Source organism: Loxodonta africana, chromosome 23 (assembly GCF_030014295.1).
Source record: "Loxodonta africana isolate mLoxAfr1 chromosome 23, mLoxAfr1.hap2, whole genome shotgun sequence".
NCBI classification, from domain to species: domain Eukaryota; kingdom Metazoa; phylum Chordata; class Mammalia; order Proboscidea; family Elephantidae; genus Loxodonta; species Loxodonta africana.
In genome coordinates, this window is record NC_087364.1 from 74,052,550 (window position 1) to 74,123,492 (window position 70,943).

General features: G+C 46.0%; 2 protein-coding genes, 1 long non-coding RNA gene and 1 pseudogene across 6 annotated transcripts; 1 reads left to right on the forward strand and 3 right to left on the reverse strand.

The window, feature by feature from the left end:
• Positions 1 to 11,867: 11,867 nt before the first annotated feature.
• On the reverse strand, positions 11,868 to 27,555 carry CCNL1 (cyclin L1). Of its 4 annotated transcripts, XM_064275640.1 has the most exons (11): positions 27,244 to 27,555; positions 26,206 to 26,280; positions 25,617 to 25,726; positions 18,821 to 18,941; positions 17,644 to 17,708; positions 15,816 to 15,915; positions 15,620 to 15,724; positions 15,381 to 15,522; positions 14,743 to 14,854; positions 14,546 to 14,644; positions 11,868 to 13,505 (listed from the first exon to the last, which is right to left on the reverse strand). In XM_064275640.1, the coding sequence occupies exons 1-11, from the start codon at positions 27,538 to 27,540 to the stop codon at positions 13,157 to 13,159; spliced, it is 1,575 nt and encodes a 524-aa protein (XP_064131710.1). In that variant the 5' UTR covers positions 27,541 to 27,555; the 3' UTR covers positions 11,868 to 13,156. The 4 variants fall into 4 exon arrangements, 3 of the variants coding, with proteins under 3 accessions (XP_064131710.1, XP_064131712.1, XP_064131713.1); XM_064275642.1 differs by lacking the exons at positions 11,868 to 13,505; positions 14,546 to 14,644; positions 14,743 to 14,854; positions 15,381 to 15,522; positions 15,620 to 15,724 and having other exon boundaries at positions 15,914 to 17,410; XR_010319168.1 differs by lacking the exons at positions 11,868 to 13,505; positions 14,546 to 14,644; positions 14,743 to 14,854; ... (2 more) ...; positions 15,816 to 15,915; positions 17,644 to 17,708 and adding an exon at positions 23,648 to 23,795 and having other exon boundaries at positions 18,828 to 18,941.
• Positions 27,556 to 27,591: 36 nt separating this feature from the next.
• On the reverse strand, positions 27,592 to 42,299 carry LOC111752280 (collagen alpha-1(I) chain-like). Its single transcript, XM_064275387.1, has 3 exons — positions 42,073 to 42,299; positions 28,272 to 32,374; positions 27,592 to 28,034 (listed from the first exon to the last, which is right to left on the reverse strand). The coding sequence occupies exons 1-3, from the start codon at positions 42,297 to 42,299 to the stop codon at positions 27,592 to 27,594; spliced, it is 4,773 nt and encodes a 1,590-aa protein (XP_064131457.1).
• A 148-nt stretch (positions 42,300 to 42,447) lies between these two features.
• Positions 42,448 to 45,777, forward strand: LOC111752289 (uncharacterized). Its single transcript, XR_002787243.2, has 2 exons — positions 42,448 to 43,157; positions 43,577 to 45,777. It is a non-coding gene; the product is annotated as an uncharacterized LOC111752289 (long non-coding RNA).
• Positions 45,778 to 53,690: 7,913 nt separating this feature from the next.
• Positions 53,691 to 56,477, reverse strand: LOC135228582 (nucleophosmin-like; annotated as a pseudogene).
• Positions 56,478 to 70,943: the final 14,466 nt, after the last annotated feature.

The window sequence follows — 70,943 nt, forward strand, 5'->3', positions numbered from 1 at the left end:
AACCCAGAAAGAGGTCTCCACGAGGGCAGGCAGAGCCCAGGTCTCTGAAGGAGGGTTTCCAAGCCACTCCGGTACAATCCAGCCAGAACCTGGCTGCCCCACTGCAGGCTGCATGGGGAACAGCTACTGAGGGGCATTCATGACTGTTTACCAAGACTACACGGGCCAAGGCCAGGTCTAGCCGGCCAAAACAAGCAGACCTTGACCGGGCAGCATACCAGTGCATCGGTCACCATGTTCCCTCTGAATGTCCCTCTGCTCAGTTGATGCATCGTGTCGAGATGGTTTAACATGACTAAAGTGACCTTCATGCCCTGCTCCAACTTCAACCTTCTCTGTTTTTAGGCACAGCCTTCGCATCTAATGCCCAGTGAAAGGAGGCAGGTTTGTTTGTTTTTTCACCAGCGGAGGCCACTGATCTCAATGACTTGCAGGTCCGGGGAGTGGTTGTTTAAAAACCCGACCCACGCTTGGGTTTGTTCTGCTCTTTGTGAGTACAGTTACAGCCGCAGACACCGGGAGAGTTTAATCCTGGGGACTTTTTCTGTTTCGTTCCATGTGACCAGCTGAACTGGGATCGTCTTGTTCAAGATGTACAAAGGATAGTCAAGATCCTGCCCCATCACTGGCATTCCACAGGGGTTCCTGAGACGACGAAGTGGCCCTTTGCACCGGCAACGTTTTCGTCCTCCACGCCGAGGCTGCTGCCAGCCCTGAGCCCAGAGAAGAGGGGAGGCTCTTTATTCTGCTGCCAAGGGAGTGTAGGCAGTAAACTGCGTTTCTTCTGACTTCTGAAAGCCTTCCTTTTCCCGGAAAAAAAAAAAAAAAAGAAGTTATTTCATTTTCGCAAATACAAAGAGTGAAGGTTTTGCTAATGCACAGTATTTCTTCAATTATCCTTTGCATTTGCAGACAGCACTTGTTTTCTGAAAACCTCAAGTTACCTTATTTGTGTGCACTAAAAATACTCATCGGTCAGAGTCGGTCGAACAACGGCTGAACTCATGGGTTGTGGCAACTTGTGAATTCAACAGATGGTTTTCATTTTTTCTGACCCGTGCCCCTAAGCACTGCACTACCAGGGCTCCATGCTTACATAAATAGGAATTGCCAGCAGATTTTAGCAAAGGCATGTCCCTTTAGAGTTGTTATCAAGGGTTCAAGTCTGGATTAAGGGCCTAAGTGAGGCTTAAGTGGACACGTCTAAAGACACTGCAGTCCCTCTGGAACAGAGAAGCCCTGTGTTCAGAACAGGGCTTGACGGTCAGCTGGAATGCGAGGAGACGCTAGAGATCTATCACAATCTAGCCACACAGTGACCCCTGGTGGCGCTAAGTACTTACTACTGATTGTAATATGATAGTAATGGAGCCCTGGTGGCGCAGTGGTTAAGATCTCAGCTGCTGACCAAAAGGTCAGCAGTTCAAATCCACCAGCCGCTCCTTGGAAACCCTATGGGGCAGTTCTACTCTGTCTTATAGGGCCTCTATTTTGTTTTTATGAGTCAAAATCGACTCGACGGCAATGGGTTTGGTTTTGGTTTAGCAATGGATTGACACGGTGGCTGCAACAATGGACTCATACATAGCTAAGACTGAGGACGGTGCAGGGCTGGGCACCTAACAACAACGATTGATTGGCAGTACAAACTGAAAGGCTCTGCGAGGAAGGAGCAGATTGCAGGGGTATGGGAGCTGATCGTGCATGGGGACGGTCATCCTGCCCAGAAGGACAGCTGCCCTGGAAACTGCAGCCACGAGGACCTCTACACATTGTCAGTGCAGTTATCATGACCTTTGAAAGTCACTTCAAGCCAGAGCTGGTGAGAAAGTCTGAGGGCAGGCCTCTCGTTACACACTTCTACCAAACAAAAAATCCAAACCCAGTGCCATCAAGTCGATTCCAACTCATAGCGACCCTAGAGGACGGAGTAGAACTGCCCCATAGAGTTGCCAAGGAGCACCTGGCAGATTCGAACTGCCGACTCTTTGGTTAGTAGCCACAGCACTTAACCACTACACCACACACTTGTACAGAGTACAAATGGTGAGTTTTGGGAAGTCACACATGGGAAAAGTCTTTAAAATGGTCATCTCAAAGGACACAGAAACCAGCATTCCCAGGGGCTAAATCTGGGATAATTTAAGCGGCAAAGTAAGCAACGACAGGAACAGGTTATAATAGAAAGAGTCCACACTGATACATATAAGTGATTAAAAGAAGGAGAAGGAAAAGGTCTTCCTGATAGTGAGATTCCAGCTAATAAATGCAGAAGGAATGCTGGAATTAGAAAAATCACCATTTTCATTCATTGTTTCAGCTGAAAATCATCCATGGATGCCAAAAGTAACGGGCAGAAAAACCCCCTGCCATGGAGTCGATTCCAACATATAGCAACCCTGCAGGACAGAGGAGAACTGCCCTATAGGGTTTCCAAGGAGCGGCTGGTGGATTCCAACCGCCAACCTTTTGGTTAGCAGCTGTGGTTCTTAGCCACTGTGTGCCACCAGGGCTCTGGTGGGCAGAAGTATGATGAAAAACAGACTATTTATATGGTCTTGAAGTATCTTTCCCATAGGATACTAATTTATTACAAAGGGAAAACAGTAACTTTTTAGCAGAGAACGCAGGGAGACACCACCTTAACCAATCACCAACTTTATCAACCCCAGTAGAGGGACAAGCCGACAGCGCTCACCTCCTACTTCAATGCGGTGAGAAGGACCCCACCTCGCTTCTGCTGTGTTCCTGCCCAAAACACATAACTCGAATCCAATCTCAAGGAAACATCAGACAAACCCAAACTAAAGCACTTTCTAAGAAACAAACGGTTTATGTGATTCAAAAATATCAAGGCCTTGAGAGACAAAGATAGGCTGAGGAACTGTTCTGGATGAAAAGAGACTAAAGAGATGTTACAACTAAAGGCAAAACCGTTGAGTCTGGATTGGATCCTGGACCAGGAAAAGAGCTTTAGTAGGAAAACTGACAATATTATACTAAGGTCAGCATATTATAGTATTGAACCAGTATGTTCATTTCCTGACTGTGGTCATTATATTGTGGATATGTAGAATAATGTCCTCGTTCGTAGGGAATATACACTGAGGAGTTTCTAGGGAAAAGACGACACCATGACTTCAATTTACACACATGGAGGAAGGAAGAATGATAAATCAAAGGGTGGTAAAATGTCCACATTTAGAGAATTTTGGTGAAGGCCATATGGGAATTCTTTGTACTATCTTTGCAACTTTTTTGTAAGTCTGAAATTATTTCAAAATGAAAATGTTTTTTAAAAAATGTTGACTCCAGTATCTTTCAATGTTATTTTTCTTGCATCACCTACCTGCTTAAAACTGTGGCTCCAGGGTCTGCAAGATAAAAGTCCAAACAGCTTAGTCTGGCCCCCACACCCCTCTGATGACGCTAATAACATTCACTGAACATTTACTACACGCTTAACACCGTGCTAAGGGCGTCGCATACGTTGTTCCCTTTAATCCTCAAAACATCTGAACGTAGACAGTTCAATTACTCTTTACAGATGGGAAACTGGAAGCCTAGAGTGTGCCTAATGTGTGCAAGATTACACAGCTAATAAGCAGAGGAGCTAAGGGTTGAACTCAGGCAGCCTGACCCCAAAATCTGTACCATGTCTGCTCCATCCACTGCTTTGGCCAAAGAGATCTAGGGTCCCCCAGAGCGTGAATATGCCCTGAATCTCCTACCCTGCTTCTTTATTGCATTGCCTTTTCCTCCTTGTTATTTCAAATCCTTCCTACCCCAGGCCCAGGTGACGTACCATGTCCTCTATGAAAACTCCCCAGAGCCCCCGAGGCCATGGTGGCCCTTCTTGCTTCTTAAAATCCAGGGCTCACTGCACTGTGGGCTTGGCCCTAAAGTATCCTCAGAGTAACTTCGTATGTTATCTGCTGTTTTTAAAAGTTGTGTTTGTCTCCAACCGAACAGCAAATTATGTGCGGGTATTTGCCTCCTACGTAGACGTTAAGACTTTTCCCACCCTTGTCTCTACACACGGACCCTCACAGGGTAAACGCAATTGGCATTTGTGACTATTTTCAAGTAAGCCGCAAGCTCATCTGCTGACTCTTGATGTCAACTCTGGGTGCAAAACGAGATCAGTTATAGGGGCTGAGAGTTGGGGCTGAGAGCCAATTTCAACGCAGCTTTGTCGCACACAGTCTGGGACGTTGCGACATCTCCTGCTAAGCAAATAAAACTTGATTCATTTGAAAAGGTCCAAGAAAGTAATACAGTTTGGGCAGAAAATTAAGTTTTAGGTAATTTAAAGCAGAATATCGAACGTCCTGGTGGCTTAGATTTGTGACGTGCCTCATGTCCTTACGAAGTTACAGTGCGTCCTGTGCACTTTATGAAAACAGCAAGGGATGGCGGAATGTAATGAGCATAAATGTCACCCAACGGTACATGTGAAGATTGTTGGGACGGCACGTTTTTTGTTACATGTGTATTTACAATTTATAAAAAAAAATCGAGAATCAATTTGTGAAATTGTTTCTACAAGGGCTCCAAAAAGAAAAACCAAACCCATAGCTGTCGAGTCAATTTCAACTCATTGCAACCCCACAGGACAGAGTAGGACTGCCCCCATAGGGTTTCCAAGGAGCAGCTGGTGGGTTTGAAATGCCAACCTTTTGGTTAGCAGCCTGGCTCTTAACCACTGTGCCACCAGGGCCCCTGGAAGTGCTTCAGCAAGTGCAAATGTGAGGAGTCCTAGTTTGAAAAGGTTAACCTAGACAGTGGCTAACTGGTGGAGCGATGCTGGGTGCAGGGAGCCATCTGAGTCTATACAAACAATGCCACATCCGCGGATTTGGGGATTCACAGAGATCTTGGATTATCCTTTAAGACGTCAGGTCTACTGCAGGGACCAGGCAGGTAACATCAATGAGCAAAAGAAGCTGGAGTCAAGAAAAAGAGCGCCATCAACACACTGATGACGCAAACTTGACACCTGGCCTCGGCGTTAGGCTCATCAGTGAGCAGAGGGAACTATCGTGCACTGGAAGGCCAGCGCCTGACCAGAGGGCTACCTGGTGCCAGTCAGTTGTTGCCTTGGCTTGTACACCTCATGCTAGCAAATGTTCTAATTTTTTAAGAGAAGCTGGAAGCTTAGGTTTTTGTTTTTATAATTTTTATTATGCTTCAAGTAAAAAAAAAAAATTTTTTTTTAAGTGAAAGTTTACAAATCAAGTCAGTCTCTCACACAAAATCCCGTATATACCCTGCAACACACTCCCAGTTACTCTTCCCCTAATGAGACAGCCCACTCTCTCCCTCTGCTCTCTCTTTTCGTGTCCATTTCGCCAGCTTCTAACCCCCTGCACCCTCTCATCTCCCCTCCAGGCAGGACATGCCAACATAGTCTCAAGTGTCCACCTGATCCAAGAAGCTCACTCCTCACCAGCATCCCTCTCCAACCCATTGTCCAGTCCAATCCATGTCTGAAGAGTTGGCTTCGGGAATGGTTCCTGTCCTGGGCGAACAGAAGGTCTGGGGGCCATAACCACCACGGTCCTTCTAGTCTCAGTCAGACCATTAAGTCTGGTCTTATGGGAATTTGGGGTCTGCATCCCACTGCTCTCCTGCTCCCCCAGGGGTTCTCTGTTGTGCTCCCTGTCAGGGCAGTCATCAGTTGTAGCCAGGCACCATCTAGTTCTTCTGGTCTCAGGATGATGTAGTCTCTGGTTCATGTGGCCCTTTCTGTCTCTTGGACTCGTAATCGCCTTGTGTCCTTGGTGTTCTTCATTCTCCTTTGATCCAAGTGGTGGATTGAGACCAATTGATGCATCTTAGATGGCTGCTTGCTAGCGTTTAAGACCCCAGATGCCACTCTTCAAAGTGGGATGCAGAATGTTTCTTAATAGATTTTATTATGCCAACTGACTTAGATGTCCCCTGAAACCATGGTCCCCAGACCCCTGCCTCTTGGAAGCCTAGGTTTTTATGTGAATAGCCTCAATTAAAAAATGTTAGCAACTGGTTCATCTACAACAAGCAAACCAGCAAACACATTTGCAAGCCTGGATTTGGCCCACCAGTTTGCTACTGCTGGGCTGTCGTGTTTACGTGTCTACCTGCTGCCTTTAGACTGTAAGCTCCAGAAACCTAGCTTACCTTTGTAAAAAGATGCTGCTGTGTGAAGAAAGGATTGTGGCTTCAGAGTCCAGCTGGAAATGCTACTACACAGACCAGAGAGGTGCCAGCTGATGCTGGGGAAGGGTGTTGGACGAAATACAGAAACAGGTAGGGTAGACATTTTCCCTGCACTTACAACTGGGTTAGAATGAGATTTAAGCATAAAAAACTTAAAAAAATTAAAAAAAAAAAAAACACACACACAGGGATCAGCAGGACGTTCGGAATGAAGAGCCCAAGCAGTGTTTCTAGGCCTTAATATGAAAATCTGATACCATTTAGATTAGATCTAATTTCAGTGAGGCATTCTGAAACAGCTGTGTCTTCTGAATTGTGTTAAATAACTAAAAAACGTAGAATTCAAACATAGCTCTAAGTAGTTGGGGGCTTTCTAATACGAGCTGTTTGGATTGCGGGGCGGGGGGTGGGTAGAAACCCCTTACATTTGCCTAACACTCAATTCTACTTTATAAGGTGCCTCTGCAAGGTTGTGAGGCAAGGGCTAGGTGGCCAACCAGGAAGAGATGACATCATTGGCCAATCTTGGTAGGGGAACGAGGGTGAAGTTCACATTCCGTCCATTCCACAGTTAAACACAGAGCTGAAAAGGTTACAGACCATTACAGGTCAAGCCGTGGCTTCTGGGTAACGATTCTAGGGGACATGGGGAGACCAAGGCCCACACGACTAATGTTGCCTTCCAATCCTCACATGGGAGAAGCGATGAAGGGTATTGCTCATCAAACCCAGACTATGTACATTCTTCATCTCTGCAGCTAAACTAAATCCCTCAATATGCCTCTGCCTTAAACCTGATTTTTAAACCTGGTCCATAAAAATAAATGTCTTTGTAATTATTACTGCTCAGGGAGAGTTAAGGCTCTTATGACAATAAACATTTGATAGTACGAAATTACCTTGTTTTTTAAATACTTTCATGAAACCAAAAAACCAAAAACCATTACCATCGAGTTGATTCCGATTCATAGCGACCCTACAGGACAGAGCAGAACTGCCCCCATAGAGTTTCCAAGGAGCGTCTGGTGGATTCAAACCGCTAACCGTTTGGTTAACAGCTGCAGCTCATAACCACTATGCCATCAGGGTTTCCACTCTAATGAAAGGTAGCTTTAAATCTTTAAATAAAGCACAAAGGCTGTTGATGCAGGCATGGGTGTTAATAATGGAGTTAATTACTCAAGTGACAGACTGGCTTTATTCCTAGGTTGCACAAATAACCAAGTGCTTGACTACCAGCCCCAAGGCCGTTGGTTCAAACCCACTCAGAAGCACCTCAAGAGACAGGCCTGGCAACGTGCTTCTGAAAGGCCACAACTTTGACAACCCTATGGAGCAGTTCTACTGTGCACACATGGGGTCGCCATGAGTCAGAATCGACTTGCTGGCAACTGAGAAGGAATTTTACCATCAGTGCCTTCTAACTCTAAGATGCGATGAAGTGTATCTTTTCCATGTTTCTCCAGAACTGAGACTGTATGAATGAGCTATACTTATATCAAGTCCACAGATGGGAAGATGCTGACGACACACCATTGACCAATTTCTTAAACATATTGTCAAAATGTCAAACAGCAGGAACAAATTTGCTGTATCTTCAAGTCCATCACGAAGCTAACAAAAGTGAAAGCTAACTTTTTGATTTTAGTCATTCCCGCATGACGAACGCTGTGCTATGGAAAAGAACCAGTAGAAAATTTCTAGTCAAGGTGATCAAATTTGATTCAATAATAGGGCACAGTGAGACAAAAATCAGAATACACAGGAAAAAAATCCTTGCCTAGCACTGTAAAGCCAGTTCTAAAAACACACCTGCAAACATACAAACCTCACCTGGCAGGCAGGTAACTTCTGTACCTCCGTTTTCAGAATCCTAACCTACACCACTCTTACTACCTCCACCATGGCTAAATCACACAGTCACACACACAGTCAGGGCTAAATGGCTAAGGCGCACACACACACACACACACACACACACACACACACGGCTCCTGCTACTCCCATCAGGGCTGAGACACAGTCAGGGCTAAATGGCTAAGGCGCGCGTGCACACACACACACACACACACACACACACGGCTCCTGCTACTCCCATCAGGGCTGAGACACAGTCAGGGCTAAATGGCTAAGGCGCACACACACACACACACACACACACACACACACACACACACACGGCTCCTGCTACTCCCATCAGGGCTGAGACACAGTCAGGGCTAAATGGCTAAGGCGCACACACACACACACACACACACACACACACACACACGGCTCCTGCTACTCCCATCAGGGCTGAGACACAGTCAGGGCTAAATGGCTAAGGCGCGCACACACACACACACACACACACACACACACGGCTCCTGCTACTCCCATCAGGGCTGAGACACAGTCAGGGCTAAATGGCTAAGGCGCGCGCACACACACACACACACACACACACACACGGCTCCTGCTACTCCCATCAGGGCTGAGACACAGTCAGGGCTAAATGGCTAAGGCGCGCACACACACACACACACACACACACACACACACGGCTCCTGCTACTCCCATCAGGGCTGAGACACAGTCAGGGCTAAATGGCTAAGGCGTGCGTGCACACACACACACACCACACACACACGGCTCCTGCTACTCCCATCAGGGCTGAGACACAGTCAGGGCTAAATGGCTAAGGCGCGCACACACACACACACACACACACACACCACACACACACACACACACACACACGGCTCCTGCTACTCCCATCAGGGCTGAGACACAGTCAGGGCTAAATGGCTAAGGCGCGCACACACACACACACACACACACACACACACGGCTCCTGCTACTCCCATCAGGGCTGAGACACAGTCAGGGCTAAATGGCTAAGGCGCGCGTGCACACACACACACACACACACACACACACACACACACGGCTCCTGCTACTCCCATCAGGGCTGAGACACAGTCAGGGCTAAATGGCTAAGGCGCGCACACACACACACACACACACACACACACACACACACGGCTCCTGCTACTCCCATCAGGGCTGAGACACAGTCAGGGCTAAATGGCTAAGGCGCGCACACACACACACACACACACACGGCTCCTGCTACTCCCATCAGGGCTGAGACACAGTCAGGGCTAAATGGCTAAGGCGCACACACACACACACACACACACGGCTCCTGCTACTCCCATCAGGGCTGAGACACAGTCAGGGCTAAATGGCTAAGGCGCACACACACACACACACACACACGGCTCCTGCTACTCCCATCAGGGCTGAGACACAGTCAGGGCTAAATGGCTAAGGCGCACACACACACACACACACACACACACACGGCTCCTGCTACTCCCATCAGGGCTGAGACACAGTCAGGGCTAAATGGCTAAGGCGCACACACACACACACACACACACACACACGGCTCCTGCTACTCCCATCAGGGCTGAGACACAGTCAGGGCTAAATGGCTAAGGCGCACACACACACACACACACACACACACACGGCTCCTGCTACTCCCATCAGGGCTGAGACACAGTCAGGGCTAAATGGCTAAGGCGCACACACACACACACACACACACACACACGGCTCCTGCTACTCCCATCAGGGCTGAGACACAGTCAGGGCTAAATGGCTAAGGCGCACACACACACACACACACACACACACACGGCTCCTGCTACTCCCATCAGGGCTGAGACACAGTCAGGGCTAAATGGCTAAGGCGCACACACACACACACACACACACACACACGGCTCCTGCTACTCCCATCAGGGCTGAGACACAGTCAGGGCTAAATGGCTAAGGCGCACACACACACACACACACACACGGCTCCTGCTACTCCCATCAGGGCTGAGACACAGTCAGGGCTAAATGGCTAAGGCGCGCACACACACACACACACACACACACACGGCTCCTGCTACTCCCATCAGGGCTGAGACACAGTCAGGGCTAAATGGCTAAGGCGCACACACACACACACACACACACACACACACACGGCTCCTGCTACTCCCATCAGGGCTGAGACACAGTCAGGGCTAAATGGCTAAGGCGCACACACACACACACACACACACGGCTCCTGCTACTCCCATCAGGGCTGAGACACAGTCAGGGCTAAATGGCTAAGGCGCACACACACACACACACACACACACACGGCTCCTGCTACTCCCATCAGGGCTGAGACACAGTCAGGGCTAAATGGCTAAGGCGCGCGCGCACACACACACACACACGGCTCCTGCTACTCCCATCAGGGCTGAGACACAGCAACTAATAGAACTGAAATACGTACGCAAGGCTTTTGTTGCCATTTACCTGACTTTCTTTAATGCTACGTTTAATACGGAGAGGCAGTTTAAGTTCTTCACAAGTATTACAGCACAGCAATACGCATTATTCTAGTAAGTAATAACAACTGTCTTAATGGGCTTTCAGAAGTTGCTAATACGTGTTGGGCCATGCTAGTTCCAATTAGGTTTTTATTAATTAGGAAAATAACTGATTTAAGTAGCATACCCAAAGCTTTTATATCTAAATGAATCTCTTCTCTTTGAAAGTCGTTGCCTTGTGGGGCCTATATGCTTTTCCAAGCCCAGCTACTCACCACTAGTCAATGTGTTTGGAACTTTCCCTCTGAATCCTCCTCAGAAACTTTTTTTTTTAATAATTTTTATTGTGCTTTAAGTGAAAGTTTACAAATCAAGTCTGTCACATGTAAGCTTATATACACCTTACTACATACTCCCATTTACTCTCCCCCTAATGAGTCAGCCCGCTCCCTTCTTCCAGTCTCTCCTTTCATGACCCTTTTGCCAGTTTCTAACCCTCTCTACCCTCCCATCTCCCCTCCAGACAGGAGATGCCAACACAGTCTTAAGTGTCCACCTGATACAAGTAGCTCACTCTTCATCGGCATCTCTCTCCAGCCCATTGTCCAGTCCCTTCCATGTCTGATGAGTTGTCTTCGGGAATGGTTCCTGTCCTGGGCCAACAGAATGTTTGGGGACCATGACTGCCAGGATTCTTCGAGTCTCAGTCAGACCATTAAGTCTGATCTTTTTATGAGAATTTGGGGTCCGCATCCCACTGTTCTCCTGCTCCCTCTGTTCTCTGTTGTGTTCTGTCAGGGCAGTCATCAGTTGTGGCTGGGAACCATCTAGTTCTTCTGGTCTCAGGATGATGTCTCTAGTTCATGTGGCCCTTTGTGTCTCGGGCTCATAGTTATCATGCGACCTTGGTGTTCTTCATTCTCCTCTAATCCAGATGCGTTGAGACCAACTGATGCATCTTAGATGGCCGCTTGTTAGCATTTAAGACCCCAGATGCCACATTTCAAAGTGGGATGCAGAATGTTTTCATAATAGAATTATTTTGTCAATTGACTTAGAAGTCCCCTTAAGCCATAGTCCCCAAACCCCCGCCCTTACTCCGCTGACCTTTGAAGCATTCAGTTTATCCTGGAAACTTCTTTGCTTTTGGTCCAGTCCAGTTGAGCTGACCTTCCATGTATTAAGTATTGTCCTTCCCTTTACCTAAAGTAGTTCTTATCTACTAACTAATCCGTAAATAACTCTCTCCCACCCTCCCTCCCCCCTCTCATAACCACAAAACAATGTGTTCTTCTCAGTTTATACCATTTCTCAAGAACTTATAATAGTGGTCTTATACAGTATTTGTCCTGTTGCATCTAATTTCACTCAGCATAATGCCTTCCAGGTTTCTCCATGTTATGAAATCAGAAACTTTTTTAACAGCAATAAATCTCTTTGTGGGTGTATTTACAGCAAAAAAAAAAAAAAACCATATGGAGCCCAGTCTAGTGGAGAAGGTAAGTGATCAAGGTGGATAACAACATACCAACGGAAAGCTAACTCTGAAGTAGTATTTTAATTGCGGTTAAGGATCTCTAAATTTTCCAAAATGTTCAGAAAATATTCCTCCCTACAGGAATCATTTGAAAAATAACCATTTAAATGCAAGTCCTGGCTTTTTCATCAAGACTTCATTCTCTGTGGTCAGATTTTCCTTTATCACCCAGCCAGGTCAGGGCCCGCATCATTGAATTCTCTTAGCCTGTGTGCAAATTTAACAAGAACCCCACCACACCACCGCCCTAAATCTCAACAGCTGGACTCACTGACTGGCATGTTCAGTTGTGATCCGTTGGACAGAGCAGCCCTGTTAGAGGAAGTACTTACAACTGCCTCACAAGCAGCCCGGAGGCGCCATTCCCGCGTCCGTCAGCTGTCTGCCTGGAAGACTGGTCCAGTGCTACAAGGGAACGTCAAATGTCACACCGCGCCGCCACGGCCACGGCGAAGCCTGCTAGCAGCTCAGGACACAGATAGGAACTGTATTTTAATAACCTCAGACTGTTGTCTAAAGAAAGGGACAAGGACACGTGTTGACAGAAAATCAGTGCAGCCATTTTACTATGAAAATTTTATCTTTTTAATAATTTATTTAAATAAGATATTTGAAGCAGTTTAAAAAAACAAGATTTGTATTTTATTTCCTTGTAAAAATCTTTACACATGCAGACAAACCCGTGTTAGGAAAGTATTCACCATCATTTAAACAAATAACCACTTAAATACAACAGTGTCTGCAATTTTATCTGTATAAAAATAAGATACGTTTTTACACAATTTACGCTCCAGTTCTGATAGCAATAAACAATACACAACTGTAAGTACAACTGAACCTGACCATGGTTTCCAATTAGATACTGCTAGGGCATTGTAATGTGCAAAAAATTTAACATAGTTCTTTTCAAAAGAAAATGTCCTCAGTGTTTCTAGAGACCTAGAAGGTTTTAATAAATCAAATCCTAATCAGTTTGCTTTTAACATTTTGATTACGAGTCCATACACCACACTGCAGATAGGCAAAAACCAAGAACCGACGGTGGCTCGAGGCCGGGTCAGCGCCTGTGCCGGCCATGTCCTGAGCGACTGCCGCCATGGTGCTTGCCTTTGTGGGACCTCTCAAAGGAGCGAGACCGGTCCCGCCTGTCCCTGTGATGTCCCCTTTCATGCCTGTGCTTCTTGGCAGCATCTGAGTGATCCCGAGACTTGCTCTGAGATCGAGAACGAGATTTTTTCCTTTTGTGACCATGTCTATTCGAACTTTTCAAATCATCTCTGGTATGCTTGGCCTTCAGATGAGGAGAACCATGATTATGATGTCTTCGCGGGCTTTCGCTGTGACTGCGGGATCTGCTTCTTGATCTTGAGCTGTACGTCCCCGACCGACTCCGCCTATTGTTGTAACTTAGATAAAAACGTCAGGTTCAGTTTCTGTGGCGACAGGTCATTTCAGTGGCTGCTCAGAACAGGTTGGAAAAACAACTACAGACCCTATCAGTGACAGACCAGAACTGAAGGTGTTTTCTAAATCTCCCCACCCCTCACTACCCCACTCAAAGCTGTAATGTTTTACATGGCTCTCAAGCAAGAGTACTCTAAGTCTATATAGCAAAACCCGTATCGATCCTGCAGGACAGAGAACCACCCACGGGGTTTCCAAGGAGCAGCTGGTGGATTCAAACTGCCAACCTTTTGGTTTGCAGCCAAGCTCTTAACCACTATACCAACAGGGCTCTGTAAGTCTATACATAAGAGGACAGTAATTAGCAATTTTTACAAACTGTCCTAGAAATATGCTTTTTACTGTTACTGAAGAAGAGCCACATGGAGCTAGCAACCCAAATATGAAGCCAACTAGGGAACATTCTTTGGCCACGACTGGCTTCACTATTAGTTATTAATAAGAGCCTAATGATACAGTCAAGGAGCCCTGGTGGCACAGTGGTTAAATGCCCTGCTGCTAACTGAAAGGTTGGCGATTCAGACCCACCAGCCGCTCCAGGAATAAATATGTAGCGGTCTGCGTCTATGAACAGCACAGCCTTGGAAGCCACCTATGGGGCAATTCTACTGCCTTACAGGGTGGCCATGAATCGCAACCGACGTGATGGCAATGGGTGGGGTTTGAATAGGCCATATTCTTATGTTATAAACAGGATCCTACACAGCACTCTGGGTAACCCCTACACTTTTCCAGGAAGCATGGGGGAAAACAGAACGACCAGAATGCCGTTAAAATACACTGCTCTCAAAAAAAGCAAACCACAAACCGCACAAACTCAGAGCACATTCCCAAACCCCTTTCACTTAACGTGACTGTGTTAACAGCCCATACCAGCCTAATGACGAAAACAGTGTACTTAATGTTTTGTTTTGTTTTTTAAAAAAGTAATAGCCTTTGAAGATTCCAAACAAGACTGCTCTTCCTAAAAAAATATACTCACTGTCTCCTTGGAGTGTGCGATCTGGAGCGTGATCGTGTTCGTGACCTTGATCGACTCGCACTTCTGCTGTTTCTACTTCTCTTGCTGTCTTTTCTTACACTTCACAAAAAAAAAAAACACAAAATTTTAATTACATACCTCAGGTTAGAAACTGAACACATAAACAAAGACTCCTCAGGTCAGTTTTGTAAACTCACCCATTGTATGGGCTTTTGGAAGCCTGCTGTCTATCCTCAGGTTCTTTTCTGACCGTCTTCACGTTAACAGAGACTGGTGACTTCTCCTCAGCTTTTACTTCTCTTGGTGATGCTTAAAAAAAAAAAAATTGTTTTAACAACACCAAAAATTCCAAAGCCACCACCTCCCCATTAATTCCAACTCCTGGCGATTCCACGTGGTAAGGAGATGAACTGCTCCACACATTTTTCTTGGCTGTAATCTTTAGCCAGAAAACCCTGGTGGTGTAATAGTTAAACGCTACGGCTGCTAACCAATGGGTCGGCAGTTTGAATCCACCAGGCGCTCCTTGTCAACTCTATGGGGCAGTTCTACCCTGTCCTATAGGGTCGCCATGAGGTGGAATTGACTCCACGGCACTGGGTTTGTTTTTTTGTTTTCGTAATCTTTAAGGGAACAGACCCACCCAGAGGGCTGAACCTGGCTTCTAACGTAACTCATGCTCTTTCAGGTATCATTCTTCAGTGGACTGTCAGGAGTGAAGCAGTGGCAGCTTCTTAACATCACTGTTTCTATGAAACTAATAAATGCTAAAGCTTTCAAACCACACACCCTCACAACGCCCTGCAAGTCATTTCAATTCTGACAACAATCTTACATGGTTTAGAGGCTGGCGAAAATCCACCAAGAGTTGAGAGGGCTGGCGTTCCATCAGGATTCAATCCCTTTGCTTTTAATTTGGCTTCTTGTAAGGCTACTTTTCTTTTTTCGACTTCTTTTTCTAGCATTTCATAGTTTGGCTGTTGAAGAAAAATGAAGTTACTATTTGCCCTTCATGGCGGTTTATAGATTCTCAGCATTAGGGTATTAGCACCCACACGAGTGAACAGAAGTCACCTTTTTTCGTGTATAAAGCCTAAGCGTTTCTATGCAGATTTCCTGGATCTCCTCTTCTGTAGTCCCAAAAAGAAGAAACCAATGGGGACGAGTTGGCAGTGGAATCTAAACCATAAAAAAGAGTCCCTTAGGTGACACCGTCACTGATGTTTGTCAGAACTGGTAACGCCCGCGGTTGATCCCACAGGACACCCACCTGGAGAGCCCTAGCTGCAAGGTAGATGCAAGCGCATGCTATAGTCTCTGGTTGAAATCGAACAAAAACATTGGTCCGAAGACTGTCATTCATGTAATTCCTGAAAAATATTTCAACTATAAGCTTTATTTGTAAACAAACCACTTCTTTTGAGGCTTACTTATATTGGAGACTCAATTCTACTTTATTCTTTTTTCTTCTCATATTTCTACTCACATCATCATAGTCTAGCATAACAATTCTTAACTCAAAAATCATTAAGAGATAAGAATTTAACACTAGAACTATTCTTAAACTTTCTTATATATGACCAAAGTCCTTTTAAATCCATATTACTATTCCACACAGAACTTACTTCTATCGAAAAAGCAATGCTTTGATAGTTCTGACAGAAGTAGCTTCAGAAATGATCAACTACTCCAACAATACTTCAAGCCATTAATTACAGACCATCTCTCCTTTATCCATAATGAAAAGCAGTGTCACCAAGTTCTTTCAAAAGCTCAAAATATTATGACAGGGGTAAAAAGGCATTTTTCAGTAAGCACCCACCAATTTACACTTACATTAAGAAAACTAAGCTCACTCAGAAAATCTAGATGAAGAGCAATATATACATAAAAGCCTTGTTTACACAGCTTTTTTGCAACTAAGTATAAATAAAAGTGATAAACTGCTTCAGTCACTAAACTGCTGGACTTTTAGAAAGCCCAGCAACACTCCTGAACTACTGAAAATATTTTACAAGTTATTTCAAAGTTAAAATGCCAAAATTAAACGGTCTGTTTCTGAAAAATCCTTATTTATGAAAGCTGCTAAAATCTGTTACAGAGAACATGTACTTAAAATGTCATGCATTTTATCAAAGAATATAAGACTTTTCTAATAGTTCTAATATTTATGAAGTCCGAAAGAAACACGGTAGTTATAAAAAGAACATATGCTTGAAGAATCAAGAGCATAAAATTATATCAAGTCCTGCACGCCATCGACGGTCTTATGCAATAGTAGTTGTGGCTTGACCACAAATTTATTTACCTTTAAATAAGCCCACGTGCCAGATCACATTACCTGAATCTCAAAAAGCCGAGTTCTAAAGTCTTTAAGTAATAATAACATCTCTTTTAAAACTCAAGAACTTCTTACTTCTAATATTATTGCCTGAAATCACCTAGCAGCTATAAATTCATCCACTATGTCCATTTTAAGCTACAAGTTGTAGTTCCTTTTGGTAGAATTCACATTATACAAACCAAAAATAAAAATTTAAACTCCTAAAAAAAAAAAAATCATTTAATTCATAATGGCTGGACACAATCTATCAAAAATGAACTATTCATTTTGATAGTTACAGGAATACATTAAATACACAGGCATGTTGAAGAGTTACTTCTGGAAGCAAATATACAAATCCTTTCGACACCCCGACAGAACTAGAAGACGCTGCCAGATGGATATGGACCACTTCAGTGAATCTCGGATGAGAGCTTGCACTGGATTGGCTGGAGGAGAGCAGGGCAGCCAATCAGGCCATCCTGAGGTCATGGGCTGAAGTGCAGAGGGCAGAGTTCTATGACTTACCATCAGGGACTACCCTTTAATTAAAGAGTAGAAAAAAGAACAAAGTTAAATTGAGTTCTCCATTAAAAGTAATTAGTCAAGCCAAGAAAACAGGAAGCAGAAATAAGCATTATTTACCTTTTGGTTAAAAAACAAAAAACAAAAAGCCCCAAAACAAACGTATCTCATTTTGGAAAGGAAAACGAAACTTACTTTATTTCTGCTTCTGTTTTCCTGGCTAGGAAAGAAATGTAAAAAAGCAACTTACCAGGCAGTTTGAACCAGGGTTTGATTACGTTCACATTCTAAGACTTGTAAATACATAACAATGATCTGAAGAACAAGGGAAAAAAAATCAATTTAGCATATCGGTGTTTCCTTCGCGGTATAGAGTTCAGCAAATAAAGTAACTGAAAACGTTACGTGCGAGTTTTAATTCTTTTATAAACTGCGTAGACAACACAGGCCAACCTAAAATGTACCAGAGATTCAACATAGATTACGCTGCTTGCTAGATTTCATACCAATTATGTTTATTAGTACGTTCTAAAATTGTACAGGATAAAACGAGTGTTGATCAAGTTAATTAGAAGACACGTGGTTAACTGTCCATGAACACTTCAGTACGTGACCAACACTGCGCTGGGCCTTTCACATGTATTATTTCATTTAACTTCCCAAAGGGCGTTCTGTAAGTACAAATATCCTAGAAGCCAGGCATTTTAAAGCTACACAACAGATGACGGAAACTGTGTAACACCTGCAGTGGGGGTGTTACAGTAATAACACTCAAGTTTTTGCACTGAACCATCACGCTGAAGTGTGATAGAAAAGAACTACATGTAAAAAGCCTTACCACAGTTTATGTCAGGTCTTCCTGAACCTGTATTACCATCATTCCCGTTCTACAGTTTTAAAGATGTGGACACTGAGAGACAGACACCAAGGCATAGCCAAGTTTCTATCGCAGACTGTCCTGACCCCAGGCCATCCGTTTTCGGAACCACTGAGCTGTATGGCTACAGCGATCCCATGAAAGCCAAGAGATGCTAGAGAAACCTGTCAACTTTTCCTAACAGTACTGGGGGGCGGTAGAGCAGCCTCCACACTTCGAGCCCACACTTTGAGCATTTACTGATTATTCACTAGGTGCCAGGTGCTCCTGCGGATGTATTATTTATTCCTCTGAAGCAGAAATTTCACCGCCCCCATTTTATAGGTGGGGAAACTGGTGCTTAATCACAGAGACAAAAAGAACTTAAGAGTGAAGGCAAGACTTGAACCTATGTCTTTACTCCCACTTCATTAATAAATCTCAATATTCAAAAGAATGTTTTTTAAAATCAAGGTTAATTCTCTCAATGTAAGTATAAATTCATACAATTACAATTTTCTAAAAAAAACCTTAATACTTACAAATGTAAATTGTGTACTCTACAACTCACCTTATGGGGATGCTTGACATGAACACAAAATCCCAACTCCTTTAGCACCCTCCTCTCTGCCTTGATAACTTGATTTTTGGTGTTTATGTAGTTCTGATCAAGGATCAGAGGGCTTGGAGTCCTATAGTTTGTAAGAAATAAAATCAAAACTGTTTTGCACATCCAAAAAATTTTATTTGTGGCATCTCCATTTTCCCTTCCAACCAACTATTGGCAACAGAAACCAGCTTTTTAAACTCCTGCAAACAAGTTAAAGCGTTAATCTTGTGCTGTCCAAGTTACGCTAATTACAGATACGTTCACGCACATACTTAGATTAAGTTCCTAAAGGAACTAACTCAACACTGTGATGGGGGGAAAACACAACACTCTTAACACTCTTGGGTATTCCACATAGATTTCTTCATACCGACTGGATTTGGGGTATATGTGTGCATGTGTGTGTATACACATACTGACTGACTTAAGGCGACAACTTGATTCATTTATTACTGGCACAAATCCCATTAAGTCTCCATAACCGTTAACAAGGCCTTTTCCCACTGACAAAAGTAATGTGCTCTTAAAAAACGTTTACAATACTACAAAAAAATCTCATACAATTATAATGGTTTTACTCGTTATATAAAAGATCAACTCTCGGCTAATTTATGGCCCAAATAAAAGTTACAAATAAACCCAGTGAAAAATGAGTCACTACTTCAGACTCCCCTAGGTAGGCAATTTGCTTCAACACATTTTTCTAAGAATCCATCTCTACTCTAAAAAAACCCTGAAAACTAAAGATTTAGCTCAATTACCAAAGAAATAAGAAAAGCAAATATTGAAGAGTCAAAGCTCAAAGTGACCTATGAAGAAAGCCAGGCTCCAGTGTGGTCAGCTGTGGTCAGAGCCAGGCCACATTGCAGTCATGAGGCAATACCCTCTCGTCCGCACTGCAGGACGAGGGAAGCCCACAAAACCACAGGGACACACTCAAGGTCTCTGTAACAGACTGAATGTTTGATGGTTCCCAAAACCCGTTTCTATGATACAGAAGGCTACACGTATGTGATTTAATGCTTTGGAAACAGCACACTGAGTAAAGAATGCCTTTCCTCTAGGGTAGTTTTGTTTTTGATGGAGAAAAACCTACCACTATCCATAATTTAGGAAAAGACTATTTTAAGTCTTACAATTAACACTCGTTTCCTTCTGAGATGTTTCTCTCTAGGCACAAACTATTAAGAAAACAAACTTTCATTTTTAAAAAGTCTATGTAGTTCGATTTGCCCATATCCTTTTCAGAATCAAACACCAAAAAGTCCATTCTTATGGAGACACTGACTATATGGTAGTAAATGAGTAGAATACTTTAAATATCTTCCTCTATACTCAAGCTAACATTCTATTTTTAAAAGACATCACAAAAGTTTACATCTCATTTCAACACGCCAACCAAATCCAGAAATAAGCTCGTATTTTAAAAACATCCACTTGAAAGTTAAAAAGCAATCTGAAATGAGCTATGTTAACTAATCCTATGGAGCAACAAAAATAAAATCAGCTATCTTATTCTTAAATTTAAAATTATAATAAAAAGTTGGAATGTTTACTAGATTCTTTCAAAGTATTCTGACTTGTATCAAATTTCATTAAATGAAACTAAAGTTGAGGGTGACAAGATGAAAAACAGACACTATTTAAATTAACAAAGCTGAAAACCGGCCTTTCTCAGTTCCATTCATACTATAGCCACTAAATACACTATGAAAGATGAGGAATGAGGCCACCAATTCAGATGGACTACTTTCTAACACAAAAACATAACAATGAATCCATTTTATCAGGACAGAAAGCTACAAGTTAGGTGCTCTTTGGGGGAAAAAAACCTCAAATTAAGAAAAAAATCAAATTTAACACTCCAATGGGAGCAAATTATATATATGAATTCATTCAAAAGATCTTAAAGTTCAAAATTTTTCAGGTTTTATCATCATATTAAGAATTTTGAAAAAAAAATTCAAATCCATCTCAGACTCTCTAACTACTGACCGGATACTTACAGCCCTCCTTCAATGGTTTTAGGAGACAGAAGACCTCCTGTGGCACAGCTGTGCCACTTAACTCTTACTCCCTGCACCCATGGGGTACCAAAAATGTTAGCATTCCTACAAAAATACAATTTTATAAAAGCACAGCTGTCTGTAACTTTTTCCTTTTACATGGATATAAATCATCTACACCTGCTACTGGAGCCCTGGTGGTGAAATGGTTAACTGCTCAGGCTGCTAACCCGAAGTCAGCAGTTCCAATCCACCAAAGCACTCCTTGGGAACCCTACGGGGCAGCTCTACTGTCCTCCAGGGTCACTGTGAGTTGGAGTGGAGGGGACTGCACACACCATCGCCACCACACCTCTTCCCAAGCTGTTCATTAAGAGCTGCTTTCAAATACAGCTAAGGCTCATGTGTTCTTGCAGTCACCCAACCTACTACTTGTTTGAATCATGGCTGCGATCAAGTCAGACTTCATTACTAAGTACTCCTGCTTAAACTGCTACTTCTTTTCCATCTTCTTTACCATTCTCCTCACTTTCCTTTACCGTTTTGGCAAACCCCAATAACATCAGAACAGGTTAAGCAAACCAAACTCATTATTTACTCTACAAACTAATTATTTACTCTAACTAATATACTCAACTTCTTGTTCAGGCTTGCTACTACCTGAAGAAAAGCTAACTTCATGAGTTTCACTTTGTTCAATGGCTTTTCTCCAAAATCAAGCAAGGCTAAATGAACATGTAATTTACAACTACCTTAGGGTAACAATGTTGTATTAGAAATTTTAAAAAAGTGTCCCCGTAAATCAGCTTTATGAAAGCAGTTCTTTCTTTATTGAAATTAATGTAGCATCCACAGTACTCTCTGGGGCAACAAGAACACTAAATGGAATTGAAACTTGCTAGGATTTCTTCCTGCCCAATCAGGTAAGCTTCCCTACAAACCAGTAAAAGTAGCTCAAGGCTGCACTTAGAAATCTCTTCTGCAGAAAGAAACCATCCATCTGTTCAGAGAAACGCAGAAATAACTTTCACTATCAACACACACACCCCCCTAACCCATCTCCCTTGCTTTAAGTTCTAATGTTAGATTTTTTAGGTAAACCTGTATGATAAAAACTTTCAAATTTCAGTTTTAACAAGAAACCTTGGTAATTTGGTAGTTTATCATCTTGTTTCTTAGAATAGCTACTTTTCCTTTAGCAAGATTAACTGAAATACAACTTAACAAAGAAAGGGGGGAAAAACAGGATTAGGGGGCCCAAATATGATTAGTATCACTCATGTGGTACAACCCCGTTGCTGTCAAGTCGATTCGGACTCATCGTGACCCTGTAGGACAGAACAGAACTGCCCCATAGGGTTTCCAAGGAGCGGCTGGTGAAGTCGAACTGCTGACCTTTTGATTAGCAGTGGAGCTCTAACCACTGTACCACCAGGGTTCCTATGTGGAACGAAACAACACCTGTTGCTGCTGAGTCGATTCCAACTCACAGCAACCCTGTAAGACAAAACAGAGCTGCCCCATGGAGTTTCCAAGGAGCACCTGGTGGATTCGAACTGCTGATCTTTTGGTTAGCAGCCACAAGCACCAAGAAATTCAGAAACAAGTTCTCCAAGGAACTCTACTATGAGGCTTCAAACTGATTCGCTCCATTGCAAACCCCTGCCAGTAACCTGCATTCCTAACAAGTTCCCAAGTGATGATGCTACTGGCTAGGGACCAATTTGGAGAACCACTAGCAGAGCATAAATTCTCAGAATTGATTATACCTAAGAGTCATCTACGGACCACCTTGTTTAAAATGTAGATTCTGATTCTGTATAACGTTAGAAATGCAAATTCTCAACAGAGGTTTGAACCGGTTCAAAGCCGTGCGGTACACTACTGGTAGGTGAGTCAATTCCAACTCAGGGTGACCAAGAGGCCAACTGCTACTCGATAAAATTTTTTTAATCTGTGACATCCATTTCCAAGGAAGTAGCAATGTTGTTTCTTCAGAAGTATTTGTTTAAACTAAAGGTCAACTATTCAAAAGAAAAGAAAAAAAAAAACCTACTGCTGTGGAATTAATTCGAACTAACTACAGGGCCACAAAAATAAGCTGCAGAAGAGGCTGGACTAAATGACAAGATCACTTAAGACCCTCCAACCCTTATCTGTAACTCAAAATTCCTTCTCACATTGAGAGTATCACGTCAAAAATACCAATAATTGGATAAACCAGTCTTTGAAGATTTCATAGCATTATCTCAAATCTCAGGGTGTAAGTGCTCCTCAAAACTACAGGAAAACTAATTTACTTGGAGTAAGTTACTATCAAAGGCAAATTACAATTTGAAAGTACTGCTATGAAAAAGCACTCTTCCTCTTTAAGTTCAGCCATGCACATTCTGAGGCAAACTACAAAAAGCTGAGGGGAGGGGGAAGCCAAATAACCCAGGATGGGGCCTGGGCATTGGCACAGTTTTCAAAGCTCCCCCAGTCATTCTACTCTGCAGCCAGGACTGAAAACCACTGACCTAATGCTACATAAATGACGTTTCTTCATAAATAAATTGTATTACAATTTAAAGTTGTGTATAAACTAGATTAAAAAAAAAAAACTGCATCTTTAAGACAGACCAATACAGTTTACCTAACTTAAATATAACATACACAGTACTTTCTAATGACATTAACCTAGTCAAAAATACTAAGGTACAGTTCTAATAACTTGGACAGCAAAGACAAAAGCTTATAACAAGAAACAGGAGTTTTTCTAAATGGTTCACCAGTGGCCAACCTGTTAGTCCCCGATTCCAGTGACCTATTCTCAGAGCACTGGCTTCTCCTTGGGGATTTTCGATACTTCACTCACTGTTGCCATGACGACAGCTTCATCTCTATGTACCACTCCACATCACCCAGGCTTTGGTAAATGTAGCTGGTCGCTGTATAGTCGGTTGCAAGGGAAAAAAGAGTTGAAGTTAATAACGTATACAAGTTATATGTCTGAGTTAACTTGTAAAATGCATAGAAACGCTTCTATATCCTGTTTTTGTTTTTCATTTTTTAAAAGCTTCCATGCAATTAACAACTCCTTTTAAATTTCATGCTAAAATCACACTTCTAAGATTGAGGCAAAACAAATTTCTCTGTAAAAATGCCAAAAAAAGCACTGTGACATCAGACGCAGCAGTCAGATGTGATACTTTAAATTCCATGGTTTTTACAGTTATGAAGACCTAATGTGACATCAAGGAAGAAAATTCTAAGTTTCACAGAGAAAGTTCCAAAGACAATAATCATATAACTACATACTGGTTGGCTCAACAGGTTCAAAGAATACCACCAGAAACTATTTCTTTCAAAAAAAAGCTTTGAACTAAAGATACAGAACCTTTTCTATTAGACAGTGTCATTCTGTTTCATACATCCTCAACAATCAGCTAGATCGCTAAGTACAAACATAAGCTCAGGTCATACTAAATACCAAATTGAAATCTTCCCAATTTCCAGGGATTCCTCAACAAGAAGCTAAAAGATATTTAAAAACGAAATTAAAAAGTTATTCTGTCTCTGGGTAAGAACAGGGTGAATGGGAAAAGACAGGGTAGGGGAAAAATGTAAGAAAACCAAAAAAAAAAAAAAAAAAACACACCATTTGAAATATCTGCAGAGCGACATTTCAGACTTTTTGACTGAACTAAATCATCATAAGGACATTGTAACATTTGGCTGCCTCTGAGTAATTCCATTACTGACAACTTCAAAGATTCGGCCAAGAGTAGTACCATCAGTGTGGAATACTGATTCGGCACTAAGCTACACCCAACCCCCAACACAACTTATTATCATCTTACAACTAATTTCCTTCCAAACTCAGCACAAGTTTGTCTATCACCATGACTCCCTAAAGGGAACACAACTAATCTGTAATCTACACCAAGTAGATCCTTCTCCAGTGTGTACCAGAAATCTCTTGCAGATGCAAAAAGACCTGCAACTGACACTTTGTAAGTGGTTTTCTCTCACATCAACACATAGGTCCAGTGTTACCATGTAGTTACAACACACCTACGAGAAAACACCGTTTCCATTTGTTTTCTTACAAGATGGACTAAGTGGGCCCCTAATAATGCAATCCAATCAAACTTCAGAGTTATTTTTCTAACCGACTCCCCGAGTCTTTATCTGACCAGTATAAAATACCTGTTTAATCCCTTTGACTTCAAACTTCAAATTTTACCATCCTGCAGTCCTTTCAGATCCGGTATTATTCGATATATCGTAGTTCAATGTTGAGAAGTGTTCTAACAAAAACCAACCTCAATTGACAAAGAATTAACCGGGACTTGGAACAGAAAATCAATCTACGCAGAACTTTGCCAAAAGATTAACTTGAACTACGTTGTTTAAACTACCAACCTTTAGTCTTCCAGAGAGAAAGTGGGGGAAAAAGAGAATACACTCCCACTGGAGCCCAATGCATCCTCATTCTCTTTCTTGTTCAATCTTAAATCACAGCCTGGCTTCACAGCGCTCCTAGCAACCTCCACAACTGCCTCTACGAGCTCTAGGTAACTGGTCAGTCACAGTTTCCCCAAGTTTCCTTAAACACCCGTATGCTCCCAGGTGGATCAGAACACCTAAGTTAAAGTGAGTTTTTCTGTGCATCACATTCGCTTGAACAGGAAAGATGTCTTGACCTGATAATCGGTACACAGTACAGAAGTAGCAGAAGAGAACATAATCGATATTGCCAATCTTACCTTTTTCCTCTTAACTGGCGTAGGTGGTGAAATACATTAATCACATCTCTTATTCTTCTAGGTGCTTCTTCGATTTTTGATGCAAGATTAATACACGCCATGGCAACAATCTGGAAAAAAAAAAACAAACCGGATCAGTAACAATTGTTAAAATGACAGGACTATCAAGTAAAGTTGGGAAAGAGAAAAGCGTCTCGCCAAAAGTGTAACAAACTTATTCTGATGAAACTTTAGAACACAACTGGGGCAGCCTTCGGCGCGATAAAAGCCCGAGAGAAGCTTCTCGGTCACCAGCCCTACGCTGTCGTTTTGTTGCTCAACTCCTAACTTTGGATCCACAGCCAACCTCGATCCCCCGGGAGTCTGCGGCACTTGGTTGAACACCCTAACCCTTGATAAGGAGGGCACCCGGGCTCAGACTGCACCGCTCCCTTTCTAGGACACATTCCGGAGGTCCCCACTTCCCGGCCGGGGCAGCGGGGCACCGAGGCCCGGGGGAGCCCCGTCCTCGCCGGGGAGAGCAGGCTGCCGACACCACCCCCCCTTCCGGATGAAGAAATCCCCGTCTCGTCGCCCCCGCGCCGCTCACCTCGAAACTGTGTTTGACGAACGACTTGGAGTAGAAAAACCGATGGAACAACACCTGCCCCGTTGCCATCGCCACCTGCAGACGAGACACGAGAAGGGAGGCGCGGGGTCAGGCGGGCCGGCTCCGGGCTGGCCGCCATCTTGTGCGCCCGCCTCCGCCTGCGAGCCGCCCTCCCGGCCCTCCGCCTCCGACACCGGCCCCCCGACCCCGGTCCGCCCGGCCCTCCGCCTCCGACACCGGCCCCGGTCCCGGCCCGCCCGGCCCTCCACCTCCGACACCGGCCCTCCGCCTCCGACACCGGCCCCGGTCCCGGCCCGCCCGGCCCTCCACCTCCGACACCGGCCCTCCGCCTCCGACACCGGCCCGGGTCCCGGCCCGCCCGGCCCTCCGCCTCCGACACCGGCCCCGGTCCCGGCCCGCCCGACCCTCCGCCTCCGACACCGGCCCCGGTCCCGGCCCGCCCAGCCCTCCGCCTCCGACACCGGCCCCGGTCCCGGCCCTCCGCCTCCGACACCGGCCCTCCGACCCCGGTCCGCCCGGCCCTCCGCCTCCGACACCGGCCCCGGTCCCGGCCCGCCCGGCCCTCCACCTCCGACACCGGCCCTCCGCCTCCGACACCGGCCCTCCGACCCCGGTCCGCCCGGCCCTCCACCTCCGACACCGGCCCCGGTCCGCCCGACCCTCCACCTCCGACACCGGCCCTCCGACCCCGATCCCGGTCTTCCCGGCCCTCCGCCTCCGACACCGGCCCCGGTCCGCCCGGCCCTCCGACACCGGGCCTCCGACACCGGCCCCAGTCCCGGCCCGCCCGGCCCTCCGCCTCCGACACCGGTCCTCCGACCCCGGTCCGCCCAGCCCTCCGCCTCCGACACCGGCCCTCCGACCCCGGTCCGCCCGGCCCTCCGCCTCCGACCCTGGCCCTCCACCTCCGATACCGGCCCCGGTCCGCCCGGCCCTCCGACACCGGGCCTCCGACACCGGCCCTCCGCCTCCCACCCCGGCGGGACCAGCGCCGGCCGAGCCCCGCGGCGCACGCACCTGCGGCAGCCGGAGGAGGATGCCGGCGGCCTGGATGAGCTCGCAGCCCAGGATGCGCAGGTCCGTCTCGCTGGGCAGGTCGAGCCCGTCCTGCATGGACGGCGTAGGCGAGAGCCGCTCCTCCGGGATCAGCGAGTGGTCGATGGTCAGCGACACCTCCGAGTACAGGCGGTCGCCGATCAGGATGCCCCTGGTCGCCGTCGCCGTCGTGGCCGCCGCCCCGCAGCCGGAGCCGCCCGCGCTCGGGGCGACCGACGAGGCGGCGGCGGCCGCGGTCGGGTGAGGCCCGGACGCCATAATCTCCGCGAGCTGCACGCACGCCCAACGCAGCCGGAACCCAGAGCGAGACTAACCAGCGTCCTCGGCGCGACGGATATCCCGGCCGCCTCCGCGCGCGGACGCTTCACGCAGCGTGCGCTTCCGCCCTGACGTCAGCACGCACGCCGACGCGCGCCAGCTAGTCCCTGGGCGGGGCCTCCCTGGGCGGGGCCTCCGCGCGCCGGGGTCGGGGTGGGGCTGCGGGGCGCGCCTGTGCTGCAGCCGGGTCTCTCGGGGGCACGCGGGGCCTCCCTGGGCGGGGTCTCCCTGGGCGGGGCCTCCTGGTTCGGGCCTTCTGGGCGGGGCCTCCTGGGCGGGGCCTCCTGGTTCGGGCCTTCTGGGCGGGGCCTTCCTGGGCGGGGCCTTCTGGGCGGGGCCTCCGCGCGCCGGGGTGGGGGTGGGGCTGCGGGGCGCGCCTGGGGCGCAGCCTGGTCTCTCGGGGGGACGCGGGGCCCGGGGCGGCCAAGGAGACTCTCTCGTTAAACCAGGCCCCAGGTCCAGTCACAGAAACAATGAGCTCGCCATGACACCGCGTCCTCCAGTCAGCCCACGGCCCACTGCGGCCCAGTGGATTCCACCCTATAGGACACAGTGGAACGGCCCCATAGGGTTTTCTAGGAGCGGCCGGCGGATTCGAACTGCCGACCTTTGGGTCGCAGCTGAGCTTTAAGCACTGCGCCCCCAGGGCTCCCTAGTTAGGGTTCGCAGACCTTCCTCAAAGGCCTGCAGCGGCGGCTTCAGAAACCCCGTGGCACACGCGCCCCTCACCCCGGCTGGCTCTCGCCTCCCCAGCCCGTCCCCACCGCGCGCGGGACCTGGCACCTGCCAGGGGACCTTGGCGACTGTCGCCGGCCGCGGCCTGACGTCCCAGCCAGCAGCCTGTGCAGGTGGAGCTGGAAACCCTGCCGCCCTGGGTGGGAGCTGGGAGGTCACGGCACCCCAGAGTCTGCGCGGGTCCGCTCTGCGTCCCTGTTCTCGGCAAAGGGGAAGGTGAACCCCACGGGCTCCCGAGGGCGCCCCGAGAGGCCCGGATCCCGGAGTGGGAGTGACGCCCCCGAGAAGCCCGGATCCCGGAGTGGGAGTGAAGGCCCCGAGAAGCCTGCGGCTCCCGGAGTGGGAGTGACGCCCCCCGAGAAGCCCGGATCCCACAGTTGGAGTGACGCCCCCCGAGAAGCCCGGATCCCGGAGTGGGAGTGAAGGCCCCCGAGAAGCCCGGATCCCGGAGTGGGAGTGAAGGCCCCCGAGAAGCCCGGATCCCGGAGTGGGAGTGACGCCCCCCGAGAAGCCCGGATCCCGGAGTGGGAGTGACGCCCCCGAGAAGCCCGGATCCCACAGTCGGAGTGACGCCCCCAAGAAGCCCGGATCCCAGAGTGGGAGTGACGCCCCCGAGAAGCCCGGATCCCGGAGTGGGAGTGAAGGCCCCCGAGAAGCCCGGATCCCACAGTCGGAGTGACGCCCCCAAGAAGCCCGCATCCCGGAGTGGGAGTGACGTCCCCAGAAGCCTGTGGCTCCCGGAGTGGGAGTGAAGGCCCCAGAAGCCTGTGTCTCCCGGAGTGGGAGTGAAGGCCCCAGAAGCCTGTGGCTCCCGGAGTGGGAGTGAAGACCCCAGAAGCCTGTGTCTCCCGGAGTGGGAGTGAAGGCCCCAGAAGCCTGTGGCTCCCGGAGTGGGAGTGACGCCCCGGAGAAGCCTGCGGCTCCCGGAGTGGGAGTGAAGGCCCCGAGAAGCCTGTGTCTCCCGGAGTGGGAGTGAAGGCCCCAGAAGCCTGTGGCTCCCGGAGTGGGAGTGAAGACCCCAGAAGCCTGTGTCTCCCGGAGTGGGAGTGAAGGCCCCAGAAGCCTGTGGCTCCCGGAGTGGGAGTGACGCCCCGGAGAAGCCTGTGTCTCCCGGAGTGGGAGTGAAGGCCCCGAGAAGCCTGTGGCTCCCGGAGTGGGAGTGAAGGCCCCAGAAGCCTGTGGCTCCCGGAGTGGGAGTGAAGGCCCCAGAAGCCTGTGTCTCCCGGAGTGGGAGTGAAGGCCCCAGAAGCCTGTGGCTCCCGGAGTGGGAGTGACGCCCCGGAGAAGCCTGCGGCTCCCGGAGTGGGAGTGAAGGCCCCGAGAAGCCTGTGTCTCCCGGAGTGGGAGTGAAGGCCCCAGAAGCCTGTGGCTCCCGGAGTGGGAGTGAAGACCCCAGAAGCCTGTGTCTCCCGGAGTGGGAGTGAAGGCCCCAGAAGCCTGTGGCTCCCGGAGTGGGAGTGACGCCCCGGAGAAGCCTGTGTCTCCCGGAGTGGGAGTGAAGGCCCCAGAAGCCTGTGGCTCCCGGAGTGGGAGTGAAGACCCCAGAAGCCTGTGTCTCCCGGAGTGGGAGTGAAGGCCCCAGAAGCCTGTGGCTCCCGGAGTGGGAGTGACGCCCCGGAGAAGCCTGTGTCTCCCGGAGTGGGAGTGAAGGCCCCAGAAGCCTGTGGCTCCCGGAGTGGGAGTGAAGACCCCAGAAGCCTGTGTCTCCCGGAGTGGGAGTGAAGGCCCCAGAAGCCTGCGGCTCCCGGAGTGGGAGTGATGCCCCGGAGAAGCCTGCGGCTCCCGGAGTGGGAGTGAAGGCCCCGAGAAGCCTGTGGCTCCCGGAGTGGGAGCGACGCCCCCGAGAAGCCTGCGGCTCCCGGAGTGGGAGCGACGCCCCCGAGAAGCCTGCGGCTCCCGGACTGGGAGCGACGCCCCCAGAAGCCTGCGGCTCCCGGACTGGGAGCGACGCCCCCAGAAGCCTGCGGCTCCCGGAGTGGGAGTGAAGGCCCCAGAAGCCTGCGGCTCCCGGAGTGGGAGTGAAGGCCCCAGAAGCCTGCGGCTCCCGGAGTGGGAGTGAAGGCCGGCTCCCGGAGTGGGAGCGAAGGCCCCGAGAAGCCTGTGGCTCCCGGAGTGGGAGTGAAGGCCCCGAGAAGCCTGTGGCTCCCGGAGTGGGAGTGAAGGCCCCCAGAAGCCTGCGACTCCCGGAGTGGGAGTGAAGGCCGGCTCCCGGAGCGGCAGCGAAGGCCCCGAGAAGCCTGTGGCTCCCGGAGTGGGAGCGAAGGCCCCGAGAAGCCTGCGGCTCCCGGAGTGGGAGTGACGCCCCGGAGAAGCCTGCGGCTCCCGGAGTGGGAGCGAAGGCCCCGAGAAGCCTGTGGCTCCCGGAGTGGGAGCGAAGGCCCCAGAAGCCTGTGGCTCCCGGAGTGGGAGCGAAGGCCCCGAGAAGCCTGTGGCTCCCGGAGTGGGAGTGAAGGCCCCAGAAGCCTGTGGCTCCCGGAGTGGGAGTGAAGGCCCCGAGAAGCCTGTGGCTCCCGGAGTGGGAGTGAAGGCCCCAGAAGCCTGTGGCTCCCGGAGTGGGAGTGAAGGCCCCTGAAGCCTGTGGCTCCCGGAGTGGGAGTGAAGGCCCCGAGAAGCCTGTGGCTCCCGGAGTGGGAGTGAAGGCCCCAGAAGCCTGTGGCTCCCGGAGTGGGAGTGAAGGCCGGCTCCCGGAGTGGGAGTGAAGGCCCCGAGAAGCCTGTGGCTCCCGGAGTGGGAGTGAAGGCCCCGAGAAGCCTGTGGCTCCCGGAGTGGGAGTGAAGGCCCCCAGAAGCCTGCGGCTCCCGGAGTGGGAGTGAAGGCCGGCTCCCGGAGTGGGAGCGAAGGCCCCGAGAAGCCTGTGGCTCCCGGAGTGGGAGCGAAGGCCCCGAGAAGCCTGTGGCTCCCGGAGTGGGAGCGAAGGCCCCAGAAGCCTGTGGCTCCCACAGTGGGAGCGAAGGCCCCGAGAAGCCTGCGGCTCCCGGAGTGGGGGCGAAGGCCCTGAGAAGCCTGCGGCTCCCGGAGTGGGAGTGAAGGCCGGCTCCCGGAGTGGGAGTGAAGGCCCCGAGAAGCCTGCGGCTCCCGGAGTGGGGGCGAAGGCCCCGAGAAGCCTGTGGCTCCCGGAGTGGGAGTGAAGGCCGGCTCCCGGAGTGGGAGTGAAGGCCCCGAGAAGCCTGTGGCTCCCGGAGTGGGAGTGAAGGCCCCTGAAGCCTGTGGCTCCCGGAGTGGGAGTGAAGGCCCCGAGAAGCCTGTGGCTCCCGGAGTGGGAGTGAAGGCCCCAGAAGCCTGTGGCTCCCGGAGTGGGAGTGAAGGCCCCGAGAAGCCTGTGTCTCCCGGAGTGGGAGTGAAGGCCCCAGAAGCCTGTGGCTCCCGGAGTGGGAGTGAAGGCCGGCTCCCGGAGTGGGAGTGAAGGCCCCGAGAAGCCTGTGGCTCCCGGAGTGGGAGTGAAGGCCCCGAGAAGCCTGTGGCTCCCGGAGTGGGAGTGAAGGCCCCGAGAAGCCTGTGGCTCCCGGAGTGGGATTGAAGGCCCCAGAAGCCTGTGGCTCCCGGAGTGGGAGTGAAGGCCCCGAGAAGCCTGTGGCTCCCGGAGTGGGAGTGAAGGCCCCAGAAGCCTGTGGCTCCCGGAGTGGGGGTGAAGGCCCCAGAAGCCTGTGGCTCCCGGAGTGGGGGTGAAGGCCCGAGAAGCCTGTGGCTCCCGGAGTGGGGGTGAAGGCCCCAGAAGCCTGTGGCTCCCGGAGTGGGGGTGAAGGCCCCAGAAGCCTGTGGCTCCCGGAGTGGGGGTGAAGGCCCCAGAAGCCTGTGGCTCCCGGACTGGGAGTGACGCCCCGGAGAAGCCTGTGGCTCCCGGACTGGGAGTGACGCCCCCGAGAAGCCTGTGGCTCCCGGACTGGGAGTGACGCCCCCAGAAGCCTGTGGCTCCCGGAGTGGGAGTGAAGGCCCCAGAAGTCTGTGGCTCCCAGGTTGGGAGTGAAGGCCCCAGGAGCCTGTGGCTCCTGGAGCGGGAGTGAAGGCCGGCTCCCGGAGTGGGAGTGATGCCCCCAGAAGCCTGTGGCTCCCGGAGTGGGAGTATCACCCCCAGAAGCCTGTGGTTCCCGGACTGGAAGTGACGCCTGGGGACCCCGGGAAGGCGTCTGCTCTCCATTCCAGCTCCGCTTGCGAAACGCAGGCCCGGCCACGGGCAGCTTTTGCACAGCTTTTAGTAAACTGGGAAATCCTGTCGCTAAAAATAGCCTTAGGCCGAGAACTTTACAGTGGTAATTCGATTCTGGTTACAGCGATTAGCCTGAATGGATGACCTGAAGCTCACTCACTTTTTTCCTCTGTGCTTGTAGCTAGAAATGCCCACATTTTTCTCAAACACAAAGGAAAAACAATGTACTGGTCTGAACAACTGTAATCTAGAGTTGGAAGGTAAGGCCTTGAGAGTGCATCACATTTCACTCCTACCAGGTTTTTATCCCCTGCTCGAAGCCCTGAGACGAGGGACGAAAAGTGTCATTACCTTTCTCTTACATAGCCAGTTTTAAGACTGAATATATTGAGAAACGCTTTCCCAAGACAGTGTAATTCTGGTACTGGCTAAACACTTCACCTTCTTGAACATAACCTCCTCCACCTTTCCATCCTGGCCGCTTCCACGGAAACTTCTCTCCCCAGTGCTCAGATGAAATATTTAAAATACTGTAACAAACTTTTCAGGTATCCTCAGTTTATTTAAAAACTAATGTCTAGTGTGCCAGTTCCCTGGTTTTGTTGATCTACCATGGTTATGTAAAATATCACTTGGGAAAGCTGGGTTAATAGTACAAGGGAACGCTGCTATTTTTGATACTTACTGTGACTCTTAAATTATCTCAAAGTATAAAGAAAAAACTGATCGATAATGTGTTTCATTGAAGTATTTGGCATCAGTGAAATCACCAGTTATATTTGTAGTGATTTAAGAGTAATATAATTTAACTTATTTGTAAGCTTTTTTAAAAAAATTTTTTATTGTTCTTTAAGTGAAAGTTTACAAATCAAGTCAGTCTCTCATACAAAAGTTTTTATACACCTTACTATATACTCCTAGTTGCTCTCCCTGTAATGAGAGGGCACACTCCTTCTCTCCACTCTCTATTTTCGGGTCCATTCAGCCAGCTTCTGACCCCCTCTGCCCTCTCATCTCCCCTCCAGACAGGAGCTGCCCACGTAGTCTCACGTGTCTACTTGAGCCAAGAAGCTCACTCTTCACCAGTAACATTTTCTATCCCATAGTCCAGCCCAATCCCTGTCTGAAACCTTAGCTTTGGGAATGGTTCCTGTTTTGGGCTAACATAAGGTCTGGGGACCATGATCTCTGGGTCCTTGTAGACTCAGTCAGATCATTAAGTCTGGTCTTTTTATGAGAATTTGGGGTCTGCATCCCACTGCTTTCTTGCTCCCTCAGGGGTTCTCTGTTGTGTTCCCCGTCAGGGCAGTCATTGGTTGTAGCCGGGCACCATCTAGTTCTTCTGGTCTAAGGCTGATGTAGTCTCTGGTTTCTATGGCCATTTCTGTCTCTTGAGCCCATTATTACCTTGTGTCTTTGGTGTTCTTCAAACAATATTTCTTAATGGAAAGCTTTCTCCTTTTAAGGGGTCTTCCAGCATGCTTCTCCAATAGACTGACTAGTGAGGTATTGATATCTTCCCTGACTGTGGAGTCCCTGGGTGATGTAAACAGTTAAACATTCAGAAGGTTGATGGTTTGAATATATCCAGACACACCTCGGGAGACAGGCCTGAGGATCTGCTTCTAAAAGGTCACAACCTTGAAAACCCTAGGGAGCACACTTGGGGTCGCCGAGTCAGAATCCACTTGAGGGCAACTAACAACAACAGGTTCTTGATAAAGCCAAAAAAGTTAACAAACATGGAAGGGAGGAGTAGAGGGGATCTCTTTTCTCCAGCAGGTTACCTCTCTACTCCTAACATTGCTTCCCAGGGCCCTGCCCCTCCCGGGATCTGGCAGTCAGTTACAGAAGAACAGAACTACTAGAGCAATTCCACAACTGCTGTCACTTCCCACTGACTTACCCCCTAATAATATCCAGTAGGTGTGGATGCTTTACTAGGCCTGCCTCCAGCACTTTATAGAAGCATTTCCTTATCAGCAGTTAGTTAAACTGCCAGATTACTTTTTTAAAAATCCATGACTATCTGGAGGCTGGAGAGCAGTGGGGTTAGTGGTTCTGGTCCACAAAGTTGTCTAAGGACATGGATTTAAATTATATATATGCATGTGTGTGTGTGTATTTATATGATTCTATCCTATCTTTTTCAGAGTCAAATTCCAGGTAAATCCTGTAGTGGAAAAACTTACTGTTTCTAAGGTATTTTCTGAGGAAAGTTGTTTTCCACCTACCTACTTCCAAAAATATCAACATTAAAATATGGGAAAACTAAAAACTAAGAGACATAAAGGACCCCCAGTTAGGAAAAGTGAAGCACACATTTTAGTTACAAAAAAGCATTATTGGAAGTGAGTCCAGGCACGTTCCATTAGGAAGTGAAATGATTAAGTTCTTTGTCGGTCTAAGAAACAATGGGATAGTAAGTCTATAATTGTTGTTAGTGCCCTCAGTTGATTCTGATTCATAGCGACCCCATGTGACAGAGTTAGGACTGCCCCATAGGGTTTTCTCGGGTATACAGGTAGTCCCTGACTTAAGACAGGTTTGAGTTAGGATGAACTGCGCTTTCAACCATCTGTTTGTTTTGGAACATCTTATTGTTAGTAATATGTATTATATACAACGTTGCAGCCTGTAATTTGTTGATGTTATCATTCTCAGATGTTCACTGGCAGATGTTTGTCATGTTTACAACCCCAAAGACAAAGATCAGATTTATAAAGATACTGATAATGAAAGGCAATAATAAAGAAAACTAAATATATATATATATTTGACTTACGTCAGAATCAACTTACAATTTGGAATGGAACCCCACCGTAAGTCGGGGACCACCTGTAATCTTTACAGAAACAGATAGTCTTTCTCCTGGAGAGCCGCGGGGCGTCTTCAAACTGCCAAGTGTTTAGTTAGCAGCTGAACGCTTGACCATACCACCAGGGCTCCTTTAGGTTTGTAATTCCGTATATTCTTTTTCAACAGACTGAGGTCCTGATAGTAGACGGTGAGTTCCTCCATGTCTAGAAGGAAATCCAATGATAACTGAAGTTATATTTCTACTGTTTGAACAACTGCAGGCTTCAGATGACAATGGGGAGACAAGTGGAATTATCAGTGGCCTTTTTTTGTGGGGGCTACTGAGAATCATTTTCCTGATGCTGAAATACATTCTCATTCCCTTAGGCTCTGCAGCCTATCAGGGAGCATGTCTTTCATTGTTACTTAAACTTCAGGTGCTTTTATCCTAAAATCATTTCATTCATTTCTTCAGCCATCAGTTACTCACCAATAGACCACAAGTATTTCCCAACCCTGCACTGTAATTTAGGCGAAGAGTAAATGAAGCATAAATTCCTACCTAGAAGGAGACATAGAAGGAGCTACCTTCTTCATAGAGAGAACAGTACACATAAGGAAGAATGCTAATACGGTGACCAATAAGTGAAAAAGCTGTCAGAAAAGAGATAAGTCATCATGGTTAATGTCGCCGGGGACAACCTGTAACCTTAAGTTGCTAATCAAGTTTCTGTTGGCAGCAGAAACCCTAGAGTGTGTGACGTAGCTCTGAGCTGTTTGTCACTTAGCCCTCTGGCAGGTTTACTTCCACGCTCACTCTCCACACACCTGTCTGGCTGCTGTCGTCATTGGAAGTTGACTCACCCTGAAAGTGACTTCCTTGTAATTGGCGCTTAGGCATACAGTGCTTGGATGAAGTCTCTTGGTAGCACTGACTGGCATTTATGACCCCTAGCATACACTGTGACACAGGATTCCATGTGGTTATACATTGTTGCTTAATGGCTTCTTGGGCGTATGTCTTGACTCCTTAAAAATGGGACCGTTTTAGTATTTGCTTTGCATTTTCCATCATACCTGGTAGATGCCGTGTACACAGTAGACACTAAACGAGAACTTGTGAACTGGATTGCGTGCTTTTCTTAGTGCTTTGCATAGGTAGCCTGGCCTTGCCCTTTCCTTTCCACCCATTCTCAAGTGTCTCTTCTACCACCACAGCCCTTTTTTCTCAGTAGAGAGGTACAGGGCCTCCTGTTCTCTCCATGGCACTTTGTAGCAGATCATCCATGTTTCCACTTCTGTTCCCTTCTGTGTCATTCTCCAGTCCCTGGAGAAAGACATTATGCTTAGTAAAGTGGAGAGTCAGCAAAAGACAGGAAGACCCTCAATGAGATGGATTGATCAAGAGTGGCAACAATTGAGAGGATGGCGCAGAACCAGGCAGTGTTTCGTTACGTTGTACATGGGGTCGCTGTGAGTCAGAACTGACTCGACAGCACCTAACAATAGCCCACAACCTCTCCTCCATCAGGCATGGGCTTCAGAACAGGAGGGTTGTTGGAATTTCTATAATCAGAGAGTTGTGGCAGGAGGAAGGGGGCCCATGGAAAACAGTATGGTGTGAAATGTTTTGTTGTCTGGCACAGGCGAAGTGTCTGGGATAGTTTCTGGAGGTCTGTCCAGAAACTGGGCATGTACACTTGAGGGGTAAGCCTAGTGCCGATTTGAAAAACTGAACTGTAAAGCCAACGAAACTGCTGGTTTGTTTTTAGAGTCGTTGAAGATAATATTATCTAGTCCAATCTCTTCTTTTTACACACAAAAATTAAGGTTCAAAGAGGAGATTGCAAATAAATGGTAGATAATATTCGCTGATTTGCATATAATTCAGTCAAGCCACCCTGGGATGGATTCATTCCTTACGGTATTTAATGTCAACTCTTGGCCAACTAGTCTTGGTTTTAGTCAGCAATTCAAGAGTAAGGAGACAGCTTGTCCACAAAAGAGATCACATCAAGGGTGACTTTGGTAGGTTAAACAGTGGCCCTCAAGATACCCAGGTGTACTACTCTCTGGAACCTCTTACTACGGCTATGTCCTTGCAAGAAGGAGGCAGAGGGAGGTTTGGCCCAGGAGAAGGCAGTGCGACCACTAACGCAAGACGTTAGGCTGCTGGCTTAGAAGATGGAGTTTCACTTTTTATTACTGATTGAATTGACTACATTATTGCCACTCTGGCTATCTGTGAAAAAACAGTAAAAATATCGGGTGGTTTACCTAACAGCTCATGTAAAACACCTGGTCCTGGTGAAAGATCCCATTCTCCTGAGTCAAAGTAATTTCCTCCTCTCTCACTTGGGGTGGGTCTGTGGAACACAGTGACAATTTGTGGACATACTGTTGTTATTTGCCTTCAAGTTGGCTCTGAATCATGGCGACCCGTGTGCAACAGAACAAAACATTGCCTGGTCCTGCACCATTTTCATGATCATTGCTGTGCTTGAGTCCATTGTTGTAGACGCTGCATATTTTTTTTTGCGCCTTCCAATCTAAGGGGCGCATCTTCTAGCACTATGTCGGACATCATTCTGTTGTGATCCATAGGGTTTCACTGGCTAATTTTCATAAGTAGATTGCCAGGCCTTTCTTCCTAGTTTGTCTTAGTCTGGAAGCTCCACTGAAACCTGCCTACCATTTGAAATGATATCTGAAATACCAGTGGCATAGCTTCCAGCATCCTAGCAACATGCAAGCCACCACAGTACAAGAGACAGACAGATGGTGCTAACAACATACCCAGACGTCTATATCTGGAAGGACAGGCACCATGCTATCAACTCTGGGGACAATAATGAGATAGTGCTGGTGGAGGATTGGGGAATACGGGAAGGGGCTTTCACTCTTTGTATAGTTTTCTGTCGCAGTGCTTCTCAAACTATAGGGAAGGAATGGTTCTTTCCACCCAGTATGAAATGATACTTTGGTAACATCTAAGAAAAATGAATCACTTTAAAAATGGAATTTTAAAATACATTGAAAAGGCAAGCCTCAATTGTTCATTACTAGATTCAACGGACATAAGATTACTCCATCAAATTGCTATAAAATTTTCTAAACGTTTATTCTCAATTTCTGTACTTAACTGAGAACCGGTTAACAGTTCAGAGATCAGTGCCAATCCATGGCCCACATGTTGACTGGAATTACTATTGGATTTTTTTTTTTTTTTTTACACTGAACATATATTACTTGTATAATTGCAATGAATTATTTTGGAAAAAAAATCTAATTCAGCCTGATAATAATAAAAATAGGTGCCAAGTACAAAAACTCTTCAGAAGATAGAGGAGTGAATTTCATGGACAAAGAAGGTGACATGAAGGGGGTGATAGGTCATCTGAGTTTTCAAGGCCACGTAGCCATCTGTCAGGAGATTGGGCAAGAAGAGTGTTTTTAAACCAAGGGAAAGCCGGAGCCCGGCAGGGAGGTAGCAGATGACTGGGTATTTTGAGAATCCTAGTGGACATCTGCTTCTTTAACTGCCCAGCAGTTCCTCTTCAGTTTTCCCTTTGGGACCCAGAACGTCTCCATTCTCAAAGTATGTGGTTTGGGTGGGCTGACCTCTTCCTCAGCTTGTGAGCTAATCAGCCTCTCCCTTCTCCTTGACCTCTCATAGGACTCTTTGCTGGAACCACTATGAGGGGAGAGGAGAGATGGGCTCGTTCCTTCTGGGCTTGCCGACAAGAGTACGCAAGCCTAGAGCTACTGACTGCCACCCTATCGTGAAAGAGAACTGGCTTGAGAATGGAGCCAGCACAGAACAGAGCCCAGAGAGAGAAACTGGATCCAGTGACTTTATTTTTTACATTCCTGCTTGTAGCCATACCCTAAATTCTACCCCTGGGATTTTCAGTTATGTGAACCCGTAACTTCCTTTTTATTTATTGAATCTTAAAACCCACCTTAACTGAAAGACTAACACATTGAATTTTATGCTGTGCTAGAATGCTGTGTGTGTGTACGTACTAGGGATTAATGTGGTTACAGAGGTGGGAAGCGGCTAGAATAGGAGGGACTGAGAACAGGCCCTCATTTCAGGAGGACCCCAGGAACTGTAACCCAGAAACTCTAATATTGAGAACATGTAGTTACTCAAGCTTTTCCAGCTGTTTTGTTTGTATTATTATTTATTTCCCTCTAACGATCACACAGCAGTAACACTATTATCTAATGTATAACCCATATTCAGCCCCCAGTTTCACAACAACGTCCTTCACAGACTGCGCCCCCACCCCAGGATCCAGCTAAGGATCGCACATTGCATACAGTTGTCACTTCTTTTTAATCCAGAACAATTCCCTAGTTGCTTAGTTTTGTTTTTTATATTTTTCAAAAGTCCAGGCCAATTGTCTTGCAGCATGTCTCTCATAATTAGATTTAAGTTACACATTTTTGGCAAGAATATCCCATAGGTGAAGCTCCATAGACACAGCCAAACTCCCCAAGGGACTGAATTCCTGGGCTGAGGGCTGTGGGGACCATGGTCTCGGGAAACATCTAGCTCAAATGGCGTAACATAGTTTATAAAGAAAATGTTCTACATTCTACTTTGGTGAGTAGCGTCTGGGGTCTTAAAAGCCTGTGAGCGGCCATCTAAGATATGCCACTGGTCTCACCCCTTCAGGAGCAAGGGAGGATGAAGAAAACTAAAGACAAGGGAAAGGTTAGTCCAAAAGGGACCACAACAACCATGGCACAGCCTCCTCCAGACCGAGTCCAGTACAACTAGATGGTGCCCAGCTACCACCACTGACTGCCGTAACAGGGATCACAATAGAGGGTCCCGGACAGAACCGGAGAAAAATGTGGAACAATTCTCACACACACACACACACACACACACACAAAACTTACTGGCCTGACTGGAAAAACCCTGAGACTACTGCCCCTGAAAACCATTTTAGCTCAGTAATGAAGTTACTCCCGAGGTTCACCCTTCAGCCAAAGCTTACACAGGCCCATAACACAAAACGAGACTAAAGGGGCACACCAGCCCAGGCACAAGGACTAGAAGGCAGGAGGGGACAGGAAAGCTGGTAATAGGGAACCCAGGGTTGAGAAGGAAGAGTGTTGACACGTCATGGGGTTGTTAACCAATGCCGTAAAACATATGTGTACTGTTTAATGAGAAGCTAGTTCTGTAAACGTTCATTTAAAGTACAATAAAAAAAGGGAAAAAATTTAAAAATGGACCAAAAAAAAAGAATATAGGTGATGTTGTGGCCTCCATACTTGACCCCGAGGGGCACATTTACTGTTCTCTAATTTTGTCCAATTATTGGTTGATTTTGATAATTTGGTCATGGTGGTGCCCATTAGATTTCTTCATTGTAAAGGTATTTTTACCCCTTCATGATATGTCATTTGTGGGATGACTCCTTGAGAATAAACAGCATTCTTAATATAGACATTACATACATTGTTTCAAAGAAGAAAAATAGGCCATAATGAAATTTTGTAGAGCTGGAAAGAACTATTTCAACAAACCTTTAGGGAGTACCCACTGAGCTATGTTATTCTGGGTAAGACTAGAGTGGGGAAGACCAACCAGTAAACAAATAGTTACAGTGCAACAAATACTAAAAGAAAGGAAAAATACCACAGAAGCATACGAGAGAGTAACTGTCATCCAAAGACCACCTTAAATGTTAGGAAATGGAGGGCCAGAGATACGAAGTAACTTGACCAAGATGTTAGATCTAGCAGCAGAGGTGTTTTTTCTGGTGCCCAGTTCAGGGTTCTCCTCATGACAGCACTCCCAGGCTCCACTGTAATCCTGGTTCTCCAGGACAGGTAGCACATTTACTACAATGAAAACAACGCATGAGACTTTACTACCTAACTGAAAGGACAAGGTGCTTTAGAGGAAATTGTATCTGGGCTGACTTATGTACAGGGCGACGTTAAACAGGATGTAGTCTCGTTTTGCCACAGGGAAGTGTCTTCTTACACTACACAACCGGATGTTACTCATCTGCCACACCACAAAATTACCACAGAACAAGTTTTTTCTTTGCACAAATCAGGAAACAATCCAGAGGTTATTTGCTACTCAACTATTCACAGTTGATACCGAATTGCCTTACAGTTTACAGAGCGCGTTCGTATCCTGAGACTCCGAACAGCAACCCAGTTACCCCTTACAGCGGGAAGCAGAGACCAGAAGGAGGTGCTGTCCGGGTTACTAACACCTCTGCCCTTAGATATAAGAAGTACACAGTTCTACTGACACTCGTGGGGTCGCCAGGGGTCTGGCTGACTGGACAGCAACTGGTTTAATGTGCCTGCTTTTTTAGGAAAGACCAACAGGACTACAGCAGCCTCAAAACCCCAGTGGGACCTGGGGGTCAGGTGGTCCCAGGCAGTTCTGGCGCCTCGTAGGGTTTCTCCTGGGCCCAGCTTTGGACCTGTGGACAGTGAAACCCTAACGTCTTCTCCTCCCCGGGCTGCGGTGGGAGCCCGAGAGAAAAGAGGGAAGGAGAGACGCCGGCAAAACTCCGTCTGCCCCTTGCCAACGCTTCCCGGAAGCGCCGGTCACCGCCGAGGGGATTCTGACTGAAGGCCCGGGCGCCATCTGCCCCGTCCTGCCCTTCGCCCTTCACCAAGGCACCTCACGACAGCCCGCTAGCTGGGGGACACAGGGCTTTCCTTCAGAGAGGGATGATGGCGGCATTTACAACGTTTACGGCAAGGCTCCGTGATGACGGCTCAGTCGCCACAAGCGCCTGAGGCACCACGGCCGAGCCTCCAGACGCGGCTCGGGGGACGACGGCAACGGCGGAGGCTCCAGGAGACGCGAGGCCCTCACAACCGTCGGGAGAGAAGCGCGCATGCGCCGCGTCCCTCTTAGGGACCTCTGACCCCGCCGGCCGCGAGGTCTGACGGGAAAGGCCGCCCACAAGCCGGAAGGACAGCCCGCTCGGGTCGCTGTGCGCACGCGCGGCGCGCCCTCCCGTCGCATAGCCGCGGCCGCACGTCTCCCTCCGCCTGGCTCCGGTGCCGGATCTAGCTCGCCGGCCTTATCCGTCCGTCGGCCTTTCACCCACCCTCGGCCGTGACGTAAGCCTCCCGCTCCGCGCCCGCCGGCGTCGGCCTCTTGTGACGTAAGCAGCAGAGTCCGCTGACGTGCTGGGCGGCGGCTGGGGACGTTTCCCGGCTGCGGCCGCTCCTCCCCGGGGCTGCACCGACGGGGGCGGAATCCCTTGTGATTTCCCGACGCTTGCAATTGGCTCTTTGAACCGTGCCATTTCCTAATAAGGGCGCAAAGGCGAGAAGGGCTCAGCCTAGTGACTCACCGTCCAAACGGGGAGTTCTGCTAAAAGGAAACGACTGCAAAATGTGTGTTTCGGGTTTATCTGGAAGCGTATGGCTGTTGATTGTGCCCGTCGTATAAACGGGGAGGAAGTAGAGTGACAGCCGTAGAACACCTTTACAGTAAAACCTGGGAAACCAGAGCCTGTGTGAGGCTTCTGTCAGAGCAGAAAACCTCAGATATTTTCCACTAAAATGATTACTGCAGCCTAATACACACCCTCTGAAAGCTGGACGCTGTGAGAGGGACAGAATCAGAAAATTATTGGTATTGCAGCCCCAATACCAGGAAGTGCAGATGTGAGAGCCGGTTCCAAGTATTAGAGTCGGAGATGAAGGCTGTCTTCTACTTCCTCTCGCTTTGATTCTGTGTGTGAGTGCTTTCTGCGCATGGCCGCTGTGCTTTGAGTATTTCTTATGCTTTACGTTTTTGCCTTTTTTGTTCTTTTTTTTTTTTTGCCTGTAAATTTTTTCCAGTGAAGAACAACACCCATAAATTTGGAGGACGGTAAGAGATACTAATAAACTCCTTTATTTTCATTAAAATCTGGCAAAGCACACTTTTTTCCTTCCCTTGAGAGGTTTTACTGTTCTTAGTTATCGCTTTAGCTGTTTGTAATTTTGATACACCTTATTAGAATTTTCATAATTCACTCCTTCATTTCTTCGAATTTCTTTCCTTCAAAATTTCTTGTTTGCCCAGAAAATAAAGAAGTGTTTCATGACTTAACACCATCAATGTGTGTACAAAAGCAAATACATTTTTTTCACGTGGTTTTTCCCTTAAATATTTTACTTCAGTGTACTAATTTTATCATATAATGATGTTGATAGTTTTTTTCTTTTCGTTTGAGGTATCATGTTTTTTGAGAAAATAAGTTCCTTAATTTCTATAAGAACATATTTTTTTTTTCTTTTTTAAAAAAGCTTGTTCCTTCACAGCCATGGATAAGAGAGTGAGAAACTTATCTCTGAAAGAAAAGTTTGACGTTGTCAGAATGATAGTGGAAGAGAAAAAGACTGTCAAGGAAGCTGTAATAAAGTTCAAGTGCGGCAAATCACAAATTTACTCAATTATGAAAGAAAAGGATAAAATAATTGAAAAATACATGAGCGGCACCAATGTAAACATCAAGAAAGGAAGGGATGGAAATTATGCAGAAATCAACAAATCTGTTTTTGAGTGGTTTCTTCAAGCCTCTGCCAAAAATGTTCCCATTTCAGGACCTATCCTGCAGGCAAAGGCGAAGGAAATGGCAAAACTTTTAAAAGTGGATGGATTCTCAGCGTCTAACGGGTGGCTTCAAAGCTTCAAAAAAAAACATGGGATCATTTGCAATGTAAGAAAATGCTTTAAGAACTGTGGTTTCTTATTTGGCAGTGGTGATAGTGAACAAAATGAAACAGTTACTGAGCCTGATAACGTCACGCAGATTCAGGATGCAGTAAGTGACATTTATAGTGCTGGTTCGGAAAACAGAATCACTGCTGCAGCTTGTATTGATATTGACAAAGAAATTGCCACAGAAATGGACGATATAAACCTGCGAGAAGTGGTGGACTCCCAACCTAAAGATGGCGATGATGAAGATGGTGAAGACCTGCCCTTAGAGGAGCCCGAGCCTTTAAGTCAAACACAAGTTTTCAACTATATAAAGGCTTTGAAGGAATTTGGAAAAGTTAAAGGAGACCAAGAGTTTTTTGATAAGGCTACGGATTTGGAAATTTGTTTCAACAATTTCATCAAAAAAACAAAACAAGCTAAACAGTTGACGTTAGATGTTTTTATTAAGAAGTGACTTTTACCCATACCTTTGTTTTAACAGTAGATGCACATATGTGCATAACTGTGTATAATTTGAATAAACATACAAATTGTGAAAAAATGGTTTCATTTCTTTTCCAATCCTATAAAATCAAAAAGAAACACTTTCTGGGTGTTTATGAGGTAGGATTCTGGATAGAGAGAGCAATAGAAAAGTAAGACTGTACCCTGTCAAAGGCAGAAAACTATGGAGACCCCAAAAAACAAGGCAGTCCCCTCGAGTTCCAGCTCTCACAGGTTTCACTGTATATGGAAGCAAGGATAAGCAGAACCTAGTTTGCCTTGATGAAATTACTTTTAATTTTCCTTTTGACTGTCCAGGAGTAGCATCTCCAAGCCTGTGTATAAAACGGTTTTGAATTTGTTCGTTCTGGTTTGAACTCTTGCTGAGAATTTGCATTTCCACCCCAGATACACTGAATCAAAATCTACATTTTAATAAGATCCCCAGATAATTCTTATGTATTACCTGGGGGTCTTGTTAAATGCAGATTCCCAGCAGGGGTTTGAACAGAATGAACTGGTTCGAAGCTGTCTCTGGCTGGCTTCTTTAGAGAAGCAAAACCAGTGAAGTGTGTATGTATACATAGAGATTTATCTCAAGGAAATGGCTCACGCAGTTGTAGGGGCTGGCAAGTCTGAAGTCCCTGGGTCAGGTGTCAGGCTAGAGGTTTCTTCTGCTCACGTAGCTGTAGGGGCTGACGAACCCAGGATCAACAGGTGCAGGATCCAGAGATAGCAAAAGTCCATATAGGATACATCCCCAAGGAAACTCCCTTTCAACTGAGTGGCTGGTAGTAATAGATCTCATCACGGAGGTGATTACATCACTGCCAAACTAAGTCATAACTGCCAAACCTCTGAGAATCATGGCCCAGCCAAGTGGACATGCAACCTTAACCATCACAGAAGCTCCAGAATAAAAACCAGCTAACGAGGTGTGAAGAGTGGTTAATTGTTTTGAAAGTTAATTGAAATCCAAATAAAAATCTAAGGTGTATCTGAAGTAAATCAGAGAATTTAAACTTGTAAGGTCTGAAGTTTCAGTCTACATTTTACAGATAAAGAAATAGACCCAAAGATTTCTGTAACTTGCCCAAACCAAAAAAAAAAAGTGTTGCCATCGAGTCGATTCTGACTCATAGTGACCCTATAGGACAGAGTAAAACTGCCCCATAGGGTTTCCAAATAACATAGCTGTGGGTTCTACAAAACTCAAGAAATAGCATTTCTAATCAATCCCTAATCAAACGTATCTGTGATGCATTTTCACAAATGATTTGTCTTTTTTTTTTTTTTTTAACAGAATAAACCGTAGCTTTAGCTGCCCCAAATAATAAAATGGGCTGTCAGTGCTTCCAGGCCACATGGCCATCCTAAAGACTTCAACATGGTGACACCTGTTTCCAGTCTTGCCAGTGGATGTCGTTATTCTCGTTCCACACTTGGGGAACCTGAAGCACACAGGGTCACTTGACTAAGATTATACACCTTCAAGGAGGCTGGGCTTCAGCTCAACCAGATTGGCTTGCTCTTTCCAATTCCCTAGTCTCTGCATGAACATGTAATAGGGAATTAATATCTAATTAAAACGGAATAATAGAATTCACCAAAATACACTAATAAACAAAAAACCAAACCCAATCCATTGCTGTCAAGTCAATTCCGACTCATAGCAACTATAAAGGACAGAGTAGAACTGCCCAATAGAGTTTCCAGTGGTTGGTAGATCCAAACTGCCAATCTTTTGGTTAGCAGCGGAGCTCTTAGCCACTTTGCCCCCAGGGCTCCAAAGATGTATGAATACAAACTGACAAATACGCTCTTTTATTAACAATTTATTTGTTTGGTGTTTGATGTTTATCTTATACTGCCTGGGCAACAGTAACTTATGTAGAAATTGGGAACATATTTCATATTTTGCTAAGGCATTTGAAGATACTCCTGAAGTTTGGTTTATGTTTCTGTTTCCGATATTGAAAACAAATAACTTAAAAATAATCCTTCATTTTATGACATTTTGTAGCTAGATAGTGATAACAGAAAAAATGGTACACTCTACGATCTTAAATCCAAACATTTCTGTCAGGATAAATTGTTCCCATAATGTCCTCCCATCTCCCAGTGCCGTCAAGTCGAATGTCCATGTAATGTTACATGTTTACCCTGAAATCTACAATTCAGAGAAGCATTGTTATTCTATATTGTTCTGTTGTTCAAAAATTCTACCTTTCAGGGTGGTGGTTTGGTGCTGGTTTAACTTTTTTTGATCTTACACCTCACCATAAATTGGGAACCTGAATCCCAGGATGACAGAAACACAAAGCTTGCTTATTCCCAGGAGTATTTGATACATTTATAGAACTTTATTATTATCCTTACCATGTTGTTGTTGTTAGGTGCCATCAAGTCGGTTCCGACTCACAGTGACCCTATGTACAACAGAACGAAACATGGCCCGGTCCTGCGCCATCCTCACAATCGTTATGCTTGAGCTCATTGTTGCAGCCACTGTGTCAATCCATCTCGTTGAGGGTCTTCCTCTTTTCTGCTGACCTTGTACTCTGCCAAGCATGATGTCATTCTTCAGGGACTGATCCCTCCTGACAACATGTCCAAAGTATGTAAGATGCAGTCTCGCCATCCTTGCCTCTAAGGAGCATTCTGGCCGCACTTCTTCCAAGACGGATTTGTTTGTTCTTTTGGCAAACAAAAACCAAACCCGCTGCCATCGAGTTGATTCCGACTCATAGAGTCGTTCTTTTGGCAGTCCATGGTATATTCAATATTCTTCGCCAACACCACAGTTCAAAGGCGTCAACTCTTCTTCGGTCTTCCTTATTCATTGTCCAGCTTTCACATGCATGTGATGCGATTGAAAATACCATGGCTTGGGTCAGGCGCACCTTAGTCTTCAAGGTGACATCTTTGCTCTTCAACACTTTAAAGAGGTCCTTTGCAAAAGATTTATCCAGTGCAATGCGTCTTTTGATTTCTCGACTGCTGCTTCCGTGGCTGTTGATTGTGGATCCAAGTAAAATGAAATCCTTGACAACTTCAATCTTTTCTCATTTTATCATGATGTTGTTTATTGGTCCAGTTGTGAGGATTTTTGTTTTCTTTATGTTGAGGTGCAATCCATACTGAAGGCTGTGGTCTTTGATCTTCATTAGTAAGTGCTTCAAGTCCTTTTCACTTTCAGCAAGCAAGGTTGTGTCATCTGCATAACGCAGGTTGTTAATGAGTCTTCCTCCAAACCTGATGCCCCATTCTTCTTCATATAGTCCAGCTTCTCGTATTGTTTGTTCAGGATACAGATTAAATAGGTATGATGAAAGAATACAACCCTGATGCACGCCTTTCCTGACTTTAAACCAATCAATATCCCCTTTTTCTGTCCGAACAACTGCCTCTTGGTCTGTGGAAAGGTTCCTCATGAGCACAATTAAGTGTTCTGGAATTCCCATTCTTCGCAGTGTTATCCATAGTTTGTTATGATCCACACAGTCAAATGCCTTTGCGTAATCAATAAAACACAGGTAAACATCCTTCTGGTATTCTCTGCTTTCAGCCAGGATCCATCTGACATCAGCAATGACATCCCTGGTTCCATGTCCTCTTCTGAAACCAGCCTGAATTTCTGGCAGTTCCCTATCGATACACTGCTGCAGCCGTTTTTGAATGATCTTCAGCAGAATTTTGCTTCCGTGTGATAATTAATGATATTGTTCTATAATTTCCACATTCGGTTGGATCACCTTTCTTGGGAATATGCATATATATGGATCTCTTCCAGTCAGTTGGCCAGGAAGCTGTCTTCCATATTTCTTGGCATAGATGAGCGAGCACCTCCAGCGCTGCATCTGTTTGTTGAAACATCTCAATTGATATTCCATCAATTCCTGGAGCCTTGTTTTTCGCCAATGCCTTCAGAGCAGCTTGGACTTCTTCCTTCAGTACCAGTGGTTCCTGATCATACGACACCTCTTGAAATGGCTGAATATCGACTAATTCTTTTTGGTATAATGACTCTGTGTATTCCTTCCATCTTCTTTTGATGCTTCCTGCGTCGTTTAATATTTTCCCCATGGAATCCTTCACTATTGCAACTTGAGGCTTGAATTTTTTCTTCAGTTCTTTCAGCTTGAGAAATGCCGAGCGTGTTCTTCCCTTTTGGTTTTCCACCTCCAGCTCTTTGCACGTGTCATTATAATACTTTATTTTGTCTTCTCGGGAGACCCTTTGAAATCTTCTGTTCAGTTCTTTTACGTCGTGAATGTTTTTGCTTTAGCTGCTCAACGCTCAAGAGCAAGTTTCAGAGTCTCCTCTGACATCCACCTTGGTCTTTTCTTTCTTTCCTGTCTTTTCAGTGACCTCTTGCTTTCTTCATGGATGATGTCCTTGATGTCATTCCACAACTCGTCTGGTCTTCAGTCACTAGTGTTCAATGCGTCAAATCTATTCTTCAGATGGTCTCTAAATTCAGGTGGGATATACTCAAGGTCGTATTTTGGCTCTCATGGACTTGCTCTGATTTTCTTCAGTTTCAGCTAGAACTTGCATATGAGCAATTGATGGTCTGTTCCGTAATTGGCCCCTGGCCTTGTTCTTCGATGATATTGAGCTTTTCCGTCGTCTCTTTCCACAGATGTAGTCAATTTGATTTCTGTGTGTTCCTTCTGGCGAGGTCCATGTGTATAGTCGCCATTTATGTTGGTGAAAGAAGGTATTTGCAATGAAGAAGTCGTTGGTCTTGCAAAATTCTATCATTCGATCTCCGACATTGTTTCTATCACCAAGGCCATATGTTCCAACTACTGATCCTTCTTCTTTGTTTCCAACTTTTGCATTCCAGTCGCCAGTAATTATCAATGCACCTTGATTGCATGTTCAATCAATTTCAGACTGTAGCAGCTGATAAAAATCTTCTATTTCTTCATCTTTGGCCCTAGTGGTTGGTACGTAAATTTGAATAATAGTCGTATTAACTGGTCTTCCTTGTAGGCGTATGGGTATTATCCTATCATTGACAGCATTGTACTTCAGGATAGATCTTGAAACATTTCTTTTTGACAATGAATGCAACACTATTCCTCTTCGAGTTGTCATTCCCAGCATAGTAGACTATATGATTGTCCGATTCAAAATGGCCAATACCAGTCCATCTCAGCTCACTAACGCCTAGGATATCGATGTTTATGCGTTCCATTTCATTTTTGACGATTTCCAATTTTCCTAGATTCATACTTCGTACATTCCAGGTTCCGGTTATTAATGGATGTTTGCAGCTGTTTCTTCTCATTTTGAGTCGTGCCACATCAGCAAATGAAGATCCCGAAAGCTGGACTCCATCCATGTTATTAAGATCAACTCTACTTTCAGAAGGCAGCTCTTCCCCAGTCATCTTTTGAGTGCCTTCCAACCTGGGGGCTCATCTGCCAGCACTATATCACACAATGTTCCGCTGCTACTCATAAGGTTTTCACTGGCTAATACTTTTCAGAAGTAGACTGCTGGGTCCTTCTCCCTAGTCTGTCTTAGTCCGGAAGTTCAGCTGAAACCTGTCCTCCATGGATGACCCTGCTGGTATCTGAATACCAGCTTCCAGCATCACAGCAACACGCAAGCCCCCACGGTACGACAAACTGACAGACACGTGGGGGATCCTTACCATACACAGTATTGTAAGACCAAAAAACCGAAACCAACTATCTTAATTATCTAGCACTGCTTCAAAATACAAATAAGTAGATGACTTTAACAAAGAGAAATTTATTTCTTCACAGTAAAGTAGGCTAAAAGTCCAAGTTCAGGGTGTCAGCTCCAGGGGAAGGCTTTCTCTCTCTGTTGGCCTTCTCATCAATCTTCCCCCAGACTAGGAGCCTCTCTGCACAGGGACCCTGCGTTCAAAGAATGTGCTCTGCTCCTGGCACTGCTTTCTTGGTGGTACAAGGCCCCCCACTCTCTGCTTGCTTCCTTTTCCTTGCTTGTGAGATAAAAGGTGGTACAGGCCACACCCCAGGGAAACTCCCTTCACATTGGATCAGGGATGTGACCTTAGTAAGGGTGTTACAATCCCACCCTAATCAGAAAATGGTGGAGAAGCACACAGTTCTGGGAATCATGGCCTAACCAAGTTGACATATATTTTGGAGGGACACAATTCAATCCATGACATCAACCAACCAAATAACCAGAAAAGCAAGAATATTGCTGGGGATTGATTTTATCTCTGTGGCTTAAAAATACGAACAAAAATAATGATATTTCTTTAAACTGTCAGCAACAATGCTGACATTTTTCCTGCTAGGTCTGTAAAATACGTAGTCATGAAATAACATCATTTCCGGAAAAGATACGCTGATCAGCTGTTATCGAGATGCTTGGGGGTGCATTTTACTAACATCTGCATTCACGGGATAAAGGTTGAAACAGGGACTCAAAGAACAAGGTTTCATAACTTTATCCTTCCAATCCTACAAGAGAGAAGGCAGTTTGAAAGGAAAACACTGGCAAGGCTGTACGTGTTCTGTTGCCCTGAGGCTGTAATAGAAAACGGCAAGTGGGATAATATTTATGTACAGAGACTACTTCCGATTTTTTGGAAAAACGTTATCCCAAAACACTGTGCGCTTCCGTTCTGCAGACGATTGGGGTATTCCTGGAGAGTGAATCTATTCATTCATGTTGGTAAATACTCTGTTCTAGTTACTACTGCTATGTAACATATTGACCCAAATTTAGCAGGTCGAAGCAACCATTTGATTGTGTTCATGGATTTTGTGGGTCAGGAATTCAGACAGGACATAGCAGGGATGGTTTCTCTCTCTTCCTTGAGGTCTTGGTTCTTATCTCTTGGGCTGGAATGACTCCAAGACAGGAGAGCCTACACATGGCTTTTTATTTATCTATTTTTTATTCTGGTAAATATGTGTGTAACATTTTCCCTTTCAACATTTTTTACAGGTAGCGTTCTGTAACAGACTTGTGACAGAATTACCGAATACTACGTTGTTCAACCGTCCCCACTCTTCATTTCCACAGTTTTCCTCACACTTAACAGAAGCCAGTGTCCCTGAAGCAGTGAGTCCTCCTTCCCCTCTCCTTCCCACCTGCCCCTGGTAACCACTAAACGTTGGTCTCTATATGTTTTGCTCTTCTAGATAGTCCTTAAAGTGGATTATGCAGTATTTGTCCTTTCTTGACTGACGTATTTACGCTGGCTTCTTCATGCCACTTGGCTTCCTGACAGCTGGTGTTCTCAGGGCAGTCAGACTTCTCAGGTGGCAGCTCAGGGCTCCAAGTGCGAACGCTGTGGTGAATTAAACAGACGTTGCATCGTCTTTTACGACCTGGCTTCATATTGCACCCGCTGCAGTCCACTGGCCCGATCTGTCGCAAGCCCGCTCATGTTCAAGTGCTGTGGCCCTAGACCCCCACCTCTTCCTGGGAGGGTGTCAGAAAACTGAGGGCCACGTTTTTAAACTGCCAGCTGTCTCATACTCATATCCAACTGTTAAAGAATTTTCCTTTATAGATTTTTTCTCAAAGTGAATACAACATATTCCTAAAATCCCCTCTACGTGTTCGAAGACCACTGAAACCGCCATGCAATGATTTCTTATTTCTCAGTGGAAGCAGATGGAATTAACAGACGGTGGCTGTTGTTTTTAAAGGAGCCCTGGTGGTGCAGCGTTTAAAGTGCTCAACTGCTAACTGAAAGGTTGGCGGTTCAAAACCAGCAGAAATCCCATGGCAGAAATATGTGGCAGTCTGCTCCGTAGAGATTTACAGCTTTGGAAACCAGGGGGTCGCTATGAATCAGAATCCACGGGAGGGCAGTTTTGTTTTTTTTTTTTGGCTATTGTTTTTAACAGTTTGCTGGTACCTGTGTGTTCCTCCCAAGAGCTGAGCCTGCAGAGGGAGGAGAACCTGTAATCATCCCTGGAGAAAGGCTTTCCATTCAGAAGTCTTGCTTGTTTGCTTACTTTTATTGCATGTTTGTTCTTTGGATGTACACGTCTCTACAGATAGACTGAGAAGACCACCTGCCAGTCTATCAGTAAAAGGGGCTAAAATGTCCCTCAGGGCCAGGACGAGGGGGAGGCCAGTGAGGCACTTGCTCTAGGTGCAAAATGGTTTTGCTTTTTAACACTTTGTTTTTTCTTTAATTTTTGTTTTTATTTTTTATTATGCATTAGGTGAAAGTTTACAAATTAGTTTCCCAGTCGATAGTTTGTACACAAACTATCCCACGACCTTGGTTTTATTCCCCACAATGTGTCCGTACTCTCGCCCTTTCCGCCCTGGGTTCCCCTTTTTCCTTTCCTCTTGATTTGCTACTCCTTCCTGCATACTCATCTTAGCCTTTGGGTAAATGCTGCCCTTTTGATCTCCTATAATTGATCTTTCTAAGAAGCACATTCGTCTCGGGTGTTACTGTTTATTTTATGAGCCTGTCTTTGGTTTGTAAAAGGTGTTCTCTGGGAAAGGCTTCAATTCCAGTTCAGAAGGGCGTCTTAGGGCCACAGTTTCTGGGGTTCCTTCACTCTCTGTCAGACCAGTAAGTTTGGCCTTTTTTGTGACTTCGATTTTTCGTTCTATAATTTTTCTTCAATTCTGTCCAGCACCCTCTGTTGTGATCCCAGTCAGAGTGCTCAGTGGAAGTAGCCAAGCACCATCTAGTTCTTTTGGTCTCAGGGTCATGTAGGCTGTGGTTCATGTGGTCCGTTAGTCCTTTGGACTAATTGCTCCCTTGCGTGATTTTCATCTAGGTGCAAAATTTAAAGGGGAGCTAAAAAAAACCCTCAGTATTCAAGATAAATATTTCAATGCCCTGAGAAGCTGTCCTGACCAATGAACTGTATCTGAAGTCATTCCTGATCCTGAATTGTAACCTGGTACTTCCCTAACAAACCACATAATTGTGAGTATTGTCTCTGAGTTCTGTGTGGCTTGACTGACTTTTTTACGCTGGCTTCTTCATTCCACTTGGCTTCCTGACAGCTGGTGTTCTCAGGGGAGTCAGACTTCTCAGGTGGCAGCTCAGGGCTCCAAGTGCGAGCACTCTGGTGAATTAGACAGACATTGCATCGTCTTTTACAACCCGGCTTCATATTGCGTCCACTGCACTCCACTGGCCCGAGCCGTCGCAAACCCGCCCAGTCCTATGCCATCCTCGCGATTATTGCCATCCCCACCATTTCCATGTATCTGACCACTGCTATTGTGTCCTGTCATAACCTTCCAGACATACTTAAAACCACGCAAGGGGTAGAGCTCCGTCTTTAAAAACTGAATGGGCATTTTGGACAACACATTCTTGGCAAAAGACCACAGACAACGTTTATTAGACACGGTAGGGAACATTCTCACCCTGCAGTATAAAAGGACAGCCAGATAGCAACTGTTACAGAAACAAGGTGGAAAATTTTAACAAACCGTTTAAACTAGTTTTCTTAAAGAGACTTCCTCCCCTGCCAGAGACCGTGAATACCTCCTGGTCAATTCTTCACATAATTGATGAATTTGGCTTCCACTCTGGGAAGAGAACCACCTTTTTCTGTGCTTGCTTGCATTTTTGCTTCAGTGTCTTCTACAGTGCTAAGTCCTTTTGGTGTTTTAGGAGATTTTTTTCCTGTTTGTTTTGAAGGATTCTTGACCTTTTTATTGAAGGATCATTGGTGTTGATGGTTTTGAACCTTTTCCATTCTGGTTTGGTTTTTGTGCATTTTGGGCTGGGGTATCCTGTATAGATTTCTTCACTGGGCCTTTTTCTTCATCGTCAAAATCATCATCATCTTCACCTTCATCATCATCGTGAGTCATCCTCATCAGCAGCCAGTTGTACTGTTTTTTGTGGAACCTTGTCACCACCTGCCGGGGCAAATCACTTTCCTGATCACCCTCGTCTTCATCAGCTGACCCTGCATCTCCCTCCACGGAGCTGTCCACTAATACACACAGGCCCTGAGCCACACCTCTACCCTAAGACCGCAGGTGGTGTTATTTCAAAGCCCCCAAGGGACACTGCTGGCTGTACAGACATTTTCAAAGTTGTCAGTGTTACTGTAACTGGACTGCCTTCCTAATTCATCGCCTCGGCTTCAACAACATGCAATTCATCCTTTGCACCAGCCCCTAAACTGACTGTTCTTAAAGATAACTGGTGCGCGTTTTCATCATTACCCACCTCAAAGTGATGATCCTTGTAGGCCTTTAGCTCACAACTGAAAAGATAGCTTTGGGGCCTCATGTCCATTAAATCTTCCATGGGGTGGTGGCACGCACTTAAGCGGGCAAGGAGGATGGAGATAAACCACTACTGCTGCTGAGAACAGTCGCAAAGACAGGATCACGCAGGGCTTTTCGCTATGTTTGACCCCATTGTTGCAGCCACTGTGTCAATCCACCCCATTGAAGGTCTCCTTTTTTTTGCTGACCCTCTACTCTACCAAGCATGATATCCTTCTGCAGGGACCGGTCCCTCCTGATAACATGACCAAAGTACATGAAATGAAGTCTCTCCATCCTCGCTTCTAAGACTCTACCCCTCCTCAATGCAGTTACCTAGGGACCCCTGGGTACTTTTCCCTCATTTTTTGAAGATTTTATCTCCAGGCTCACTGCCACTGTCTCTGAAGTGACTCCAGATTTCAGGGTCCAAGTAGTGATCTTCCAATAGCCAGGCTTCCTGTTTCCTTTACCTCCTGTCCTCCAATAATCATGCCCTTTCCCTTGTAACATCACTCACTCCCATGACATGCTCTGACTTTGTCATCATCTCAGTCTGACTCTGACTACCATTTCCAATTTTTGCTGCTCATTTCTTCTAGCAGTTCTTCAATTTTCTCCTTACCAGTTTAAATTCCATGATCAGTCATTATAATCACTTCCTTGCGTCACTCTCAATTCCCAGCTGAACGCACTCAGGATAACATGCAGCAGTAGACACATACGGCCAGCCTAACTGGGCTTGCTCCAACCCCTGACCCCAACTACTAGCAGATCCTTCATTCTGCCTGGAAACCCCACTACATTTCCCCGGAATATTTACTCTTTCCAAAATTATTAAATAACCCTTTTGAATAACATTCAGACTCCCCTAGTTAGTTAGTTTTCACACCTTCCCTTCTTACATCAAACTTCTAACACTTCTCACTCTCCGCTTGCTTTCTGTTTAAGAAAATGGAAGCCATCTGAGTCGAATGTCCTCAGCGCTCCTCTCCATGTCCACCCACCCATCTGCGCCTGTGTCCACATGCTCTGCCTTCCCTCCTGTGCCTGTGGATGGACTGTCCATGCTCCCGGCTAAGGGCAACCCCTCTGCTTGTGCCCAAGGTCCCTTCCCTTCTCATTTACTCAAGATCATTGCTGAAGCAGTTGTCCCCCCTCTCTCCATTATCCATTTCCCCCAGTCTACTGGATTGTTTTCATCAGCATGCAAACAACCTGTACTTTCTCTCATTAAAAGCCCTGAAGTTGATTCTGACTCGTGACAACCACATGAGTGTCAGTGGCTAACTTTTCCGAAGTAGACCACCAGGCCATTCTCCCAACCCACCTCTGGGTAGACTAGAACCTCCACCTTTCAGTTAGCAGCCAAGTGTGCTAATGTTTGCACCACTCAGGGACTGTAATTAAAAAATCAAACAAACCTCCCTCTTGATACCACAACTTCTCCAGCTACAGCCCCATTTCTCTGGTTGCCTTCACAGCAAAACACCTCAGCATTTCTCCAACTCCTCTCTTTCCACTGTTTCTTCCAAAAAAAAATGATTTCTTAAACTCACTCAAATCAGGTTTTACCCTGCCACACCACCAAACTGCTCTCGTCAAGGTCATGATGACCTCCACAGGGTTTAATCCAATGGTTAATTCTGTCAAAATTAAAAATCCGATCAATAAGTCGATGAGAGGTAAAAGGTTTTATTGGGTGGAAAAACTGTTCTTGAATGGAGAGTACCCCTCCAAAGAGACAAGCTCATCACATTACAACTTTGATCAGTTTATATACAGTCCAAACGGTTAGAGGATTTCCCAGAAGGGAAATTTAAATGATTGGTTATTGTTCAGCAGGAGGCAGCTTGCATTGGTTTAAGTTTACGTGCCCGCGTTTTATAGGCTAGATATGGCTTATTGTAGTGCCACGGATCCCTTTTATGTGGTCTTTCTCACCATGGTTTTGTAACTCCCACCAAATGATTGGGTGGGCCTAGGCAAATAAGGTGATCGTGGCTCACCAAGAGGATTAGACAGCATCCTAATAATGCATTATAAGGTGCACAGCACGCTTGTGGGGGTGTTGTTGTTATGTGTCCCTCAAGTCAGTTCCAACTCATAGTGACACTATGTACAACAGAATGAGACACTGCCCGGTCCTGTGCCGTCCTCACAATCATTATGCTTGAGCCCATTGTTACAGCCACTGTGTCAATCCATCTCATTGAGGGTCTTCTTTTTCATCCACCTACTTTACCAAGCATGACGTCCTCCTCCAGGGACTGATCTCTCCTGACAACATGTCCAAAGTATTTGAGATAGTCTCTCCATCCTTGCTTCTAAGGAGCATTCTGGCTATATTTCTTCCAAGACAGATTTGTTCATTCTTTTGGCAGTCCATGGTATAGTCAATATTCTTTGCCAACACCGTAATTCAAAGGCGTCAGTTCTTCTTCATTCTTCCTTATTTGTCATCCAGCTTCTGCATACATATGAGATGATTGAAAACACCATGGCTTGGAGCAGGCGCACCTTGGTCTTCAAGGTGACATCTTTGCTTTTCAACATTTTAAAGAGATCTTTTACAGCAGATTTGCCCAATGTGGGGGTGGGACCATGCAAATAAGGTATATGGAACCCTAACAAGGGGATCAGTCAGTTGTACAATCTCACTAAGCTTAAAATAAGCCATCCCTGAGGCAGAAAGTGAAGCCTTCACTACCACTAAGAAAGAAGAGCTAAGAGTGGAGCATGCCCTTTGGACTTGGGATTCCTGTGCTGAGAGCCTCCTAGACCCAGGAGACAGACAGAGCCAGAGCAAGCTGTAACACCAGAGACAGGGAGAGATGGCAAGAGATGGCGAGAAGCAGCAGCAGAGAAAGAGCAGCAGCAGAGGCAGCAGAACTAGGAGACAAGCAGGACACAGCGTGGCGGGCTTCCTGGCCCACAGAGTGAGAAAGCTTAGTGCAGAAGGCTTGCTGGTGGAGTTGGGTGCCTCTGGGCACTTATTGATAGAGTTAAAAAGCTTTGTAAGACTTGCCGGAGCAAGGCAGAGGCGGGGCTGGCCCAAGAGCCCGAGAAGCTGTCCTGACCAAAGAACTGTATCTGAAGTCATTCCTGATCCTGAATTATAACCTGGTACTTCCCTAACAAACGACATAATTGTGAGTATTGTCTCTGAGTTCTGTGTGGCCACTGCAGGAAATACGGACACCCATCAGAGAAGTAGAGAGTGCCATGGGAGGAATGGCCTGTGTCAGAACTGGTAAAAAAGCTGGAGAGAGAAGGTGTGTCTGGTCTCTGCTTCATAGGAATCAGCCTTGGGCTGTTGGTGCTGCTAGTGATTCTCCTTCCCTGTTGTGAGGTTAGACAAGGAGGTCCAGTGCTTCTGCCATGTTTATAGTTGGAGCTATTTTTACACTTATCTAATTATTTAAATTTTTCCAAGAATTATCTTTATCACGAGTTTAGTTTCTGTGAAGGATTAAGAATTCAGTTTAAAAGAGGGGGAGTATTTTCTTGAATAATTCTATGACCTTACCCTTCTTGACTTCTCAGCAGTGACATCCTGATTGGCTTCCCGGTTCTACCCTCATCTCCCTATAGTCCATTCTCTGCACAGCAGCCAATGCAGTCTTTGTAGTTCCTAGGTAAGATAATTTCATTTCTCTGCTCTATAAATTCAGAATAAACGCTTCAAAAAAAAAAAAGAAAAAGAAAAAAAAAACCCAGACTTTGATGGGAAGAAGCTTTACTCAGAAAGAAAGGGGGAAAGAGATTAGAACAATGGGGAAGGGGCCTATTGTTCCAGGGAGAACACTAAGACTGTAAGATCTACAAGTAGACCAAGAGTAAACCAGGATAGGAAAAACCCAGGTGTGGGGAAGTGGGATGAAAAGGTGGTGTCATGGGATAGTAAATCAGAATGCTTTAAGCTGAGGTCAGCCTATTTTCTTGGAAGGGCCCTTAAAGAGGGGAGTATGTTGGCTCAAAGTGAGAGGAGGCCAAAGTTCAGGGACTTGGGGAAAGGAGAGAAATTAAGTTTGGTGAACAGATGCTTGGTTTCTGATTGATCACTGGGGAAAACAGTTCAGTTAATCATTTATGAAGCAGGGAATGGGAATTTGGTGGTCTGTGTCTGACCTTGTCACAGGTGAACAAGGGGTATCCATGAGTCTTATTTAAGTCATATGGGAAGGGTGGGGGGAGGGAGGATTTCTTTAACCATTGCCATTTTCCAGTATCACAGGGTTTAGGTAAAATTCAATATTAATGAGACTGGCAGCCTGTCTACCATCCTGAATAGGCAAAGGGCTGTGCCTGCTATCTTCTGTGATATAGGAACTAACTCCCTGTCTTTAAGCTATCTCCTTATTTAGGTATACTTCCTGTTTCTGGCCAAACTGAGAAAAACAAGAGACTGGGTTTGCACAACCAGCTGAAACTGGCACGAACTAGATCTGGTCAGCCTGACATGCACAGAACCATTGACTCTGTCCTGTGGGTGACTCCAGAACTCTTCTCCCACTGGATGGAACCAAAGTTTAGTGGTCCAAGATTGGGGGAAGGCTTTCAGAAGCAAGGGGTCCGAGCCCAAGATCTGGTTTGAGAGACCCCCCCTCCACACCTTTTTAGAATGAGTAAGTGCAGAAAGGTCAGACTGCCCCAGGAATGCCTTTTGGGGCCAGACCAATCAGCAAGCTGGCACCACCTTGAGGTGTTCCTAAAGACCGCAAACCCGATTTACTTCACGCATATAAACCCCTTGGCCTATTGTTCTGGGAGCCATCTTGGTGACGCAAGTCCCAGAGTGCTCCTTTGCTTGGCCAACCAAATAAAGCTTCTTCTTTCACTTTCGCCCATTTTCTGTCTCTATAGCAGTGCTGAGCAAACCTGGAACAGTCCAGTTACGTTAATGAAGCCAAAATCTGTACCATGTCCTAAAAGCCCCCCTGAACTGACCTCTCAGCAGCTCTACCTAACCCAAACCAAATCTGTCACCATTGAGTCGATTCCGACTCATAGTGACCCTATAGGACAGAGTAGAACTGCTCCATAGGGTTGAGTAACTCTGGAATCTTCTTTCTTGCTGCTCCCTCCTGGGTCACCCTCCTCCAGGCACATCAGCTTCCAGGCCTACCTCCAACACACCTGACTTGTTTGCCCTCAGGGCATTTCTTCAGGAGTTCCCTCTGCCTGGAAGGCTTTCTACAGTTTCTGTATCCCCTCTCTCCTTCCACACCTACCACTAGAATATAACCCCTGAAGGTAGGGAGGGTGGGTCTCTGACTACTTCCATCATCTCACTGGAGTTAGAAAACCAAATGTGAAGAGCACGCTTGGCATTTCTCAAGCTGAAAGAACTGAAAAAAAAATTCAAGCCTTGAGTTGCAATACTGAAGGGTTCTACGAGCATATATTGAACAACGCAGGAAGCATCAAAAGAAGATGGAAGGAATACACAGAGTGGCTGTACGGAAAAGAATTGGTTGACCTTCAACCATTTTGGGAGGTAGCATATGATTAAGAACCGGTGGCACTGAGGGAAGAAGTTCAAGCTGCACTGAGGACACTGGTGAAAAACAAGTCTCCAGGAATTGATGGGACACCAACTGAGATCTTTCAACAAGTGATGCAGCTCTGGAGGCGCTCACTTGTCCATACTAAGAAATTTGGAAGACAGCTACCTGGCTAACTGACTGGAAAAGATCCATATCCGTGCACATTCCAAAGAAAGGTGATCCAGCAGAAGGTGGAAATTATCAAACAATATCATTAATATCACACGCAAGTAGAATTTTGCTGAAGATAATTAAAAAATGGTTGCAGCAGTACATCGATGAGGAACTGCCAGAAATCCAAGCTGGAGTCAGAAGAGGTTGTAGAATGAGGGCTATCATTGCTGATGTCAGATGGATCCTGGCTGAAAGCAGAAAATACCAGAAAGATGTTTACTGGTGTATTATTGATTATGCAAAGGCATTTGACTGTGTGGATCATAGCAAATTATGGATAACATTGTGAAGAACGGGAATACCAGAACACTTAATTGTGGTCATTAGGAACGTGTACATGGACCAAGAGGTAGTTTTTCGAACAGAACAAGGGGATACTTCATGGTTTAACGTCAGGAAGGGTGTGTGGCAGGGTTGTAACCTTCCACCATGCTTACTCAGTCTGTATGCTGAGCAAGAAGAACACAGCGTGACACAACCTTGTTTGCTGACAGTGAAGAGGATTTGGGGCACTTACTGATGAATGAAAGACTACAGCCTTTGATATGAATTATACTTCAGCATAAAGAAAACAGAAATCTTCACAACTGGACCAATAAGAATCATCAGACTCATAGCGACCCCGTAGAGTTTCCAAGGCTATAAGTCTTTTTACAGGCATATTGCCACGTCTTTCCTCTGCAGAGCCAACGGTCGTTTCAAACTGCCAACCTTTTGGTTAACAGTTGATCACTTTAACCACTGCGCTACCAGGGTTTCTTCAACATCATGATAAATGGAGAAAATATTAAATCTGCCAAGGATTGTCTTTTAGTTGGGTCCACAGTCAAAGCCCATAGATGCTGCAGTCGGGAAATCAAACAACATATTGCATTGGGCAAATTTGCTGCAAAAGACCTCTTTAAAGTGTTCAAAAGCAAAGCTGTCATTTTGAGGACTAAGGTGCCCCTGACACAAGCCAGAGTATTTTCAGTTGCCTTATATGCATGAGAAAGCTGGACAATGAATAAGGAAAAACAAAGAAGAATTGACACCTTTGAATTATGATGTCAGCAAAGAATATTGAATATACAATGGACTTCCAGGAGAATGAACAAATCTGTTTTGGAAGAAGTACAGCCAGGATGCTCCTTCGTCTCACATACTTTGGACATGTTGTCAGGAGGGACAAGTCCCTGGAGAAGGACACCATGCTTGGTAAAGTAGAGGGCCAGCAAAAAAGAGGAAGACTCTCAACGAGATGGATTGACACAGTGGCGGCAGCAATGGGCTCAAATATAACAATTGTGAGGGTGGCGCAGGACTGGGCAGTGTTTCTTTCTGTCGTCCACAGGGTCACTATGAGTTGGAACCGACTTGAAGGCACCTGACAAAAACATAATTTGACCACTTAAAGACAGTGCCTGCTGCAATCCTATCTACTCATTGCCATGCAGTCCACTCCAACTCACAGTGACTGCATTTGTCAGAGTAGAGCTGTACCCCATGGGGTTTTCAATAGCTCATTTTTTGGAAGTAGATCACTAGGCTTTTCTTTGGAGACACCTCTCGGTAGACCCGAACCTTGAACATTTTGGTTAGCAGCCGAGTGCGCTAACCATTTGCACCCCCAGGGGCTCGTCTGGTACACAGTAGTCAACGTATTTGTTGAATGAATGGGCCAATGTCACGGTGTGTCATTTTGTCATGACTGCGCCTTCCTACATGTCGTTGCCATGCCTTGGAATGCCGTTTCACCCACTCAGAAAGTATTCATTCCTTCGGACTCACCTTGTTTGGTGAAAAGCCTATTGGCGTTTTGCTAGGCTGTCGCCCTTCTGTATCACCCACGCTGGTGACTTTGAACATGCTTAAAATGCCTTTGTCATACCCAAGCGAAGGTCGGAGTGTTTCATTCTCGTGGCATTCAGATTTCTGGATTCTGTGGAGGCTGAGATGACCCACCCCGAGATGATCTTTGAAGCTTGAGCCTTGAGAAAACTGGTTTCTTAAAATTCGCCTTTGAATCAAACAATAGTCCAGTCTTGAGCATTATGCTCTTTTACAGAATTACCTACGTGCAGTTTCGACAACAGAAACGCCGAAGGTCGGACTAGAGCTGTGTTTTGGGGAAAATCAATAATTGTTTTAATTGCTCCTTAAGATCATGCTGTATGGAACCCTGCAGGCCCACAAACTGGCTTATCGCTTCTATTCCTGTCTTCTATTTTCTACGACAGCGTGTAAATTACTAGTAATAAGCTGGAGTATAAGAATCTGTAAAATATTTTTTTCTTTGGAACACTTGACTCTCTAGTTGGAAATGTTACCCCGATTTGCAAATATACATTAAATAAACTTAAATCAATTTCTATTATTGGCTTAATATAATTTTTTTAAACATAAGTCATTTAATAATATATGGTCCTTTTTCAAGTTTCCAACTGTCCCAATAATTTTAAGTCATTTTAAATCCAAGATTTAATCAAGTATACACATTACCTTGTTTTAAAATTTGCTTAGTTTTTTTTTCTTAATGTATCTATCACCAATAGAGGAGTCTCTGGGTGGTGTGAAAGGCTGGTTGTCTGACCCCCCCCCGAGGCACCTCAGAAGAAAGTCCTGGCAATCTGCCTCTGAAAGGTCACAGCTAGGAAAACTCTGTGGAGCACACATGGGGTCACCATGGGTCAGAATCGACTTGATGACAACTGGTTTGGTTTGTTGGTTTTATCACTCGTTCATGCCCATAATTCCCAACAGAAAGAACAACATGCCCTGTCAGCAAGGTCAACTAAATGAGAAAATCTATCGGTTCTATTTTTTTTTCCCCTGGAGACACTGTGGCTTCCACCTACCCAGGGTTCAGTGTATTACTGGCCTGTTGCACAGACTCCTCCCGGCACTTCCCTTAACCACTGTCTAGGAATTCCCTTTTCCTCTCTCCTGGGTTGGACTCCGTGTGTCCTAGATCCCAGGTCTTCCTCTGTCTTAGTTCACTCCCTTGTTTTGGGTGTGGAACAGTGCATTGAAGGTAAATTGTTTGAGAACTTACATGTCTGAAGGGACTCCTACTCCACCCTCACAGGCCATTGAGTGTTTGGTTGGGTGTGGACTTGTAGGTGTAAAATTAATTTACCCTTATAATTTTGAAGATGTGTTTCTACTGACTTCTAATTTCTAGTGTGATGTCCAATGTATGCTGATTACTTGTTCTATGTACATATACTATTTTTTTTTTTTCCTCTGAAGGATCTGGCCTAGATCTTTTTAAATTTAATGAGCTGGGTGCTAGATGGATACTTTTGTCCTGGAAAATCTTTTTTTTTAGTTTGCAGAAATGTTCTTGTATTATTTTCTTCCTTTAATTTTCTCTTTCTAGTCTAAAGTTGGGGAGCCTAGGTTATTTTCTAATGTTCCTATGTCTTTTTTTTTTTTCTCTTACTTTCCTTTTTGTTTTATTTTATGGGAAGTTAAAAAAAATTATTTTCAACTGAAATTTTCATTCCAAGCTATTATATCCTTGATTTCCAAGAGCTCTTTCTTATTTTGATTGTTTCTTTCTTAATTTTTAGATCTTTTTAAGCACCTTATTCTTGTTTTGGAAACCCTGTGGCTAGCCAGTTGTATTGGTAGAGCTACGGCTGCTAACCAAAAAGGTTGGCAGTTTGAATCTACCAGGTGCTCTTTGGAAAGTCTACTGGACAGTTCTACTATGTCCTATAATAGGGTCACTCTGAGTCAGAATCGACTTGACGGAAACGGGTTTGGTTTTTGGTTTATTCTTATTTTATGGGTTCAATACCTTCTCTTTTTTTTCTCAGAGGACATTAATTACATCTTTTTTTTGAAATTTTCTTCCATCGTCTGCATTGATTTTGTTTCCTCTAAGTTTACTTATTTTCCCTTTTTGCTTCGAGCTGTATTTTTTAAGTTGAAGGCTTTCCTGACAAGTCTGGTGGTTCCTGGCTGTCCTTATATCTAAGAGTGAGCATCTGAAAAGCTGAATGTAGTGGGGAAGGGGACAGCCAATGAGCAATAAACTTCAGTGGAGGAGGAATGAGTAAGGACTAAGCCAATTTCAAGCAGGTTTCCCAATATTAGGGTCCTAGAAGGATCCCTTAATCCCTACCATTAACCATTAGGGAGAGTAAATCCGCCTGGTCCCACAGCTTTCTGGGAAATGAGTGAGGAAAGGATCTGGGAGACATTCAGGCCAGAATGTAGATTTCCCTGTATCTTTATTCTGGCCTCTGCACTCCCCAGCTGTGGGGTCTTCTGATCCCTTAGCCCCAGGGTTCTGGGATGGGCTAGGCTTACTTCTCATCGGTCTCCCCTCTGGTGGCACTTGGGTTTCAGCTTTTTCGAAGGCCAGTTACACTCAGCCATTGTTTGCCAACCTCTTAAGAATGTGTTTTGGTCTGCTGCTTATTTCTCTCCCATTCTCGTTTTCCTCCTGGATTTATAACTTCTACTTTACCTTTCTGTCTTCCGGAGCCCTGGTGGGTTCTGTGGTTAAGTGCTCAGCTGCTGGCTGAAAGGTCCGGGGTGAATCCATCAGCCGCTCTGCAGAGAAAGATGTGGCTAGCCAGTTGTGCTCTGTGCTGTAGGGTCCTATGGGTCGGAATCACTCCACGGCAGTGCGGAGGGGACACCAACGCAGCGGCGTCACTAGGGTTGGCTGGGCCGTGGTGCCCACCATCGGGCAGAGAGGAGGGTCTCCACCTTGACTAATGGGAGAGGGAGGAGGAGCTGCGCCCCCTTGGGTACTTGGCCCTGTGCTGGGGCGGGTCTAGGTGGGGCTGCTCTGCCCACCAGAAGGGGCTTGCCAGCTGGCCTGCCCACCCCAGGTGGGGGCGGGGGCGGAGGTGACACCAGGAGTTACCGCCCCGCGTGACACCAAGCCTCGTGATGGTACTGGATAAAAGTACGTGTTCAACTCTCTAACTTATTTAAAAAACAAAACAAAACACATTGCTGTTGAATCGATTCTGACTCATAGCGACCCTGCAGGGCAGAGCAGAACTGACCCATACGACCTCTAAGGAGCGGGTCATGGATTTGAACTGCTAACCTTTTGGTTAACAGCCAAATGGTAATTAATAATTTGTTATTAGGCTTTTTAGATGATCACTGAATGATTCTTTGTAGAGGACTTCTTCAATCACGCTTATAATTAAATATGCTGTACTTGATTTTATCCTGGCACTAAATGTTCCACTGGCCGAGTCCTGGTGGCGCAGCATAAAGAGCTGCTAACCAAAAGTTCGACAGTTTGAATCCACCAGCCGCCCCTTGGAAATCCCACGGGGCAGTTCTGAGTCCGGGTCGACTGGAAGGCTTAGGGTTGGCTGAAGGTACTTAGTAGGTATTAGGGCCACCTAGTGGACAGTCCGAGCTTAGCACCACAGGCTAAGCAAAGAGCTGGACCTCATCACTTACCGCACCCTTGCTGTCTCTACTGGCATCTCTCCGAAGAGAAGAGTGTCTCCTCCAATACAGGGAAGGAAAACACACATTTATTTTGTGGTTTATTTTAGTATCTATTTCATTTTCATCTCCGTGGCTCTATTAAAGTCTTCTTGTTGGAATTTACAATCAGCTTCTCTCTTAATATCCTTGCAGGGCATGAAAAATAAATGACCTAACTCTCTCTCTAGCAGCCTTTTTATATAACGAGGATTAGATTCTATTCCTTTGTCCTTTGGGATGTAACACTAGTCCATGGCTGGCCGTATCCTAGAATTAATTGAAAAGGAAATGGCAGATATGATGAGGCTGCTGGACCTGGTAAAAAGGTGGCGGCCAAGCCCAGTGGTTCCTGTGGCCAGCTGAGACAAGGCGTCAGTGAATTATGGGGCTGTGTGGTACTAGGACTTCATGTTACACCAAAGTGAACTGAAAAGATGTACGTTATCCAGTCTTTCAATCTTACCTTCAATAATCTACTTAAAACAAAACAAAAAACCCAAACTGGTCTGAAGATTTCAGGCAGAAATTTAAAATTACTTCTCTCTTTTTATAACGAAAAGGATTTTACATCCGTAGCTGCAGAAACTGCTGTAGGTACTTCTAAGCCTCAACTCAGCCAGCTCTTGAGAGTTCCCACGGTGTCAAAATATAGGCATGGCAGTGCTTGGGCCAAGTGCAAACCGATGAAGGTTTTAAATAGATCAAGTGTGATTGAAATCTGCTACCTAATTTACGTGGCATCTAGTGGCCAAGTGTAATTTTTAACCTTCGGTCAAAACTGTTTTTGTGCTGTCTGGTATTTTTTCTTTGAGTGATTTACCAAATGGCTCTGAGTCAGAGATATTAGAGCTGCTTCTGCTCTCAGGACGAAAAGCAGTTGGAGTATTTCCTCATCATAAGAAGGTTTAACAGCTTGAAATGTGCATGGATCTCTGCTCTATCCCAGAGGCATCTGTTTACATGGCTACAAAACAGAGTAGCTTCTTAGTTTGGCCACCAAATACCACTAGCAGTTATAATTTATTACTTGGTAATTAAAAATTAAAAGCCAAACCCGTTGCTGTTGCATCGATCCCGGCTCATAATGACCCTATAGGACAGAGAAGAACTGCCCCACAGGGTTTCCAAGTAGCAGCTGGTGGATTTGAACTGCGGACCTTTTGGTTAGTAGCTGAGCTCTTAACCGCTATGCCATCAGGGTGCTCTCTGTCTCTCTCTCCTTCCCCCTGCCTTCTTTCCCCGCCTCCCCACCTCTCTCTATGTAAGTAATGCCATGTTACTACTATATGAACAAAATTCTAAATATTGATGGCCAGAAGATTTAAAGGATCACCCTTCAGTCTCTGAAAAACAAAGAGCTGTGAGGGACACAACATTTACCCATGAGTGAACGCTATGACCAAACAAATTAATGTGATGATGGTAATGAGGATGGCAGTAGTGGCACAGCTAACACGCATTGGACGTTTATGTGCCAGACACTGTTCTGAGTACTCAGGCGAATTCATTTTATTTTCAGAACAACCTAATGAGGTGGGCACTATTGGTATACCCACTTTATAGACAAAAATGAGTGGTTAAATTGCTTATCTGCTAATGAGGAGCCGAGCAAGGACTGAAAAGCTTGGAGTGTCCAAAGGTCTCTTAAACCCGCTACCCTCGAGTCAATTCCGACTCACAGCAACCCAATAGGACAGAGTAGAACTGCCCCATAGGGTTTCCAAGGAGCAGCTGGTGGATTCGAACTGCCAACCTTTCGGTTAGCAGCTGAGCTCTTAACCATTGCACCACCAGGGCTCCTTGGCCTCTGTCTTAGGCTGGGTTCTCTAGAGAAGCAAAACCAGTAAAGCATATGAATATATATCCAGAGAGATTTATATCAAGGAAACAGGTCACGTGATTGCAGAGGCTGGAACATCCCCAGTCTGTGGATCAAGATAGAGGTTTCTCTCGATTGGCATAGCCACAGGGGCTCGCAAACCTAAGATTGGCAGGTCAGAGACCAGGTCTCCTGCTTACAGGCTGTGAAGATTGGTGAATCCCAAAATTAGCAGATAAGGTACTAGCTCAAGTCCCAAGAACCAGAGGTCAGATAACCAGGAGGCAGCCACAGGATCCAGAGCAGAGCAAAAAGCCAGAATGTCTGCTTATATTTGGATGCAGGCCATACCCTCAAGGAAAATCCTCTTCAACTGATTGGCTACTCACAGCAGATTCCATCATGAGAGTGATCACATACAGACACTGAGAATCATGGCCCAGCCAAGCTGACACACAATCTCAACCAACAGAATCTCGTAGCTGGTCTGGATTTTGGTCAGTACTGTTTGGGTTGAAGAATCCTCAGGGAATCATGAATGTCCCTTTAATATGATGAGGACACAGTCAGCATGTCATCACCCTGCGACGGGCTCTTGGCCGAGGCTGGGGAGTTTGCTCAAGGAGGAGGCTGGGCAAACAGGGCTCTCTCTGGGTCCCTAACCCGCTGAGCTTTGGTTAGACACACTTGCTCTTTTTGGCATTGTGTGGGTGACCTATCCCTGGAGAACTGAGAGCAGATTTTAACGTCTATTTGTGGTTTGTGGTTATTTGTAACCTCCTCCCCCTTTTCCTTGCTCCAGGTAGTAGGCAGTTGATTGATTTGAGTGTAACCAAAGCAGCTGTGGTTGCAGAATAAACAGGGCATCATGCAGCATTTTTCTCCTTCTTGGCGACAGGTCTGGTTCTCTCACTTCAGCCAGGTGACCATTTAAAGCGTTAAAGATAAGAAATGAGTTTAATATCTCACATAGTTTTTTGTTGCATTCAGTAAGCCTCACAAAGGGATTTTGAGGTCAGTAACAAAGGACTTATTATCCTCAACTTGCAGATAAAGAATTTATCTATCAAAATATAAGGATTAAGTAGTTTACCCAAATCCACACGAATATTAAGCAGTAGAATTAAGACTAGACTCTAGGTTGCATTACATTTATCAAAACACACGCACATACATTTTTCCAAGCATGTAGTATGAGTGTGTGTATGTATAAATGACAATGCCAGTTGAAGGTTTAAAAATCTTAAGTAAGGTGGCCTGATGTACAAACAGAAATTGTACTAATTCCACTCTTATCATCTGTTTTCTACTCCTTAATTACTGTTGAGAGATCTTTAAAAGAAGAATAATGAATTCATCTCTATAGGATATACAGTTTAGGTGTTTTACTGTCCCCAAAACAAAATCTGGTTAGTCTCAAAAGTTTACTCTAGTTCTCTAATTTTATTTTTTTAACTTCAAAGAATTATAATTCTGTTTTTGTATCCCCCCTCCCCTATAGGGTTGCTATGAGTCAAAGTCCACTGGGTTTTTCCCTTGTAGTACTTTTACAAGTTTATACAATTTATCCAGAAGGAGGCAGCACTTTACTATTAAATTGATGTTTCTGCACAGGCTGTAACAAGTAAAAAAAAATTTTTTTAAGATGTAGACTACCTGAACACGCATCAAAAAACCTTTTAGGGCAAAGATTCTTGGACATCACTAGGGCTTTGCATAAAAAACACAATTATATAATCCCAATCTTGCTCATATTAAACGCATCTAAAATTTCAGATAGCATATGTGGTGGCCAGATTCATTGTCAGGAATCGTTTTTGCAATAAAGACACTGATCAAAATATAGAGCTGAAGCAAGGGAGAATGAATGACTCAACAATAGTGGATAGAAAATCAGTATTTTATGTTAAGAAGAGATCGACTTTTGGGGAAAAAAAAGGGTTTAATTCATTCAGAAATAAGAATAATGAATTAGTTGTAATCATCTATTTAATTTCATAAAGACAACTTGCTAAAGGCTCCTTCTTCTCTTGTTTTCATAGACTCGCAGGATCTTAAGGCTAGAAGGGACCTGGCAATTTTGTTCCACTGTCTTGGTGGCTGCAGGTCAGAGTTCACATCCATCTAGGGAAGTGTGAATTTACCTACTTTCAAAGAATTGGGAAGAAGGGAATTCCAACACGATAGTGGAAGTTAAATCATAAGAATGACAGGGTGACAAGTGGGGCTTTTCTTGTCCCACGGTTGACACAAGGGCCCAAGGCTAAAAACAGTAATTAGGGTCTGACACTTCCCTCAAAGTCTTCCTAAGAGGCTAAAGGACAGGACATACAGTCCCATTGCCTGCCCCCTTAATTCCCTGACCTGGGTCTGTGAAGGAAGCCTGGGGCGGGTTGGGGTGGGGCAAGTCCTCCCCTTCCAATTGGGGAGGGGCTGCTCCCAGCTCCCACTGCCAAGTGAAAAAAGATGCTTCAGGACAATGGTCTGGGGGCACTGCCCCTGGTCTGGCCGGTGCTTACACAGCAGTCTTGCTGGGCTGCCCTGTCACCAGAAGATGAAAACAAGAGAGAGATGGCTGGTCAGAGAGAAGAGGCTGCAGTGGAAGTCAGTTTGCCAGCCCATCATGTGGCATGATCAGGGTGGGAGACCTTCTTTAGGACAAGAGGACACCCTGGAAGGCAGCTATCCTGGAGCCTCCTGGCTGTAACCCCTTTCGGCCTCCAGGACTATTCATTATGATTTAGGGTAGACCCCCAGGGGTGGGAGAGGCCCACCTGGAGCTGGATCTCCATATGGGGTGACCTGCAGCAAGGAGACCACCTCCTCCTGCCCTCCTCCCCCCAGGGTCCCTCTGACTAACTCATGTGTGCTTGCTGGGAGCCGCTGCATAGATGCTGGCATGCGTAAACTCAGGATTCGTGAAGAAGAAGAGCCAGCCAACAGGGAGAGGGCTACTGGGCCTGCTGGGTAAGAGACAACGTCCCTTCCCTCCTCCTCACCGCATCTCAACTACTTGGAGAGCCAGGCCTGGGAGAGGGGCACGGGGGTGTCTCAGAGCCAGAAATCCCCCAGCTCTACCTCACTCTGAAGGTCCCCATTCAAGCCTTCTCTGGAGTTATGGTGGGGAGGTAGGAGTGAAATTTAAATGGAGGTTGAAGTTGAAGTTTTAGGTCATCTTTTAATAATCAAAAATGAGCAGAAAGGATGGAATTCTCCCAGGAAGTCACGGAGGGACACCACAAA

Excerpts from the sequence above, each read along its gene's own strand:
- CCNL1 (XM_064275640.1), bottom strand. The coding sequence starts at position 27,540 with ATGGCGTCCGGGCCTCACCCGACCGCGGCCGCCGCCGCCTCGTCGGTC. Across the intron at positions 15,725-15,815 it reads TTGCAGCTAGGGCTCTCCAG|ATTCCACTGCCAACTCGTCC; the intron begins GTGGGTGTCCTG and ends TTTATGGTTTAG. Across the intron at positions 14,645-14,742 it reads TCCAAAAGCCCATACAATGG|TGTAAGAAAAGACAGCAAGA; the intron begins GTGAGTTTACAA and ends TTTTTTGTGAAG.
- LOC111752280 (XM_064275387.1), bottom strand. The coding sequence starts at position 42,299 with ATGCGACGGGAGGGCGCGCCGCGCGTGCGCACAGCGACCCGAGCGGGC. Across the intron at positions 32,375-42,072 it reads CGTCTGGAGGCTCGGCCGTG|GCTTCTGGGGGCATCACTCC; the intron begins GTGCCTCAGGCG and ends CGGGAGCCACAG. Across the intron at positions 28,035-28,271 it reads GCTGCAGGCCTTTGAGGAAG|AGTCTCCTTGGCCGCCCCGG; the intron begins GTCTGCGAACCC and ends GTTTAACGAGAG.